The sequence below is a fragment of the Pinus tabuliformis genome, chromosome 2_1 (assembly GCF_031772625.1).
Source record: "Pinus tabuliformis cultivar Carrire ecotype Pingquan chromosome 2_1, CPIR1, whole genome shotgun sequence".
Lineage (NCBI taxonomy): Eukaryota > Viridiplantae > Streptophyta > Pinopsida > Pinales > Pinaceae > Pinus > Pinus tabuliformis.
The window spans coordinates 808,323,701-808,395,789 of NC_142299.1; the positions used below are offsets into that span (position 1 = coordinate 808,323,701).

At 41.0% G+C, this 72,089-nt stretch overlaps 2 pseudogenes; both read right to left on the bottom strand.

Moving 5' to 3' along the window:
* Positions 1-17,024: 17,024 nt before the first annotated feature.
* LOC149203056 (3-phosphoinositide-dependent protein kinase 2-like) lies at positions 17,025-20,096 on the bottom strand (annotated as a pseudogene).
* A 3,228-nt stretch (positions 20,097-23,324) lies between these two features.
* Positions 23,325-54,352, bottom strand: LOC149203057 (3-phosphoinositide-dependent protein kinase 1-like; annotated as a pseudogene).
* Between the last annotated feature and the right edge of the window lie 17,737 nt (positions 54,353-72,089).

Sequence of the window (72,089 nt, forward strand, 5' to 3'; positions counted from 1 at the left end):
TTGGAAAATACATTGTAGAAATTTGGCCTACATGCAGCACAAGGCCCTACGCATAGTGCCCTTCTCCCTACGCGTAGCGCTGGGTAAAATTCCTCCAGAAGCGCAGTGCCCATTGGCTATGCGTAGCGCCACCCCTATTTGCTCAAGAACACTTAGAAAGTTGATTTTTCTTCACTAGTTTGGCTCCTTTGATTTGCAAATGATACAATAGAATGAAAATAGAAAAAAAAATGGGTTTATATATGAACCTCATTTTAATGTTTTATTTTTTGAAAACCTACTTTCCAATGTCTCTTTTCTTTTTAGAAACCGTGATTTTAATGCCTATTCATTTTTTTCTTTTGCAAGTGGATTTGCTCATGTTGCCTTGATTTCTTTGTAGTCTTTGTAGCCTCACAGTATAGTTTGGTGACTTATGGGCAGCTTAGGATCAATATTACATATAGGAACATGAAATTACATAAAAAATAAGAATAGAAACAAAATACTCTGTTTTCACCTCAAAACATGTTTTGAGGTGAAAATTACATTTGAATTTGATAAAAATGATTTTCAATTCTTCTGATACTTTGCTTGAGTTTATTTGGCATCCTCATGTCCTTGCTAATCTTTATTGGCATTCAACCATCAAATTTAACTATGGTGAAAACCCTAAAACCTAATGAGACCAAACCCTAGTAACCTAATGGAATGAACTGCAGAAGGAAAATGAATTTTGATTGAAAACAATAAGAAAGAGGATCAGCAAGTATGTTTCATGAGGGAAAATAGCAGTGACCTCAACCATCAGTGGATCCATGACCTAATGGATTATTGAAAATTTACAGTATGGGACTCCTACTATGAAAATGAAAAAGAGCAAATTTTGATCACTAATGGCAGTATGGCAAGATTGACACTAATAGAGTCATCTTTAAACGTTACTTTCTTGTTCTTCCTCTCATATGTTTGTGATCTTCTTTCTAAAGATATGATTCTTCTTTCTACAGACATGGCTTCTTTCATGTTTTCTACAAGAGTAGCTTTATTGGCTCTATCTACAAAGATTGCAATATTAGAGGGAAGAGATGATATATACCATTCTATTTGTACATCTACAACAGGTTTAGAGGCAGCTGGGATTTTGTTTAGCAATTTGTTAAATCTAGAGTTGAAATCTTTGATCTTTTCATCTGTATTAGATTTTAAATTAGAAAGATAATTGATCAAGGATGCTATGGTTCTGTCATCACAAAATTTTGCAAGAAATACTTCTTGAAAAGTATCCCAGTCTCTAATCGAGCCCGTTGGAAGGGAAAAATACCAAGATCCAACAGATCCTTGGAAAGTATAAGGAAACAATCTGATTACAACATCTTCTTGTGCAACCCCATTGAGATTCATGGCTGACATAAAATTGTTTAGATGTTGATGGAGGGAAATGTTCCCCTAGGGCTTTTTGGGTTGAAACCCTAGCATACTAAAAGTTGTCTATTCAAGTAAGCACACATTCATACAGCTTGTTATGAAACTAGAGCAAGAAAAGATAGAAAAGATAGATCAACGCCTTAGAATTCAGCCTCTTCGAGGGGGCAACCTCCTTTACATTACATAAATGAAAAATTCTTGGATGATACAAATGACAAAACCTCCTTTCTATATATAGGAGTCTAAGGAGTCACAATATAATCCAGCCGACCTAACAATAATAATATAAAGCCACAAAAATAACAATAGAGGGATTCTATGGGCACATTAATAACAATATGGGGGCACAACAATATAAATAAGGGGTATAACTACAATAGTAATGGGGTAATCACTAGTATTATAGGGACCCAACATGCCCCTCTCCTTCAAAAAAGTGTTGTCCTCAACGCTTGAGTAGTTCTGGATACTTCTGCATAAAATTCTCATCCTCCCATGTGGAATCTTCAGCGGATAAGTTCTTCCACTTGATAAGGTACTCTGAAATTGATCGATTTCGTAGCTGTCGAGTTCTTGTTTCTGTGACTGCTTCCGGTTCCAATATAATTTTTCCTTCCTCGTCAAGTTCTGGCAATATTGTTTGAACTGGGAGCTTGTCGCCTATAACCTTCTTTAAACATGAAACATGGAAAACTGGGTGCAATCGAGAAGCTGCAGGAAGCTCCAATTTGTATGCCATAGTACCAATCTTTTGCAACACCTTGTACGGACCATAATACTTTGGTGATAATTTATTATCCTTCTTAGCTTGCTTGAGGGACATTTGCTTATATGGTTGTAGCCGTAGGAATACCCAATCACCTACATCAAAACTTCTTTCACTGCGATGTTGATCTGCCTGTTGTTTCATTCTATTCTGTGCCAACACGAGGTTATCCTTTAAGAGTTGGAGGACTTGTTGTTGATGTTCGATGTGATGTTCCACTGCCTGAACCTTAGAATTTTCTCTTAAATATGATGTGATGGATGGTGGTTGATACCCATAAAGTGCCATAAATGGGGTCATTTTTGTTGCTGTATGGAAGGAAGTGTTATACCACCATTCAGCCAGAGGCAACCATTTGACCCATTGTGTCTGTTTATCAGATACAAAGCAACGAAGATATCCTTCCAAACATTTGTTTACTATCTCAGTTTGCCCATCAGATTGAGGATGATAAGATGAGCTATGAGCTAACTGAGTACCAAGACAAGAAAATAATTCTGTCCAAAAATTTCCAGTGAAAATGGGATCTCTGTCACTTACAATAATCTTTGGGTTTCCATGTAGCTTTTGAATTGTTTCCATAAATGCAGTAGAAACTGTACTGGCTTTAAATGGATGTGATAATGCACAAAAGTGTGCATACTTGGTAAGTCTGTCAACTACCACCATGATGACACTCTTTCCCTCAGACTTGGGTAAACCTGTGATAAAATCCATTGAAACCTCCTCCCAACGTTGGCTTGGAATGGATAAAGGTTGTAATAGACCCGGTGTCTTAATTGTTTCAACTTTATTTTGTTGGCAAACCAAACATTCTGCCACAAACTTTTGAATATCTGATTTAAGGCCATCCCAAAAAAATTCCTTCTTAACCCTGTGGTAAGTTTTTAAAAATCCTGAGTGCCCTCCTAAGGGAGAAGTGTGCAATTCCATAAGAATCTTTTGTTTTAGCTGGGAATTCTTACAGAGGTATAAGCGATCTTTGTACCATAACGAATCATTTTTCCAGCTAAATGTATCAGACGTACTGGAATCTTGTTGTAGCTTTCGAATAAGTGCCCACACTTCTTCGTCATTCTTCCATTCCTCCCTTGCTTCATTTATCCAATCTGGTTGGATAATAGAAATGGCGCACAACAATGCTTCCACATCCTCATCCTTTCTTGAGAGTGCATCTGCCACCACATTTTGCTTCCCTTTTTTGTAGATGATTTCAAAGTCATAACCCAACATCTTTGTGACCCACTTTTGTTGCTCTTCAGAGGATAATCTTTGTTCTAAAAAGTATTTAAGGCTATCATGATCCGTTTTTACCTTGAAGTGTCTTCCCATTAGGTAGGGTCGCCATTTCTTAAGTGCATGGAGTATTGCCAACATTTCCTTCTCATAAATAGCTTTGCTTAAAAACTTTCCCTTGATTGGACGACTTTCAAAAGCAATGGGTCTTTCATCTTGCATTAGAACAACACCAATTCCATTTCCTGAAGCATCACATTCCACAATAAAGGTTTTTGTGAAGTCCGGTGTAGCTAAGACCGGTGCTTGGCACATTGCCTCTTTAAGATGTTCAAAGGCCTTTGTTGCTTCCGGAGTCCATGAAAATGCATCTTTCTTCAATAATGTTGTTAGAGGTGCTGCTATTCTCCCATAATTCTTAACAAACTTGCGATAATACCCTGTCAACCCAAGAAATCCTCGCAGATGCTTTATGGATGTGGGGATTTTCCATTCCTTAATGGCTTTAATTTTGCTAGGGTCTACCTTAACTCCTTCATGAGATACAATATGACCCAAATATTCCACCTCCTGGACTCCAAAGAAACATTTGGATCTTTTTGCATATAATTGTTTCTCCTCCAATAGTTGTAGCACCCTGTCAACATGTTCAACATGATCCTTCCAAGACTTGCTGTAGATTAGTATATCATCAAAAAATACTAACACAAATTTTCTAAGGAATGGTTTGAAAATTGAATTCATCAAACCTTGAAATGTTGAAGGTGCATTGGTAAGGCCAAAAGGCATGACCAAAAATTCATAATGACCCTCATGAGTTCTAAATGCTGTTTTCGGAATGTCTTCAATCTTCATTCTGATTTGATGATATCCTGAACGAAGATCCAACTTGGTGAAGTAAATTGATCCATGCAATTCATCCAGTAATTCATCAATGACAGGAATGGGGAACTTATCTTTAATAGTGAGCTTGTTGAGCTCCCTATAATCCGGACACATGCGCCATGATCCATCCTTCTTGTGCACCAATACTACTGGAGCAGAGAAAGAACTTTGACTCGGTTGAATTATACCAGCCTCTAGCATTTCTGCAACCATACGTTCAATTTCACTTTTTTGGACATAGGGATATCTGTACGGCCTGATGTTTGGAGGAACACTTCCTGGAATCAGATGAATAGCATGATCATGATCACGCATAGGTGGGAGACCTTTGGGAGTCTCAAATACCTTGGAATGATTGTCCAGGACTTTTTGGAGATCTGGAGAAATAGATGATTCTAATGTGGAAACATCTAGCGAACATAATTGTGCAATTACACCTCTTTGCTCCTTTTTTAGAAGCTTTGTCATACCATTAGAGCTGATTATCTTTCCTGGTTTCCCTGCAATACCCCTTAATTCAACTTCCTTTCCTTCCGTAGAAAATTTGATGAAAAGTTCTTGAAAATTAAAAGCTATTGTACCCAAGGATTGTAGCCATTGGACTCCTAGTACAACATCAGCACCTCCCATTGGAATGGAAAGCATTGGCTAGTCAATACATATTCTCCCATGGATAGCTTGATATTATGGCACTTTCCAGAGCAATTTATTGTTCCTCCATTTGCAATCATCACTTGACACTCTGGTGCTGGATATAGGAAGCAATTCAATTCTTTTGCTACCCTACAATGAATAAAATTGTGGGTGCTTCCTGAATCAATCAACACTATTACCTTTTTCTTCTTGATTTGTCCTTCTATCTTGATGGTTTGAGGAGTGGTAATTCCTGCCAATGCATTACAAGATATGGTCGGATTTATTTGTTCTTCATCTAGGCTTTGTTCCTGGAGTATATCCTCTTCTTTTGACCTTTCTTGCTCCTTTTCTTCTTCCTCTTCACAATCTATGTAGAATAATTTCTTCTCAGCACACTTATGACCTTTAGTGTATTTGCTATCACAACTGTAACAAAGCCCTTTTGCTCTTTTTTCTTCCAATTGTTGTGGTGTCAACCTTATAGGTTGTGGAAGACTAGGGGCAACAAACTTCCGTCTTTATAGTTGTGAGTGGTATGCTTCCTGGTTGCCATAATTTTGCTTTCCATTTTTCTTGCTAACCTGAATGCCTTCTCTAATGAATCAGGTTCCCAAAGGCGAACATCATGTTGGATATTATCCTTTAAAGACCCTATGAACACATCAATCCTATGCTCCTCTGGAATATCTTTTACCCTTATGTTCAATTTTTGGAACTCCTCAATGTGCTCCATTATTGAACCCTTTTGTTTGAGACTTATCAATTGGCTAAAAAAAGTGTTGCTTTTTGTATCCTCATAATGTGCTATCAATTCTTCCGTAAAAATTGCCCAAGTGATAAATTTTTTACGAGAGCAAAGCCATTGATACCATACAAACTGATTTGGTTCCAAATATAAAGTTGCCATACGTACCTTTTGTGTGTTTTGCACATTATTGAGATCGAAGAATTGCTCCATCTGTAATATCCATGTGGCGGGATCCTTGCCATCAAACTTCCTCATATCGATTTTTGGAATATGGTGGGTCTTCGATCCAACATTAGAGTCTATGGAATCATGATTAACATTTCTTTTGTTCACATCATGAGTTTCCTTTACAACCTTTTCACCATTAGTAAGTATTTCTTGTAGAAAATTTGTCAAATCTGTCTTCAAATCTGCCATGTCTGTCTTCAAATCTGTCCTCAAATCTGTCTTCAGATCATCCATCTTAGCTTCCATGCCCTTTATCTTAAATTCCACGCCATTTATCTTAGCATTAGTTAGCTTTTGTGAGCGTGACATTTGTTGCACTTGTTCTTGTAATTTTGATATATCATGTAGCATTTCTTCCTCTTCTTCATGAGTCATGCTAGAGCTTTCAGGTTCCTTACTAGGTGTTTGCATTTTCTTTCCTCGGGGCATCAGTTACCGATAATAATGCTTTACTATGCCCTTTGAATTCCTTCAAACCAAGCTTATGCAAAAATTAAAAAAAAAACTACACACCTTTTTCTACTTTGTAGAAGCCTGATATTGAATCTGATGTATCTCTGTAATTTCGAATCATCCAGTTTTGAAATTGTGACCTGTAGTAGCCTTCTATGTCCTCTTTCCAATGCCACTAGTCTGATCCAAATTGGATTCTCCAAGAAAGAGTTATGCACAATCTCCCGCAGTGACCTGATTATAGACTAGTTCAGTAGAGCGAACTTGTATGAAGTGCCACATGTCACTGTTTCAACCTTTGACTCTGAAAAATACATAAAAGAAAACTACAGTCTGTCCTCTTTCTGTACCTTCTTACGAAATTTCAATCCGATGCTTAGAAAGAAAGTTATGACGATTTTCCCCAGGTCACCTGTTTTGAGTGTAATTCAGGAGTCTGCAAAAAGACCAACTTCCTCAGATCATATCTCCAAAAATATCGCGCAAAAAGCTCTGAAATTTGGACCCAAGGTTCAGTGCGATTTCTTCTCAAATGGGTTTTTTTTGTGACTTCTGAAACGTCATAGAAAAAAAGTTATAGCGAAAATTCCACGATGACTTGTTTGGAGCAGCGAAACCCTAGAATCCAAAGCTCTGATACCAAATGTTATGAAACCAGCTCAAGAAAAGATAGAAAAGATAAATCAACGCCTTAGAATTCAGCCTCTTTGAGGGGGAAACCTCCTTTACATTACATAAATGAACAATTCTTGGATGATACAAATGACAAAACCTCCTTTCTATATATAGGAGTCTAAGGAGTCACAATATAATCCAGCCGACCTAACAATAATAATATAAAGCCACAAAAATAACAATAGAGGGATTCTATGGGCACATTAATAACAATATGGGGGCACAAAAATATAAATAAGGGGTATAACTACACTAGTAATGGGGTAATCACTAGTATTATAAGGACCCAACACAGCCATTATGCTATTATAAGCAAATTCTATTGTAAAGGGTACATACCTTAGGTCCTACGTTTGAGAAGGCCTTTAGGGTCCAAACCCTTCTTGGAGTTCCCTTCTTCTCTTTTGTCCTGCAAAACAACCAATTCAAAGAACACAACAATATATGGAAAAAACCTTATAAAGAAACCATCTTCATGTTATAAATAAAGGTAGTTAGTTATGAAATCCAAACAACCATTTACATATGAATTCTAAACATGACTATCATTAACATAAAGAAGATTCATTTCAGGAACCAAGACATGTGTTTCTTTTATTATAGACAAATAAAGTACATAAAAAGGAATATTTTCACCTGAATCACCTTCAGCAGGCTCCAAGCAAAGCTTCCTTCCGGAATGTTCCAGCCTCAAGCCTTTAACAAACTCCTTCCATGACTCTCTCCATGATGTCATAAATGGTGGATGAACATCAACACACAAGGAAACAAAGGTTTCCTAGACAAATGGGGGAAGTGCAGAAGGCACAAGGGACTTCAAACCTGGTTAGGGGAAAAATATCAGCATAATAACCTTTCTCTCTCTTCTCTCCTCCCTTAGGCCTTCCCTTTGAAGTCTTTTTATACCTCTCGCAAAGTGGTTTTTTAGTTGGGAGTTGGTTGGGAACAATTGGGCCATGGGCACTAACAGGTGATCAGCAGGTAAAACCCGCGATCTCCACCCGAAAATAAGGAATTTTATATTTTTTTAAGTGTTTTAATACATATATGCAGGTTGGATATACACAAACCCGCGTATACACGCATTTAACTTAGGGCAATGTCGCGTATAAGGGATAAAACACAGTTTTTTAAATTTTAGGACCAGGTCTAGAAGGAGGGGTTGCCTTAGGCCATGAGTACAGCATCACAAACCATAAGAGTGAGATTTGGAGCTATAACAGATGCCCCCTAATATATGAGGTCAGAAGGGGTACATGATGGCCGAAATATATTATACGAGTACATGGAAAGGAAGTCTGTCAAAAACCGAGGAGGACTTCACCAAAATTCAACCTGCCAAGCCACCAAAGGAGATTAGAAAGAAACACTGTCTGAGGCGCGCATACCCATGCTCAGAAAAAGTAAAGCATGTCCGCATATCAAGTACAAGCAGATCCACTAAGTATACAAGTATAAATGACTAAAAGATACATAATGGATCATCTGATCATAATGAACAAGTACATGTCTAAATATCACATATAAGACTGTCAATGATGCTGAAAGATGCAACGGATCACTGATATCAAAGAATGATCCCAAAAGGTACCAACTGAACATGATGGAATAGGATGGTACTGCACTGCAAACATAGGTGCCAGCATATAGAATGTCGCCATGACTGACTGCAACATACAGAGTGGAGTGGTATCAACTAGCAGCAACAGGAGCAACTGTCAAGTGAACCAATGAATGCTGATACAACCTGAGTTCTTCACCGACTGCTGTGGTAAATTTCTACACCATGGGAATAAATGATCTGAAGTCGACCATGTGAGAAATTGTTTGATTACTGGTCATTGATGTATATCGTTAACAAACGCGAGACTACTCACCGATAATGATAATGAGCGTCAAGGTACCCAGTACAATCTAACAAGTGTGAATAGATGAGCTGGAGTCGAACACCTGTAAGAATCTATCAGTCAGGAGACAATGATGATTTCCCACTATTGATAGCGAAGGATCTGCCACTAATGACTGTAAACCCCAAGGTACTGCCAAATGGACTCTAGATCTTTGCCCCAGAGCAATGAGTCGGAGTTGATAGGGAAAGATCCGCTAGAAGGAAGGCATTAAGGCATCCTTCATCAATCTAGCGCGAATGTAACCCGTAGGCCAATAATGTGGAAGGAATCAGACGAAAAAGATGTAGTAACCCAACCGAAGTACGTTTCCGGCATACACAAGATGTGGCTAGCGCACGACAGAAACCCTCTGAACCAACCAATAATGAAAGCTGACACAGAGGCGAGGTATCCACCAATAGGGTCAAATGGAAACCAAGGTATTGCACGAATCCCAATGTGTGATAATGTAAGCTGATGTCAAACACAAGGGATCAAAGACCCATGATACTAATCGATGCTGAGCACAAGGTGACCTATCAATAATGAAAATAGGGCCAGGGTGCAACTCTAGGCCTGTCCTCAGAGCAAGGTGTCGTCGTCGATAAGGACAAGACCTGCCAGCAAGAAGTCAATGGGGACCTTCTCAAATTGGCATGAGTAAAGGACCAATATAGCTGATGTGATGATAGACATGACACTGACAACCAGGGATGGCCGACTGAAAAATGAGTCAAGAGACACCACAGAGAGGCCGACTAAGGCTAACTTCCCTTGAACAAAAGCACGACTCAATGTGACTATGTGGCAGCATATGATGACTCTGTATAAGTTTGTCATGCAGGAGGCACGAACGAACCCTCCATATGATTGGAAGAGATAACCAATTGGAGGAGAACTGAATCAATAACAAGGTTATGGCGTACCTAAGTCAAACTAAATCCCACCCATGCGGAGGAGACTTTGTTTTGAGTGCTTTGTTCAAGGGCGACACGACTAACTCTAGCTGCCAACAATAAATGGAAATATTGTCCCGTTCCCGCTCTTTTTTGGAATATTTAATTTTTTTGTCTTTTTTTGTTAAGCTGGAAAAAGAATAAAAGAATGCTATGGTACAGTGGAAAGAACAAGTGTCGGTGAAATAGATGATCTAGTTCCTAGGAATGGAACGTTCCTATGCTCAATGTAGGGAGGTGAAAACTGGTCAGTGACACTCAAAGGTGTGTTCCTTCCACAGGTCAAGGTGTGTCAAGCTGCAGAATTCAAAGGTATGCAAGGTTGATTTTGCAGTCGTCATGGTCAAAAGTTGGCATAAACACGAGTCCAAGTGAAGCCAGCTCTAGGCCAAAAGGTGCAAGTGGTCAACATGCAATGCAGTAGTACAAATCAACACAAAGGAACCTCTAGGGTATAAGGCCATGTTGAGGGCCCCGAAGTCGGGTCAACAACAAGGGGGATACCCACCCGGTCCGGAACCTGGTTGGCGTCTCCTTGCCCGTTTGGAGTAGCGGGTCCGACTGGGGGTAATGGGACTAGTTTCCCAATGTGATGGGTGTGTGTGTGTGCATAGAGTCTGATGATATTAATCTAGAGGTTTTTCTAAACTAGCCTTGATTTTAACTGCTAAACTAACTATATGCTAATGTAATCTAATGAAGAGAAATACATCTGATCTATGCTAACCCGGGGTGTTTTTCTTTTGTTTATGCGATCTAGAAAGATTTCTAACAGCAGCTGGTAATAAAGATCATTCAACTGATATCAGAATATAAACCAATAAAGATAAACCGTTCTGCATAAGAAGTTAGGCAGAGTAGTTGTGAAAAGCATATCGCATAATCAGTTTTCTATATGTTAAGCATGATTAAATGATCCCACCGTACAGAAGTGCCAAATGGTAATGCAGACATTCATACAATAACATATAAAGAACTCAGCTACATATCGCTTTAGGGATACTAGCAGAATCTAGTCAAGAGATAAAAGTACCATTTATGACTAATTTCACCAATAAACTTCAAGTAATAATGATTTATTTCTACTTGTTCTAACATGTGCTAAGAGTACAGAAGTGCAACATCAGTAACAGATATTAAAATGCAAACATAAATAAATCTTGATCCATCTATTCATCAAAAACCTCCTCTGAGGGTGCAGAAGTGCATGTTCTGAGGATAAGTTTTTTGACAGATTTCCGGACCCTTCTCCAAAAACCATGAGAAGGGTTAAATACTACTAGCTAATTGATATTAATTACACGAATCTAGGGAATCGGCTTCAAATGACCGCCCTTTACTAAAAGAAAATTTATTTCTAAAACTTTAAATCTAATTTCTGACCGTTTCTGTATATTCTCTTTAGTGCTGTCAATAGTGCAACGTTTTCCTGGGAAGAGTCGGCTGACTGCCTTCTTCTTTTGCTCGGGAGATAAAAGTGGAAATAACAGGAGCTGGCACTTCCTTCTGACAGACCGGAAGATATTTTTGAAAACCTTTCTCTAGCTGGGTGTATTCGCCGCGTGTATACTTAGCACAACCCAGGTTCTTCTCGAACTGATTTTGCTGTTGCTGTTTTGGTTTCCGGTTGTGAGAATGACTGAGTGGGTTAGGAGTCGTGCTGTATGGACATTCCCCTGTTTTAAGAATTGTTTCCGTTCTTTGTTCCAGGTTTTCCTGAAGCGTCTTCCTTCTCATGCGCTTCTTTCTCTGCTTTACCAAGTCTGAGCTTCAGGATCTTTTCTGAACACGCTGCTTTTGTGCGCCTTTGACTCTGAGTCCTGGATAGTCTAATTTCATCAGTGCCAGTTGTCTGATAGTCTGGAATCCGCGGTCCTGCTGCATGCGGCATTCATTTGCGGAGGCATCTTCTCTCTGCTGTTTGATTGGCGCTTTCCCCTTTCTCTCAGATGTTTCCTGCATATAGATTTATATCAGTTGTGTGTCTTGGAGTCTACGCAAAGAAGAAGGGAAATGAAAAGATTGACATGAAAGCATTAAACTCTAATGAATGCGTAATCCTGACATGCATCATGACTTGACTCTTCGATAAATGCGATGCAATCATTCCTTGATACTCAAGCATGAAGTCATTAAATTCCTTCAAGGCGCGCACTTAATCTTGGGTTTGTCGTGTGATAAGTCTTTTCAGATCGCAGATCGCAAATCACTGCCATCGCAGATCGCAAATCGTAGATATCGCATATCGCAAATCGCAGATATCGCAGATCGCAAATCGCAGATATCGCATATCGCAAATCGCAGATATCGCAGATCGCAAATCGCTGTCATCGCAAATCGCAAATCGCTACCATCGCAAATTTTGCTTAATGGTTATGCCGTATAGCGTGATGCTTGCGATTTGCGATTTCGCATATCGGCGGTCGGCGGTTTTCGAAGGTCTTCTTTTAAAGGGGTGCGTGTGATGTATGCGACGCGATGAACTTCGCATCGCTCATTCGCGGTTCTGCTTTTCGCGCTCGAGCAATGCTTCGGCCTTTCTTTGCGATGCGATTTAAGCCTTAGGGAGAGAAATATAAAAACTTTAGAAAAATATTATTTTGGGATTTTTGTTCAGGGTCCCCTCTTTGCTTGACGTTATTGCTAATGTCAAGTGAAGAAGGGGGGTTGTTGGTGACCACAACAATGGCGATTCACTGTGAAGAACCAATTATCTCTGCTTGTTCTATTGCATTTTCACTTCCAAAACAGAAAAGTTTTCTTACGCCTAAATTTTGTTATGAACAGATAGAGTATTACCCCTTATCCTGTCAATGATGTTTCGTCACAACTTTTTATTTCATTCCGATTGTTTGCTTCCTCTGGGTTATTTCTTTTATTTAGACCTAGACATTACTTAGTCTTTTCAAAGACAAAATAAGGTCTTCTCTGCGTACTGGCATTTGTAAAGTATGCTCATTTGTCGTAGGTAGAGCCTCTGCTGCCCGCAAGCGTCCATAGCCTCGACAGGTTTACCATATTATCCAGCAATGATCCTTTTTCCTGCTTGAGGTTATTTACAACATTCCAGAGAAAAACCTTTTTGACACTTTTTCTTTCCTTTTTAATTTTTTTTTTTTTTTTATTCTCTAAAGAACAATGTCTTGGTTTGGTGGCCAAATTATGACACAGTCATTCACTTGATTTACACTTTTGCTGAACAAGCTGGTTCGCGATGAGACCCCTTGTCTTTTGATTGCAAAAATCTTGAGTCATTGCCCTGTTTTGATAGACAGTAGTGGCAAAGTCAGCAAGTTATAATATCTGTGATCATGATAATCCGCCTCGTGATGAGACCTCTTATTCTTTGAGAGATAGTGTTTTCTTGGATTGTTTCTCTGGATGCTGCGATTTTCCTTAACAGGGAGGAAATCATTGTTTTTCCTTAAGAAAGCTCTGGACGACAATAATAGAGTTTAAGAACAGCAGTTTTTTGCAGAGAATACTTATTTTGCTATTGATGATACTTTTCATTGCGTTGGCATAGAACAATTTTTGCCAAAAGTTACCTTCATCCCAGATTTCTTTGTAAAGTTGAAAATAACATCACATTCAGGCTAAAGTTAACTCTACTTGTCAATAATAAAAGTCAGATTTTTCGAAAAGTTTTACTATTTATACAAGTGAAATCAAAATCTGATAGAGAAATGGTATATACTTCATAAATACAATTTATGATCACTCACAACCAACCTTATTTATATTTAAAAAATAAAACTAAAATAAAACTAAAATTATCCTACAAAAAATAGAAGGATAACCTTCTATGGAAAATACATTTTGAGGATTTGTCCGTTCACAGGCAGAGAATCTCTCCTGCCTGTCAAGTCCTGCAACACAAAAGTCGATGGGCCTATGACTTCTACGATTTGAAAAGGACCAAGCCATAGCTTCTGGAATTTCGTATGTTTGCCCTTCTCTTCGTGAGCCTTATCCCACTTCAAAACTAAATCTCCCATCTGAAAGTTTTTTCTGGTCATTATGTTCGAATCAAAAGAGGATTTTATCAGCGCTTGGTGGTGAGCGTGGGTTTTCTTGGCCTGTTCTCGTTGTTCTTCTAGCTTGATTATTTCCGTTTGCCTTAGTTGTAAGGGAGAAGTGGATACTTCATCAATGTATTGTACTAAGGACAAGGAGGGAATGACTAGGTGAGTAGGAAGAACTGCTTCTCTCCCGTAAACTAAATTAAAGGGAGAAGTGCCGATAGAGGGTTTCTTTGTAATTCTGTCTGCCCATAGGGCGTTTACTAGCACTTTATGCCAATTCTTTTGGCTTTGGTCGACTGTATTTTTGATAATCCTAATTAGGTTCTTGTTCGTTGATTCAGCCAACCCATTACCTTGCGGATAGTAGTTGTCAGAATACTTTAGTTTGAACCCTCTTTTGAGTGCGAACTCAGTCATGGTATTTCCAGAAAAATATGAAGCGTTATCGAATATTAAGGCCGTTGGCAATCCAAACCTAGTAATGATAAAATGATCTATGAATTCAATAATATTTTCAGAATTAGCTGTCTTGAGAGGAACTGCCTCTACCCATTTAGTAAAATAGTCAGTTGCAGTGAGGATATATCTATGCTGTTTAGAGGAGTGAGGAACGATCTCACCTATTATGTCCAGACCCCATTGGCTGAACGGCTGTTCGATGCTAACCGGCTGCAGTGGCATGGATGACTTCTTTTGTTTCCCTGCAGCCGTTTGGCAGACTTGGCATTTTCTTACGTGATTGTACGAGTCTTTGAACAGCGTGGGCCAATAGTATCCTGCACGTAAGATTTTGTGTGCGGTGGCTTCTCCAGCATAGTGTCCACCTGCTGGTCCATCGTGGAGTTCCTGCAAAACCTTTTTGGCTTCAGTTTTCTCAAGACATCTAAGAAGCACAGAATCATAGTTTCTTTTAAATAAGACATCATCTACAAGCTGATATTGTTTGGCTTTTAACCTCAGGGCTCTCTTCTTGATGTGATCCAGGTGAAATGGAGCATATCCATTTTTCAGGAAATAAATGATGTCGGCATAAAATGATTCTGCGTTGTTTAGGCTTACCTCATACGTGTGTACCTCTTCAGGCGATTCTTCAGGGATTTGCGATGCTCCAGCTAACATCTTGCAGAAGCCTTGGCCTCTTACGATGTGTGCCGGCTTGATTTCCAGGTCGTATTCTTGCAAGGCGGTGATCCAATTCGCTCTCTTCTCGCCCACGTCTTTCTGAATCAGGAGGTTTCTTACTGCTGGGAATGGTACTATGACCTTGGTATGGGCCTTTAGCAAGAAGGGTCTGAAATATTTGACCGCTTTGAAAACGGCATACGCCTGTTTCTCTACGTCCGAATATTTCAGCTCAGCACCTTGTAAGTTTGAACTAAAGAATTCGATTGGGGCTTCTGCCTTTTCTTGGTTTGCCTGGGTCAAGATCGCAGCATAAGAAATTTCTGAGGCAAACGTGTATAAGATGAATGGTTCTGAAAAATTTGGGGTTGCTAGGGATGGAGCGTTGATGATGGCTTGTTTGATTAAGTTAAACGCTTCGTGCTCGTCTAGACCCCATTTAAAGTTTGAATTATTTTTTATCATTTTTTGTAAAGGAGAAATAATGCGTGAAAAATCTGGGACAAATATTTTCACAAAATTGATCTGTCCTAGGAAAGATTGTGTTATCACAAAATCACTACTGAGGGCTGCAACCAAGCAAGATTTCATGTAACTCTTTCAACCTAGCTTTAGATCAAAGCTTAGCCTCTTTGATCAGAGAGGGCTCTCTCACAAACTCTTGATAAAAATCATTCACTACAAAAGATGGCTAACTCTTTACTTATTCATGAAAGCAAAAGATGGTTGGATACATGTCAAACTGGTTCTCATTGGGCTATGGAGTCTCATACACTAAGTAAACAAGAAAAACATAATCATTTCATAGAAGTCAAGGCTCTTTGCATTAAGTGTCAAACATACTCCATCAAAACCACAGCTTGCCAAACACACAGGAAGTCAGAGCATAAGATTATGAATTCTGAGTGATTGTGTTACAACAAGGCTGTAAAAGAACATAAAATATAAAACACCATCCTTATATTTGACCACAATAATCCATCGAGAATCTTGAGAAGAAATCAATACTGTTTTACTATTACTGTCACAAGTCTTACAATGGCCCAAAACAACTCTGTTTTTCTATAAAATGTCCAACCCTTTCTACATTCTAATTTCATCCATATATAGGAAAAAACAAAAACTATCCCTACCTTGAGTCTCCTCAACAAGCATGAAGGGAGAACTCGATGATCTACCATTAATTACCCTTATCTATTTCTAAACCAACTCATTAATTACAAAAGTGCTGAGTTATGATTACATAAAGTTCTAATCAAACTAAAATACTAATTCCTTTCTCCTCGTAATATGATTCTTCTTGGATGCTGACACATGTCCTTTTGCTGATTGAGTTTAGAAGGCTGAGCTATAGATACAATGAATACTGATTTTGGATGCTTGAAAGCGCTGATGGCTCATTAATTGACCAAAGGATGTGCTCCTATTTTAACGGTCTCTGTCTCCCATTTTCCTACATCATTTAAATACCACGCTCCAAACTCTTTAAACCTTTAATGACAACGCATAATCACTATATGCCATATGATCTGAATGCTTCATGGACCAAACAGGTGTATCAACTGAACATTCTGGTTACCCTATCAATACTCTAGTAGCTCGGTCATAAAGTGCCTTTGAGAAAACTTTATGAAAATAAACAAAATATTTTATTTTCCCTTCAAGACCTACACCTGTCACTGTTTGAGCTGTTATGAAATCCATGTATGATCTCCCTCCTGTGTTTGAGACCTTCTTTTAACATTCGCTGACCTCATCATCAAAATTCATTGTTTTTCCACAAAACAGCATTCTACAGCAGTTTCGTAGCGCGCTACGAAACTGCTGTAGATGTCAAAACAGAACCTATGTATCTTTGAAGCGTTTTCTGCTTAGATTCATGATCTCTTCAGACATTTGTACAGCTATTAGGAACCTAAATAGTTTTAAGAAGATGAAGCTTGCTTCTGTCATTACATATCACAGCAAACTTGATTAGCATCAAACCAATAAAAAGCTTCATAAATCCCAACTGGAACATAAAGTCACTGTAGTATTCCTTGCTGTCTTCAAATCTTCAAATGAGGTGGTCTTTTTCAAAGTACAGATCTTAAAGTTGGAAGAATTCAACACTTGGACATTAAGCTCCTTAGGATTATCAGACCAAACTATCTCACCCTTCTGTACCAATTTGACTGGGTCTACATATATCAACTTCGGCTTGTCTGTCAGAATCAGCTGCATCTTTTTGTTGTAAAGTTTCCGAATTTTCTTAACCAATGAAACCATCACAATGAACTCCCCTGGATCTAGAAATTTCTCCCATTTAGAGTCAAAAGCATCGATAGTAGAAAATTTAGCCTTGTGCTCCTTATTCTCTACTGCCACTGATGATGAGGCCAACTCTTTCTCTTTGGGAGGTGCTTCATCATTAGTAGAACCACATCCAGCATGTGAAAGAAGCCACCCAGCATCTTCAGCTTCATCTTCCTTGTCAACAGTTAATGGTGGGGCTAACTTTGGAGCCAGCATACCCCTAACATTATTCCAGTCAACTCCCTTGAAGAAAGGATGGCTCTTGAGAGAAGCATACCCTTCAGGGCCAAAAGCCAATTTTTTAGACGGGTCCATATCCAGCAAACAATCAATAAGGTGCCATGCTTCAGAAGAAAAATATTCAGGAAATTTGAAATCTCTATCCATGATCCTTTGGAATGTGAACCACTCACTGCCATCTTTAAAGGGTGATATGTCAGACAGCATCTGATACAAAGTGCAACCCAGTGCCCATAAATCGTTTCCAATTGTTGGAGGTGCATGCTTAAGGACCTCTGGCAGAACATAGGCAGCTGTACCAACAAATGTGTAGGCCTTCTCGTTTGACGTAGTCGGAATAATTGAAATTGAGGTGTTTTCCATTGGTTTTACACTGCCAAAATCTGCTAGTTTCACATGTCCATCTGCAGTAAGAAGTATATTCTCTTTACATCTCGGTGTATCAGTCCTACTTTGTGAAGGTACTCAAGGACATCCACAATCTCTGCAATATAGAAACGTACTTCATCCTCTGAAATACGAGATTTCTTAACAGCACGATTTGAATCCCATCCCAGGATAGGAAGCAACATTCCATGACAGTACTATGAAGATTGCAAACATGTTACAGATTGCAGATTGGTTAGCAAACAAATTTGTGAAGATGACACCCTCTCAATCAAGGAATAAGAAAGATGAAAGTTCTAAATCATATCCTAGCACGGTGACCTTCCATTCCATAAGTTGAAGTTATTCCTTCATAAATGTTGTACCTTCCCAACTTATTCCCAAGCATACCAGTGAATATGGCAGCTCAATGCAGAAATAGGGGAATGGTACAACGGCAATGGATTTCCCCGAGACCTGTCATTCCAATTAAATGTGGCTTCATGGCTTCAACAATTTAACCATGCAAACTCTAGCCTTCTGTTCCCTTGGGAGCGTTTGGGTTCCTGCTCACTGACCAACGATCCAAATCTTTATTGTAAATGTCAGAAGCATTTCCACTGCAAACCCACCATGTGGTAGCCAATCTACAAGATCAAAATTCACAACTTCTGCACGATTCAATCCACAATTGAAACCCCCAAAAACGAGCTTTATTTTTCCATATCTGAAAGAACTCTAATCATAGGCGTTTTACAAGATCGAAGGACCTTAACAAAAACCCTCTGATCTGATTAACTTCCACAGAATGGAATGTACAGCGCGCACCTGAGCAACACCACGAAAGCAGCGATTTTATGATACTCTCTTATCTGTCAAATATTCATCAATATTAACAGTTTTCCCGAAAGACGGATTCTGGAAAACCCTGAACTAATCCTTGCAAACTATAAAAGCGCCATTCTATCTCTCCTCCAAATCCAACCTTCCTTCTGTGTTTATTCAATGCGCACTCATCTTTTACCGACATCAGTCAATATCATTCCAGCCTTTGTGCCACATTTCTATCCCAGTGTCACTAACCATGGCGGCCTTGTGGCAATCAAATCTTTATAAAACTACTTGACACTTGGCATTAATCGCTGCATTTCATAAGAGCACTTTCATGTCTTCAATATGTGCATTAATAATGAACCAACGTGGTTGATAATATTCACGACATTTTCATTTATATCAGTCACTTTAAAAGCCCGTGTGCCTTGAAGAAACGACTGCAATGCATTTCGCATAAGCCAAGTAGTTACAATAGCTCCAAAACATTTTTATTTCAGAGAATAATACCAAGAAGGAGGTGCTGTGTATCCCAGTCTAAGAAAAACGTGATCCCCTGCAGAAATAAACACAACGCTGCCTATTTGTAACACTGGCACAACTTGCTGAACACGCACTTCGATAATGGTGGAGGGATAATTTGAAAGTTCTACATCAACTCCAGGAAATGCGCTCCTTAACATTCCCTTTAACTGGAATCAATAGGCTGGCCCTTCCATCACCAACACAGCTTTTGTCCATTTGCCCCCACGCCAAATTTTTCCTTCATTATCATCACCCATAAAGCGCAAAAAGGCCATATACACAGGGGTTATTCTAAGCTGGAATGCTACAAAGAGAAGACAGAATTGTTGACCAAAACAGCTGAAAACCTTCAGCATTCATGTTGCATTTTCCACCTTATAAGGATTAGGTTTTACATATTGATGATTGAAGGTGCAGCCAAAGTGCATATTTACCTTGTGATCATTTCTCAAATGAGTCACAAGCGCTGAAATGTCTCCAGCAACTGAGCATTCAGAATCCACGTAAGGGCAACTGTAAGGTCTGAACATACATTGTTGTTCATGCTTTAACTTGCTACAATATGGGAATATGTCGTGACAACCAAGCTTTTGATGTCTGCAAGGAAGTTCCAGATATTCTGCAACCTTTTCAAAAACCAAACATCCTATATTCCCCAGTTCATATCTGCTAGTGTGGCAATGGTTATGTACCTTCAACTTGCCAGAAGTAACCGTTGCTTTGCCTCTGGCAAATACAATCACACGGAAGAACTAATACACGAACAACCTTGTAAACCTTGATATCTTCAATCTCATCTGAAAAATCTGACATCAAACCTTTTAAGCAGATCAACCTCATCTACAGCAGTTGTAGCCAGTGTACAATAGGCATGCTATGATTCGGGCCTCCACTGAAAACTCGAACAAATCCCCAGTTTCGTAGCACGCTACGAAACCACTCAAACAAGTAGCGCTGTGAAACTGCTAAAAAGAATTCTGGCGCTGCGAAACTGCTAAACAGAATTCAGGCGCTGCGAAAACACCCTGACTTTAAGCTAGACTAAAAAATTTTGACAACAGCATTTTCAGTGATAACAGTGGCTCCACTTGGGATAGTGTGCCCTTGTGGTGCACTAAGAACATGCAGCTCCAGTGCCTTATCTATTTTGACAAACTGAAATTTGCTTGACAAGCATGACTGTAGGAGAATGAAAGCTACATCTACTGAAAAATGCTCAGTTGACCTTGAGCTTATTTGCAATTACCTACCTACCTACCCTAACAATTTAAACTTCCCTCAGCTCAATCAATATGAAACTTCCAATGCAGCCAATCATTTGTTTTATCTGACATTTGATTTCTTTGACTGTCCCGGAGTTCAGATCCAATATGACAGTGTAATGACCGCTGCCACTGAAATCTTCTCTGACTGTATCGGATTTCAGAGCCAATGTGATATTGTAAAGACCGCTGCCACTGAAATAGTCTCTGATCTTCATAGGAAAACTGAAACACTGGAGAGTAAAACTCTTCCATGTAATCAACTATAGGATCCCAGAACACATGATCAGCTTGTCCTTCCTTGAAACTTTCCAGTTGTGCAGACTGATCTTCAACCACACAAGACCCCTCTGATGTGCTATCCACTTTTCTATTTGACAAGCTATTCAGCTGCTTTTCCGAATCACTCCAACAAACAATGGAATTTTCCTCACTATTATGATTATTATTTGGAGTAAGCTGCTGCAAGGAATTACAAAATTGAGCAAGCTTTTCCTCTGCCTGAGGGTCATAGAAAATTTCCTCCAATATTTCTTCTTGCTGAGTGCAATCAATTTCATCTCCATCATGATCTGAAACCTGACAAATCTGCTGCATCTCTACATGAATATCTAAGGATAAAACATGGTTTTCACAGGTAAACTCTTGCTGCTCTTCATGCTGTGCTTCATGGAGTGTTATACCTTCTCCTTGGTGCTGAAAAACATTGTTATGAAGAGCCTCTAAAATTTCTTCATCTGTAAATTCATCATCACCATAACAATCCTCCAAGTACTGAATAAGATTTAAAGAATGCCTACAGCAATCTTTGAGCAGCAACAAAGAAGGATAATATTCTTTATACATTTCACAGAACACATCATGGAAATCAGCAAGAGAAGATAATGAACCATTTTCCAAACTTTTATACCAAGACCATGCTTCTCCTTCTAAAGTAGCCATAAACATCCTCATGAGACAATCTTCAGGGAAATGAACCTTAAGACTGCGTACATGTATGTGAAACTTAACCAAATGGAGAGCAGCATCATCCTTCTTTTCATCTTTGAATATTGGAAGATCATGTAACCAATCAACCTTTGGCATAGGATTTGGAAAACCAGGGATATGAGACCGATTCATAGGAGCATACCTGGCATTCTTTCTTGCAGTGGAATCCATCTTGAAACTTCATCAAGCTACTGATCTTCTAGCAGTGGAGTCACCTTCTAATTTATTCTTTGATGTGTGGAGTCGCCAAGGTAGTTTTGCAGCCTTGAAAATCATTTGAACTCCTGCTACCTTCAGAAATTCAATCTTAAGCTCCCGGCAGACGCACCAAAATGTTATCACAAAATCACTACTGAGGGCTGCAACCAAGCAAGATTTCATGTAACTCTTTCAACCTAGCTTTAGATCAAAGCTTAGCCTCTTTGATCAGAGAGGGCTCTCTCACAAACTCTTGATAAAAATCATTCACTACAAAAGATGGCTAACTCTTTACTTATTCATGAAAGCAAAAGCTGGTTGGATACATGTCAAACTGGTTCTCATTGGGCTATGGAGTCTCATACACTAAGTAAACAAGAAAAACATAATCATTTCATAGAAGTCAAGGCTCTTTGCATTAAGTGTCAAACATACTCCATCAAAACCACAGCTTGCCAAACACACAGGAAGTCAGAGCATAAGATTATGAATTCTGAGTGATTGTGTTACAACAAGGCTGTAAAAGAACATAAAATATAAAACACCATCCTTATATTTGACCACAATAATCCATCGAGAATCTTGAGAAGAAATCAATACTGTTTTACTATTACTGTCACAAGTCTTACAATGGCCCAAAACAACTCTGTTTTTCTATAAAATGTCCAACCCTTTCTACATTCTAATTTCATCCATATATAGGAAAAAACAAAAACTATCCCTACCTTGAGTCTCCTCAACAAGCATGAAGGGAGAACTCGATGATCTACCATTAATTACCCTTATCTATTTCTAAACCAACTCATTAATTACAAAAGTGCTGAGTTATGATTACATAAAGTCCTAATCAAACTAAAATACTAATTCCTTTCTCCTCGTAATATGATTCTTCTTGGATGCTGACACATGTCCTTTTGCTGATTGAGTTGAGAAGGCTGAGCTATAGATACAATGAATACTGATTTTGGATGCTTGAAAGCGCTGATGGCTCATTAATTGACCAAAAGATGTGCTCCTATTTTAACGGTCTCTGTCTCCCATTTTCCTTCATCATTTAAATACCACGCTCCAAACTCTTTAAACCTTTAATGACAACGCATAATCACCATATGCCATATGATCTGAATGCTTCATGGACCAAACAGGTGTATCAACTGAACATTCTGGTTACCCTATCAATACTCTAGTAGCTCGGTCATAAAGTGCCTTTGAGAAAACTTTATGAAAATAAACAAAATATTTTATTTTCCCTTCAAGACCTACACCTGTCACTGTTTGAGCTGTTATGAAATCCATGTATGATCTCCCTCCTGTGTTTGAGACCTTCTTTTAAACATTCGCTGACCTCATCATCAAAATTCATTGTTTTTCCACAAAACAGCATTCTACAGCAGTTTCGTAGCGCGCTACGAAACTGCTGTAGATGTCAAAACAGAACCTATGTATCTTTGAAGCGTTTTCTGCTTAGATTCATGATCTCTTCAGACATTTGTACAGCTATTAGGAACCTAAATAGTTTTAAGAAGATGAAGCTTGCTTCTGTCATTACATATCACAGCAAACTTGATTAGCATCAAACCAATAAAAAGCTTCATAAATCCCAACTGGAACATAAAGTCACTGTAGTATTCCTTGTTGTCTTCAAATCTTCAAATGAGGTGGTCTCTTTCAAAGTACAGATCTTAAAGTTGGAAGAATTCAACACTTGGACATTAAGCTCCTTAGGATTATCAGACCAAACTATCTCACCCTTCTGTACCAATTTGACTGGGTCTACATATATCAACTTCGGCTTGTTTGTCAGAATCATCTGCATCTTTTTGTTGTAAAGTTTCCGAATTTTCTTAACCAATGAAACCATCACAATGAACTCCCCTGGATCTAGAAATTTCTCCCATTTAGAGTCAAAAGCATCGATAGTAGAAAATTTAGCCTTGTGCTCCTTATTCTCTACTGCCACTGATGATGAGGCCAACTCTTTCTCTTTGGGAGGTGCTTCATCATTAGTAGAACCACATCCAGCATGTGAAAGAAGCCACCCAGCATCTTCAGCTTCATCTTCCTTGTCAACAGTTAATGGTGGGGCTAACTTTGGAGCCAGCATACCCCTAACATTATTCCAGTCAACTCCCTTGAAGAAAGGATGGCTCTTGAGAGAAGCATACCCTTCAGGGCCAGAAGCCAATTTTTTAGACGGGTCCATATCCAGCAAACAATCAATAAGGTGCCGTGCTTCAGAAGAAAAATATTCAGGAAATTTGAAATCTCTATCCATGATCCTTTGGAATGTGAACCACTCACTGCCATCTTTAAAGGGTGATATGTCAGACAGCATCTGATACAAAGTGCAACCCAGTGCCCATAAATCGTTTCCAATTGTTGGAGGTGCATGCTTAAGGACCTCTGGCGGAACATAGGCAGCTGTACCAACAAATGTGCAGGCCTTCTCGTTTGACGTAGTCGGAATAATTGAAATTGAGGTGTTTTCCATTGGTTTTACACTGCCAAAATCTGCTAGTTTCACATGTCCATCTACAGTAAGAAGTATATTCTCTTTACATCTCGGTGTATCAGTCCTACTTTGTGAAGGTACTCAAGGACATCCACAATCTCTGCAATATAGAAATGTACTTCATCCTCTGAAATACGAGATTTCTTAACAGCACGATTTGAATCCCATCCCAGGATAGGAAGCAACATTCCATGACAGTACTATGAAGATTGCAAACATGTTACAGATTGCAGATTGGTTAGCAAACAAATTTGTGAAGATGACACCCTCTCAATCAAGGAATAAGAAAGATGAAAGTTCTAAATCATATCCTAGCACGGTGACCTTCCATTCCATAAGTTGAAGTTATTCCTTCATAAATGTTGTACCTTCCCAACTTATTCCCAAGCATACCAGTGAATATGGCAGCTCAATGCAGAAATAGGGGAATGGTACAACGGTAATGGATTTCCCCGAGACCTGTCATTCCAATTAAATGTGGCTTCATGGCTTCAACAATTTAACCATGCAAACTCTAGCCTTCTGTTCCCTTGGGAGCGTTTGGGTTCCTGCTCACTGACCAACGATCCAAATCTTTATTGTAAATGTCAGAAGCATTTCCACTGCAAACCCACCATGTGGTAGCCAATCTACAAGATCAAAATTCACAACTTCTGCACGATTCAATCCACAATTGAAACCCCCAAAAACGAGCTTTATTTTTCCATATCTGAAAGAACTCTAATCATAGGCGTTTTACAAGATCGAAGGACCTTAACAAAAACCCTCTGATCTGATTAACTTCCACAGAATGGAATGTACAGCGCGCACCTGAGCAACACCACGAAAGCAGCGATTTTATGATACTCTCTTATCTGTCAAATATTCATCAATATTAACAGTTTTCCCGAAAGACGGATTCTGGAAAACCCTGAACTAATCCTTGCAAACTATAAAAGCGCCATTCTATCTCTCCTCCAAATCCAACCTTCCTTCTGTGTTTATTCAATGCGCACTCTTCTTTTAACGACATCAGTCAATATCATTCCAGCCTTTGTGCCACATTTCTATCCCAGTGTCACTAACCATGGCGGCCTTGTGGCAATCAAATCTTTATAAAACTACTTGACACTTGGCATTAATCGCTGCATTTCATAAGAGCACTTTCATGTCTTCAATATGTGCATTAATAATGAACCAACGTGGTTGATAATATTCACGACATTTTCATTTATATCAGTCACTTTAAAAGCCCGTGTGCCTTGAAGAAACGACTGCAATGCATTTCGCATAAGCCAAGTGGTTACAATAGCTCCAAAACATTTTTTATTTCAGAGAATAATACCAAGAAGGAGGTGCTGTGTATCCCAGTCTAAGAAAAACGTGATCCCCTGCAGAAATAAAAACAACGCTGCCTATTTGTAACACTGGCACAACTTGCTGAACACGCACTTCGATAATGGTGGAGGGATAATTTGAAAGTTCTACATCAACTCCAGGAAATGCGCTCCTTAACATTCCCTTTAACTGGAATCAATAGGCTGGCCCTTCCATCACCAACACAGCTTTTGTCCATTTGCCCCCACGCCAAATTTTTCCTTCATTATCATCACCCATAAAGCGCAAAAAGGCCATATACACATGGGTTATTCTAAGCTGGAATGCTACAAAGAGAAGACAGAATTGTTGACCAAAACAGCTGAAAACTTTCAGCATTCATGTTGCATTTTCCACCTTATAAGGATTAGGTTTTACATATTGATGATTGAAGGTGCAGCCAAAGTGCATATTTACCTTGTGATCATTTCTCAAATGAGTCACAAGCGCTGAAATGTCTCCAGCAACTGAGCATTCAGAATCCACGTAAGGGCAACTGTAAGGTCTGAACATACATTGTTGTTCATGCTTTAACTTGCTACAATATGGGAATATGTCGTGACAACCAAGCTTTTGATGTCTGCAAGGAAGTTCCAGAGATTCTGCAACCTTTTCAAAAACCAAACATCCTATATTCCCCAGTTCATATCTGCTAGTGTGGCAATGGTTATGTACCTTCAACTTGCCAGAAGTAACCGTTGCTTTGCCTCTGGCAAATACAATCACACGGAAGAACTAATACACGAACAACCTTGTAAACCTTGATATCTTCAATCTCATCTGAAAAATCTGACATCAAACCTTTTAAGCAGATCAACCTCATCTACAGCAGTTGTAGCCAGTGTACAATAGGCATGCTATGATTCGGGCCTCCACTGAAAACTCGAACAAATCCCCAGTTTCGTAGCACGCTACGAAACCACTCAAACAGGTAGTGCTGCGAAACTGCTAAAAAGAATTCTGGCGCTGCGAAACTGCTAAACAGAATTCAGGCGCTGCGAAAACACCCTGACTTTAAGCTAGACTAAAAAATTTTGACAACAGCATTTTCAGTGATAACAGATTGCATGGTCTTTTTGTTATGGGGCATGGATATCTCAGAAATTTCTTTGATTCTATCAGGTTCAATGTGAATGCCCGATTTGGACACTATGAACCCTAGCAATTTTCCTTCACTCAACGCGAAAAAAGATTTCTTCGGGTTAAGCGAGATTCCATACCTTAAACATCTTTGAAAGATTTGCTTCAAATCTTTGAGATGGTCGCTTCGGTTCTTGGAGTACGCAGTTATATCATCCAGGTAAATCACTACTGATTTATTGACTAACCCTTTGAACGCAATGTCCATATCCCTTTGAAAAGTAGCGCCGGCGTTGATCAGACCGAACGGCATCTTCCGATACGCGTAGGTACCCCATTTAGTTCGGAAGGTGGTTTTTAGCTGATCGTCTGGGTGTACCAGCACTTGATTATATCCTGAAAATCCATCCAGGAAAGACATCAATTCTGAGCCTGCTACAGCCTGTAGTATTTGCTCCATAGGTGGGAGGGGAAAATTGTCTTTCTGACAGGCTTTGTTGAGATTCCGGAAGTCGATGCAGATTCTAATATCTCCATTTTTCTTCCTAACAGGTACCATGTTGGATACCCATTTGGAATGTCTGACCGGGAAAATTATTCTGGCTCTCAACAACTTATTCAGCTCAGTTTTTATCTGATTTTCCAGGTTGGGGTGGATTTTCCTGAGCTTCTGTTGTACGGGTTTCTCGTTGTCAATCATAGGGATAGTGTGCTGAATGATAGAAGTGTTATAAGCTTTCAGCTCATCGTAGTTCCAGGCAAATACGTTTTTGTACTGTCGTAGAAGACGGATGTATGTTGACTTTTCTTCAAGAGCTAGGCCTTGGCCTAGATTAACGTTTTTGGGTTTCTCTTCGGTTCCTGAGTTCACTGATTCGTAGTTCAGAGTTGAACTGTAAAGTTTGGCGTTAGCTGATCTTTTGAACCAACTTTTTAAGTCATACAAATCTTCTAATTTGACCACTGATTTGGGTATAGCATTATCCGCGCTATTTTGTTGTATTTGGTGGTCATGACAGTCCTCGTTGATTATCTGGTTTGAGTAGGATCCTTCAGAGGTAAGGAAACTTACGATGTCTGGGTCGTCGTTGAATACTCTCCAGTTGGTGATGTTGTCAAGGATAGACGGCTTAAAAATTAACTCTATGGAAAACCTATCTAGACTAAAGTCTTTGGAGGGGATGAGTCTGGAGGCTACATTTGCTAGCAGGTCTGCGCTTGCATTGTGAAGTCTTGGGATTGATGAAATATTGAATGCTGTAAAATGCGCAGTGAGATCTTGCACTAAAGACTGATAGTGCTTTAAATGACTAGACAGGCAGTGTATGGTGTTACGTACCTGTTTGACGACAATCTCGGAATCTCCAAAGACTTGAAGATATTTGACGTTGCAGCCGATTGCTTTGTATAGGCCTTGCACCAAGGCTTCGTATTCCGCTGTGTTGTTCATGCAATCGAACTCCAGCCTGCATGTGAGCATGGTCTTATTTCCATCGGGGCTAATCAAGACGCATCCTACTCCCGCTCCCTCATTGGACTTAGAGCCATCAAAATATAATTTCCAAAATAAAGAAGTATTTACAAGGTTATCTAAGAAACTAACACATTTTGAATCATCAGTCTGGGAAAAGTTTTCTACTTGGGACACGACTGAATTTTCTAAATATGGTGATATGTGAGCATTGAAATTTCCAAGGAAAGAGTCTATCGAGTAGTTGCCTATGATGCTGTTGTTGTATGCTATGGCTTCGTTCTCTCCCTCCAAATCCGTCACTATGTACTTTTGGTGCAGTTCTCGTTCAACCTTTATTTGATTTGGCTTCCCATTGAAGGGTAACCACATGTGTGACCAGTCAGTCGAAAAATATCCGTGGAGCTTCTCGGACCAATCCCTGCTAAGAATTAGACCATAAAATTCAGGGATGTCAGCAACTAGAATATCGATGACCTGGCATACCTTGGGGTTGGACGACAGTCTTATGTTCACTTGATTAAGTTTGCTTATCACTTCGACTTGTGATCGATCAAGTTGAACTATGCGCACTGCGGATTTTTGCGGTTGAACATTAAGTTTGGCACATATTGACTTGGGTAAAATATTGGTTGAAGCACCAGAATCAACCAAGCAGTTATGCATGTTTCTGTTAAAGATCTCATAAGTGAGGAGGAAAGGAGGAGTGTGAGATCTAGACCTCCCTCCAATCAAAGTGATGTCATTTGGATCGATTTTATTGATCGCGTTGATTGGGGGTCTTCCTATATTATGGGAAGCTATAGCTGTAGGTAGAGGTGCAGTAGGTACGGCGTGTAACTCTTTCATCATGATCTTCTGTTGGTGTTTCAATTTGCTCAACTCGTACAGGGTGATATTAGCCCTAGTCTTCTTCATGTCGTCGATGATGTTATACTCCATTTCATCCGACACTATTAGTGTCTTTGATGGAGGCAATTGCTCTGATTGGACTGGACTAAATGAGGTCGCTTTAGAGGTTGTCTTCTTTGTTGCGACCTTTTCTTTCGCTGGAGGGCTTGCGCCCTTCTGTTTTGGGGTAGTCTGGGGAGGATCAAGTTGGTTTCTGCTTCGTGTGCTAATAGGAAGTGCTTCTTGATCTTCCTCTTGTGGGAGGATGAAATCCCACATTCCTTGCAGTTCCACTACTTCTTCGTCGTCGGTCTGCGTTTCGATGGTGCTCTCTTCTTCTTCTTCTTCAGATTCCACATTTGAGACCACGTTGGGTGGCTTCGTCTCCATAGGGGAATTTCTTTTGAAATTCCTAAAAGGCTTTCTTGGGGACGATTTTGCTACTTGCTTTCTTATGTCAATCATCTCATTAGACATGGCTTTCAAGACTTTTTGTAATCCTTCCATGTCGAAAGGATCCTTCGTTTGCTTCTTCTTGGTTTCTTCTTTGAAAGAGATTTTCTTAGATTTACGCTCTTCGATTGTAGATCTCTTTTCTAGGGCTACTACGCGTCTTTCGACTGCCAATGCCTCAGCCAAGTTTTCGAATAAGGTTGTCTTGCTTGCCCTATCTACGAAGATGGCCAAGTTTGAAGGTAAGGCCGTGATGTACCATTCGTATCTTACTTCCTCGCTGGGCTGGGAAGCAGCGGAGATTTTATTGAGGATCTTGTTGAACCGTAAGTTAAAATCTTTAATGGGTTCCCTAGCCTCAGCTTTAATATTGGACAGATCGTTGATCAGTGTCGCTGTCGATCTATCATCGCCGAATTTGGTGAGAAATTGATTTTGAAAAATATCCCAGCTGGTGATAGATCCGGAGGGTAGCGAAAAGTACCATGACCCGGTTGTCCCTTGCATCGTATAGGGGAAGAGTCGGACCACGGCATCTTCGTTGGTGACCCCGTTGAGATTAACGGAAAGCATGAAATTATTGATATGTTCTTCAGCTAGCATTCCAGTTTCTGGATTGAACTTTGGTAACCACTTCTCAGGATGGGCAGGTATTGGACTCAGGGGTGGAGGCATTAAAACCGCCCCAGGGTTGTTCCATGGAGATTGTGCCATCGCTGAGTTGCTGGTTAATAAAAGTGTAGAAGATGATCTTCGAGGTTGAGAAGATAGAGATGTTACGATTTTTGACGATTGTGGAGGAAGGGTTGCGGAAGCTGGATGAGTGATTTGAGGTGGAGATGTGGGTGGTTGACTTCGCGGAGAGGGAGTTGAAATGGACGAGGTGGATGAAAGAGTCTCTCTGGCAGACTCTTGAAGTGCTTTCCTTGCTCTTTTCCTAGTGGGGAGAGGGATTTCAGTTGGCTGAATGCCGAACTTTTCACTCTTCAATCGAGTCAGGGGATGAGCAGGGTTGTATTGCGAAGTCAAGCTGCCTTTAGATTTATCAGATTTCTGGTTAAAAATAGAGAATCCCTGGAGTTTACGGATCAAGGTTTGAACTTCAGGGGGATAGACAATAAGTTGTTCTGATATATCGGGATGTATAGCAGCGGTGGATGTCCGAGCGACTTCCAGTTCCGAGTTTAGTCGTACCGGGGAAGTCAGGGAAGTTGGTGAGGGTGACTTGCTCTTAGAATGGTATTTGGATTTTGAATTATGCGCCATTCATAGCTCGGCCCTCCTTCTAGCACCAGAAATGTTGAGGGCCCCGAAGTCGGGTCAACAACAAGGGGGATACCCACCCGGTCCGGAACCTGGTTGGCGGCTCCTTGCCCGTTTGGAGTAGCGGGTCCGACTGGGGGTAATGGGACCAGTTTCCCAATGTGATGGGTGTGTGTGTGTGCATAGAGTCTGATGATATTAATCTAGAGGTTTTTCTAAACTAGTCTTGATTTTAACTGCTAAACTAACTCTATGCTAATGTAATCTAATGAAGAGAAATACATCTGATCTATGCTAACCCGGGGTGTTTTTCTTTTGTTTATGCGATCTAGAAAGATTTCTAACAGTAGCTGGTAATAAAGATCATTCAACTGATATCAGAATATAAACCAATAAAGATAAACCGTTCTGCATAAGAAGTTAGGCAGAGTAGTTGTGAAAAGCATATCGCATAATCAGTTTTCTATATGTTAAGCATGATTAAATGATCCCACCGTACAGAAGTGCCAAATGGTAATGCAGACATTCATACAATAACATATAAATAACTCAGCTACATATCGCTTTAGGGATACTAGCAGAATTTAGTCAAGAGATAAAAGTACCATTTATGACTAATTTCACCAATAAACTTCAAGTAATAATGATTTATTTCTACTTGTTCTAACATCTGCTAAGAGTACAGAAGTGCAACATCAGTAACAGATATTAAAATGCAAACATAAATAAATCTTGATCCATCTATTCATCAAAAACCTCCTCTGAGGGTGCAGAAGTGCATGTTCTGAGGATAAGTTTTTTGACAGATTTCCGGACCCTTCTCCAAAAACCATGAGAAGGGTTAAATACTACTAGCTAATTGATATTAATTACACGAATCTAGGGAATCGGCTTCAAATGACCACCCTTTACTAAAAGCAAATTTATTTCTAAAACTTTAAATCTAATTTCTGACCATTTCTGTATATTCTCTTTAGTGCTGTCAATAGCGCAACGTTTTCCTGGGAAGAGTCGGCTGACTACCTTCTTCTTTTGGTCGGGAGATAAAAGTGGAAATAATAGGAGCTGGCACTTCCTTCTGACAGACCGGAAGATATTTTTGAAAACCTTTCTCTAGCTGGGTGTATTCGCCGCGTGTATACTTAGCACAACCCAGGTTCTTCTCGAACTGATTTTGCTGTTGCTGTTTTGGTTTCCGGTTGTGAGAATGACTGAGTGGGTTAGGAGTCGTGTTGTATGGACATCCCCCTGTTTTAAGAATTGTTTCCGTTCTTTGTTCTAGGTTTTCCTGAAGCGTCTTCCTTCTCATGCGCTTCTTTCTCTGCTTTACCAAGTCTGAGCTTCAGGATCTTTTCTGAACACGCTGCTTTTGTGCGCCTTTGACTCTGAGTCCTGGATAGTCTAATTTCATCAGTGCCGGTTGTCTAATAGTCTGGAATCCGCGGTCCTGCTGCATGTGGCATTCATTTGCAGAGGCATCTTCTCTCTGCTGTTTGATTGGCGCTTTCCCCTTTCTCTCAAATGTTTCCTGCATATAGATTTATATCAGTTGCGTGTCTTGCAGTCTACGCAAAGAAGAAGGGAAATGAAAAGATTGACATGAAAGCATTAAACTCTAATGAATGCGTAATCCTGACATGCATCATGACTTGACTCTTCGATAAATGCGATGCAATCATTCCTTGATACTCAAGCATGAAGTCATTAAATTCCTTCAAGGCGCGCACTTAATCTTGGGTTTGTCGTGTGATAAGTCTTTTCAGATCACAGATCGCAAAACGCTGCCATCGCAGATCGCAAATCGCAGATATCGCATATCGCAAATCGCAGATATCGCAGATCGCAAATCGCAGATATCGCATATCGCAAATCGCAGATATCGCAGATCGCAAATCGCTGTCATCGCAAATCGCAAATCGCTGCCATCGCAAATTTTGCTTAATGGTTATGCCGTATAGCGTGATGCTTGCGATTTGCGATTTCGCATATCGGCGGTCGGCGGTTTTCAAAGGTCTTCTTTTAAAGGGGCGCGTGTGATGTATGCGATGCGATGAACTTCGCATCGCTCATTCGCGGTCTTGCTTTTCGTGCTCGAGCAATGCTTCGGCCTTTCTTTGCGATGCGATTTAAGCCTTAGGGAGAGAAATATAAAAACTTTAGAAAAATATTTTTTGGGGATTTTTGTTCAGGGTCCCCTCTTTGCTTGACGTTATTGCTAATGTCAAGTGAAGAAGGGGGGTTGTTGGTGACCACAACAGGCCAGAACAAAGCGGAGAAGCTAAGAGGAATGAGTCTTCAACGCATAAGTCATGACGGAACTACAGAGGACTCCCGAGCCTACTCAGTGGAGCAGCATGTGCAACAAATGTCAGTGAGGTGCTAACTATGATGCCCATGTAAAGGATGGCTCTACCATCGTGTCATGATTTAAAGAATCGGTGAGTGAAGATGGCTTATGAACCATAACACGATGGGATCGACCCTATGGTAGATGTATCGGAAAATGGAGGCTAGTATGCATAATGCAATGGAAAAATGGTGCCCCTAACCTATATGCCAGTGAGAAAACAATACCTGCCATGACGGGTCAGCAGTCATGGAACCGTCTCGAAACTGAAAAACGTCCAAAATGTCCTGAAAAACAAACCATTCTCGACACTCCAAGCTCCCAAGTTAAAAGTCACATGAGGCCAAACAAAATAAAATTTTGAAAAATTTTTGCATTTTCAAAACTTATGAAAATCATTTTGGACTCACCATTTTTACCATTTGAGTTTGAGAGCAAAGGATTTGGAGCAAAAGGAGCAAACTTCCCACAACCAAATTCAACCGTTCAAATTCGTCAAAGACCTCCAGGTAACTCTTATACTTAGCTTGCAATTGATTTGACAGGTTTTAAGATTTTTGATTGATGTTTCACCGTTGAACTTTTGTCAAAAATTTCCCCACGGCATATACACGGGTTGGTAATATTGAACCCGCATACACGCGGGCCCTATACGCGACTGTGTGCACAGGGACCCGCGTATACGCCAAGAACCATTTTTAAACAAAAACTAACGGTTTTAAATCGATTTTTTCTCAGGCTGCCTGTCACGTGGCGTGAAAGAGAGCACACAACAGTAGATAATGAAGTTATGAACAATCTTGAAGCATTAGATGCCCTACGGGGATGCGGTTTGCTTAAGTTTTTCAAACTGCCAAATATGAAAGCGAACACGCGTCTACTTGAGATGCTCATTGATTATTGGGACATCGAGGAGGAAGCTTTTAAGATCGATCAGATGCCGCTCGGTGTAGAAGTGGAGGATATCTATTTTATCACAGGCCTTTCCCGAAGGGGAGAGGTAGTACATTCCCGGGGCAGGACACGGAGTAGCCTCACGACAGAGGACTATGTACAGATATACTGCCTGAGACATCCCAAGAAGGTTTAGAGCCAGATTTCCATCACACGTGTGGCGAGTTTGTCACTTAGGATAATCTTGTTCACCATAGCTCGAGTGAACGGATCATCCTCTCTGCATCAGGCGTCACGGGTCATCATGAGCGTGGCAGTTGACTGTCTCACTACTGTGTTCGACTAGTGTACTCCTCTCCTGGCCAACATGAAGAGCCAGCTCACTTCTATCAGGAGGGGATAGACCAAGAACTTTGGATATGGGACTATCTTGTGTACTTTCTTTTTCAAGAAGGTTCCCGCACTCCGCCCTAGGGTAGCAGTTTCCATCAGCACCCCACGCGATCCACGCATGGGCCGGTGAGCCGATCTGATGAAACGCCTAGGGGTGGGGAGGTCCCAAGGACTGCCTTCGACGATGATTTCTTCACCTGGTGGGATCAGCAGATCATTGCCGTGGATGACTACCCCTATGCTGGGCTGGATTTCCGAGGAGATCCTGATCTAGTGTTACCACCGAACGCAGCATGGGGCGAGATTGGTAAGAATTTTATGATTTTATGATTTTTTTTGGATTTTTCAAATATAATGATGCATTTTGAAAAATATTTTTGATGAGATTCAAATGACTGATATGATGATCATGTTCCAGGCATTGGGCTGGTACGACCAGATGGGTTTCCATGGCATGGACGGCGTGACCGAGGAGCCAAAGAGGTGGCTGCAGATACAGAACAGACTCTAAACAACGTCTAGCGACACTTGGCGAGGTTGAGCTGCCGAGTCCCGATGGCCGCCATAGAGGACCTTCCTGAGGATATGCAGTGTCATGTGGTTGGCATGCCACGTGACTGGGTTCGCACTTTTCGGCGTGTGGCCAATGCGATAGTTACATACTTAGACGCTCATCATGAGCCGAGGCATTAGATATGCCGGACATGATTATGGGCATTTAAGTCCCAAAATTTGTATATTTTTGGACACACATATGTACACTCAAGACACTTTACGATATATATATATATATATATATATATATATCTATATATATATATATATATATATATATATATATATATATATATATATATCTATATATATATATATATATATATCTATATATATATATATATATATCTATATATATATATATATATCTATATATATATATATATATATATATATCTATATATATATATATATATATCTATATATATATATATATATATCTATATATATATATATATATCTATATATATACAGTTTGACTTTTTGATGCTTGATTTTATTATGATGAATGATTGATGTGCCAATCTAATGCCTGATTAGCGATAGAATCAGCTAACCAATTATGAGATCTTGGAATATGCAAATAATTAATATAAGTAAATGATCTTTGCAACAACCTCACCCTTAAATACTGGCGATATAAAGATGGATCCCGTACCCGATAAATGTTATTTAATTGAGACACTATCAATTGAGCATCAAGATATACTACCAACGAGTCGATCCCATGAGAGATTACCTCGGATAATAAATTAATAACGGCAGTATACTCAGCCATATTGTTTGAATCGGGACCGATGTACATGCCTCTTGATGCCATCAATTGACCAGTTGGATAATAGAGTACCCAAGCTGTGGAAGCGAGATTCCGAGTGTGCTGACTAGCACCATCGGTGAACCCAAAATAGACCAAATCATCCATCAACACCTGCCACAGCAGACCAAAAAGTGTTGATATTAGAAAACTCTCAACGATATATGTACAAATATACATAAAGTACAAAGAAGCCATTGCCTGGCCAAAACTAAGCAAAGTACTTCTTTAAGTAGAGCCCATTTCGGGGCTCCGCCAGCTTGTTTCCCTCAAAATTGATTAACTCATACGACCCTTTTTATAAAACTCATTTAATAATGAAAGGACCGTACCACATAGGCTTAAATTTGCCTGCCACCAAGGTGTCTTTATCTTGGTCATAGTTTAGGACAAGGTCACCTTCAGAAAAGACTCGAGGACAGACAGATTTATCATACTGCATTTTAACCCTTTTCTTATGAGCCTCATTCATCGTGGCAGCATCTCGACGCTGCTCATCGAAATTTTCCAAGTGAAGTAGGTGCTCTTCGAGACTCGAAGTCTCTAGAAGGAGCTCAACAGCCAATTTAAGAGATGGAATTTCACATTCAACCGGAAAGATAGATTCCATCCCATAAACCAACTGAAAAGGTGTAAAACCAGTAGCCGTTTTCACAGAGGTTCGGTATGCCCAAAGAGCTGAATACAACATAACGTGCCAATTGGACCAATTTTTATCGATTTTCCGTTGGAGTATCGTCTTAAGAGTTTTATTGACTGCCTCGACCTGTCCATTGGCCTGAGGATAATAAGGAGACAAATGCTCTTGGCAGAAACCCAATTTGAGAGCCAATTCGGACATCAGTTGATTCTGAAAATGACTGCCATGGTCAGTGACAATCTCTCTCGGGATACCGAATCTTGAGATAACCTGATTGAAAAGAAACAATACTATCGTGTCACTGTCATTCTTATATGTAGGCATGGCCTCAACCCACTTCGTAATGTAGTCTACAGCCACGATAATGTACATGTGATTCGTCGCTGAAGGCGGATTACAAGTCGTAAAATCAATACCCCACTTAGTAAAGGGACTGACAATGACAACGGGAAAATGAGAAGTTGGATGCGCGCGCATTTTCCGAGTAAAAATTTGACACGGGTGACAGCGTTTGACCACTTCCACACAGTCTTTAAAGAGTGAAGGCCAAAAATAGCCAGCACGTAAGATGCGCTGGGTTGTAGCAAGCCCTGATAGATGACCACCACAAGCTCCACTGTGGTAGTCATTGAGCACTGACTCTGCTTCCTCTAAGGTTAAATAGTGCCAAAGGATTGAATCAACCCCTCGACGATATAGTGTGTCACCACTGATAACATAGTTTTTAGCCAGGTGACGTAATTTTCGACGTTCATCCTTGGAGAAAGTAGAGGGAAACTTCGAAGTCTGGAGATAGACAATGATATCTCCATACCAAGGGTCGAGTGAAGAGATGAGGAATAAATGTTCATCGGGAAAACTTTCCTCATAAACAGTATCCTCTCCACATGGTAGCTCAGAAATTAGCTCCGCGAAAACCATGGATTTCTTAGACTTGGCAGACAAGAACTCGAGATCAAATTCTTGAAAAATGACTATCCATCGATTATATTTGCCCCCAATCACTCGCCTACTGAGGAAAAATTGAAATGGATTGACTTCCGCTAAGACAAAAGTTTTGCGTAGCATGATATAATGACGGAGCCTCTGGACAACATGGACAGCTGCCAAGGCCAACTTCTCAACCGGAGAATAGCAAAGTTTAGGACCTATTAAACCTCGGCTCAAATAATAAATCACATGCTCGGCGAGAGCATCGTCTGCCTGAACGAGAACCATACCAATGGTTGATTCTGCTGCAGCGAGATATAAAAGGAAGTCTCTACCATAATCCGTGGACTCAAAAGCGGGGCAGAGACTAATGCCTTTTTCAAAGCATCAAACGACCACTGCGCAAAGTCGTCCCACACAAATGGAACTCCTTTCCGTAGCAAATGCATGAACCCTTTAGTGATCTCGGCATAGTTTGCTATAAACCATCTTAAGAAATTAGCCTTCCCTTGAAGACTTTGAAGTTGTCGAATTGAGGACGGGGAAGGCAACTGAACTATCGCCTCAACCTTGAAGGGATCAACCCGAATCCATTCATTGGACACGATGAACCCTAACAACCGACCGGACGTAACCGCGAAAACGCACTTGTTGGGATTCAACCGGATTTTATAAAAACGACATCGCTCGAAAACCAATCGAAGATGACTAGGGTGATCAGTTCTCTTTCAAGAACGAGCAGTGAGATCATCCAAGTATGCCTCGATGACATGTTTGATGTCGTGGAAAGTGTTAGGGTCCCACCCTAACCCCCTTATTTATGTCATGGGATCACGTCATAGTCAAGAGTCAATAAAGCCCATATTAATAATTGTAAGTGGTTAACCCGCAATTAATGACGGGACCACAGTTAGTTGCAAATGGGCGGAAGTATTAGTTAGAGGGTAAATGGACGGTAGTATTAGATAGATGGTATTAATAAAATCCACGATATTGGCTCGTGGTATTGCATGTATTAGTCATATATAAAGGATAGAGACTCCCTGCGAGGAGGAGTGTGTCTTGTTTTGTAATCGAGCTCTGCTCTATTGGAGGTTGCCCCCTCGAAGAGGCCTGTGAACATTTCTCTCTGGATAATAAAATCATTGCTATTCTGTGCTCTGGGTATATTTTCTTCGCATATTTTGTGTTCTTGGTATCTTTTCTTCGCAAATTCTCTGTTTGGGTATCTCTTTGCAGGTTAAGAGCATAACAAGTGGTATCAGAGCACTTTCCAGGGCCCGGTGGGATCTCCAAATTTTAGCAAAATTTTTTAGGCTAGAGACGTGTTCCGGCGTCTTTAAACCACGGGATCTGTCGTTAAGCGCATAAACCTGTGGATTTGGGGAGGCATGCACGCAGGAAATACAAGAGGTGGTCACGTCTGTTGGACTCCCTTGTAACCCCTGTGGGTACCCCTTTGAGTAGTAGCGCATTAGACAGAACCGCGCACGGACTGTCTTCCACGTACCCTCTGGGTATATAGGAATCCCCCTAGCTCCCTTGAAACCTCGCCATAGATAAACCTTCGGCCGTCTTGTTGCTACAGTACACCGAGAACAACACTCGGAGAGATTACTCGCCCGTACGATAGGGTAGTCGGGTTGTACGGCTAAGGGTACGGTCGATCCTCCTTAGTTAGAGCCCTGAAACATTGGGCCGAGTACTACTGTCAGACCCTTATGTATATTGCGATCTGTAGCACCTGACACTCCTCAAGACCATAGTTCCCTTTTCTATCAGGGGATCACACATCATCTATTCCAGATCAGCGTGTGCAAAGAAGTGCCGCAGCAGCAGACATCAGTCCCGCCACTCCATTAGATCAGCAGCAGCAGTTGTTCCACCATTCAGATCTCCCAGATCTGATAGCAGCAGTTGTTCCACCAGTCAGATCTCCCAGATTAGCCAGATCGGAGTAGTTGGAAAGGGTTCCTGTACCTGGATATAATTTTCGCAGGACTTATGGTGGCATTGACATTTTGAGGGTTTGGCGACTGCAGTATTGATTAGAAAGGAGTAAAACTCCGTTAGGAGTTTTCCAAAAAAAAAAAAATCTTCCAGGGCGCTTATTGGTGACCTATCCCATCAGAATCAGGACGACGAGCTGAGCAAGGTGGTACCATTCAATTCTTGGCAAAAAAAAAAAAAAAAAAAAATTCGGCGGTCCCAAATTTTAGTCAGACGGGTGTATGGTAGAAACTCGCGCTCAAGCAATGGCCAATGAAAGGGCTCAAGCAATGGCCAATGAAAGGATAGAAAAAATAGAAGAAGAGGTGCACTCCCTCCACTCTGTGGTGGAAAGGGTCGAAAAACATCTTAAAGGATTAGAGTGCCTAATACAGGACAAGGGCAAGGAGCCAGCCCACGAGGAGGCGTATAAGGGTCATGAATACCATGAGGGAGAGTCTAGCCACTCTCCTCACGTCTGGCACACCCATCCACCACCCAATCAGAGACCTCCCAAGTTGGATATGCAGAAATTTGACGGTTCTCACACGTCCACATGGCTAGCACAAATGGAGCAGTATTTTCAATTGAATCATATCAGAGATGAGGGGACTAAGCTTATGGTGGGCACCATGTACTTGGACAGTGAACGATGGCAATGGAAGGAATGGTATCAGCGTTGCAATGGAGAATTTCAGAATTGGGGCCAATTTACCAAAGCTCTTCGAAATCGCTTTGAACAGGAAGACTCTTTTTTGGGGCGTCTCACTAAGCTCCGACAGACGGGTACAGTGGATGAATATATTACCACTTTTGAAGCCTTAGCCTTCCGCACTAAGGGTCTCACAGATGAATTCTACATGGAATGCTTTATCAGCGGTCTTAAAGAAGCCATCAAAGCTCAGGTTCTACTCCACCACCCCCCCACATGGAACGAGGCTTGCCAGGTAGCCCGTAAGGTGGAAAGGGCATTAGCAGCTCAATCCAGCCGCCCCAACTTTACTGCTAAAGGTCGTCCCTCACAGGCTCCCAATATGACCCAAACACTTAAGGTTCAAAAGGTGTCACCTGCAGAAATGGCCGAAAGAAGGAAGCAAGGACTATGTTACTACTGTGATGAAAAATATTCCCCGGGTCATAAATGCAAAGAGCACAAGTTTTTTCAAATAGATGCCACTGACTACAGCTCCACCGAGGAAGATCCACCACTTGGGGAACCAGAGGCGACCGAAGAAGATAACCAACAGGAGATGGTATCTGATGAACCCATGATTTCGCTACATGCATTGGCAGGAATTTCTTCACCTCAAACTCTCAAAATCAGGGGTTTTATTAAACATCGGCCAGTAATAGTTTTGATTGATAGTGGAAGTACCCATAATTTCATCCACCAAAAGATCGCTGAAGCAGCACATTGTTATGTCCGAGCAGTTTCTAACTTCCAAGTCCAGATTGCAGATGGAGGCACAATGAAATGTGAAGGTCGCTGTGAAAATGTCAAACTTCAAATGGGGGATTATCAATTGAAAACCCACATGTTTGCAATACACATGGGGGGTTGCGACATTGTCCTAGGTGCGGAATGGCTCCGCACTCTTGGGCCAATCACAATGGATTTCCAGGAGTTATATATGAGTTTTAAGCAGAACGACTACACACATACCCTCCGTGGGCTACAAGCGGGAGCCCCTTCTATCATAAGCTCGCATCGAATGGAAAAATTGTTAAAAAAGGGCCATCATGGAGTAGTAGCTCAATTTAATGCCATCCAGGTAGTAGATACCATGTCTTCGCCAATTCATCCTGAGATGCAACAGATTTTGAATAAACATCGGACGGTCTTTGACAAACCTCATGAACTTCCACCCTCGCGAGGAGAACATGATCATAGCATCACATTGGTCCCAGGGGCCCAACCCCCAAATGTGCGGCCATACAGACATCCATTCACCCAAAAGAATGAAATAGAAAAAATCATCAAGGAATTGTTGGAAGCAGGTGTCATTCGTCCTAGTATTAGTCCTTACTCATCTCCAGTCGTCATGGTCCTCAAGAAAGATGGGGAGTGGCGGATGTGTCTAGACTTCAGGGCCCTCAATAAGTTAACAGTCAAAGATAAATTTCCCATCCCAGTGGTTGACGATTTGCTGGATGAACTCAATGGGGCTCAATTCTTCACTAAATTGGATCTTCGCTCAGGCTACCACCAAATTCGCATGAAGGAAGTTGACATTCCCAAGACAGCTTTCAGAACTCATGAAGGCCATTATGAGTTCTTGGTCATGCCATTTGGCCTCTGTAATGCCCCCTCTACTTTTCAGAGCCTTATGAATCACCTCCTCGGACCATATCTCAGAAAATTTGTCCTGGTCTTCTTCGATGACATCCTCATCTATAGTGGCACTTGGGCGGCACATCTTAAGCATGTAGATATCCTCTTGCAACTGCTCGACAGGCATAAACTATTTGTCAAAATGTCTAAGTGTGCATTTGGCATGGAAGAAGTTGAGTATTTAGGCCACATTGTGGGCCGTGAAGGTGTCAAGGTTGATCCCAAAAAGATCCAGGCAATGCAAGAATGGCCTCAACCTAAGACCTTGAAAAGCTTGAGAGGATTTTTGGGTCTCACAGGCTATTATCGTAAATTTGTCCGCAACTATGGCTGCATAGCGAAGCCCCTGACGCAACTTCTCAAGAAAAATTCCTTCTTCTGGAATGCAGAAGCACAACAGGCATTTACCGCTCTCAAAACAGCCATGTGTTCCACTCCGGTCTTAGCCCTACCGGACTTCACCAAAACATTTGTCATTGAATCTGATGCTTCGGGAACAGGTATTGGAGCAGTCTTAATGCAAGAAGGGCGACCATTGGCCTTCACCAGCCAACAACTAAGTGGGAAGAACTTGGGCCAATCTACCTATGAGAAGGAAATGATGGCCATCTTACATGCAGTTGAGATCTGGCGACCCTACTTGTTGGGGCGACGTTTCCAAATCCACACAGATCATCACAGTCTTAAATATTTTTTGGAGCAACGCCTATCTTCCCCCCAACAAAATAAATGGTTAGCCAAAATGCTGGGTTATGATTATGAGATCATTTACAAGAAAGGGAAAGACAACAGGGTAGCAGATGCATTGTCACGCCAATTTGAGGAGGAAAGTACTCTGCTCGCAATATCCCTCCCCATTTTAGACTGGATTGAAGAGGCTCGCGGGGAATGGTTTTCACATCCTGAGCTCTCCCAACTCATTTCTCAATTACAGGCAGATCCTAATTCCAGCAAGGGCTACTCGTGGCATAATGATATTCTTCGCTACAAGGACAGAGTCGTCATATCACCAACATCCACCCTCAAAAGTCGCATTTTGGCAGAATTGCACTCCTCTCCCATTGCAGGACATTCGGGCTTTCAGAAGACATACGCTTGCACCAGAAGATCATTTTTTTGGACCGGCATGAAACAGGACATCCTTACTTTTGTAGCAGAATGTGACGTCTGTCAACGCCACAAGGGGGAAACCATCAACACACCAGGCACATTACAACCATTGCCCATTCCAGCGTCAATTTGGATGGAGGTCTCCATGGATTTCATTACAGGTCTTCCAAAGTCTGGGAACAAATCAGTCATCATGGTGGTTGTGGACCGACTATCGAAGTATGCTCATTTCTGCGCTCTACCCCAACCATTCACACCTACTTTGGTTGCTCAAACTTTCATGGATCAAATCTTCAAATTGCATGGCATGCCCACTTCGATTGTGTCCGACCGCGACCCAATCTTCACCAGTAATTTTTGGCAGGAGCTCTTCAGAATACAAGGCACTCAACTCAAACTCAGTACTTCATATCATCCGCAAACAGATGGTCAAACCGAAGCCGTCAACAAATGCCTAGAAACCTACCTTAGGTGTTTCACTTCAGAAAAACAACACCTTTGGGCACAGTGGTTACCTCTGGCGGAATGGTGGTATAACACCAACTATCATGCCACCACCAAAATGACTCCCTATGAAGCAGTCTATGGACAACTTCCGCCGTCCCCTACTTCTTATCTCACGGGGTGCTCCAAAGTACAAGCAGTGGATCAACTCTTACAACACCGTGCAACCATGCTGGCCCACTTGCGCGAGAATCTTCATCAAGCTCAGAACCGTATGAAGCAACAGGCTGACCAACATCGCTCAGAGCGCCAATTTCAAGAAGGGGATCAGGTCTTTTTGAAGCTGCAACCATATAAGCAAACATCACTCAAAGACAAGGGCTGTCAAAAGCTCTCTCCAAAATTCTACGGACCATATCAAGTACTTCAGCGCATTGGAGAAGTGGCTTACAAGCTGGCTTTGCCACCTACAGCAAAAATCCACCCAGTTTTCCATGTATCGTGCCTCAAGAAAGTGATTGGGAACAATTGCAGAGTTCAAACCAGTCTACCTGAATTGGATGAAGAAGGATCAATCTGGCTTCAACCTGAACAGGTTCTAGACACACGAGACAAGCACCTGCGTGGCCGCGTGATTACGGAGGTCCTAATCAAATGGAAAGACACCTCGCCGGAAGATGCAACTTGGGAACCAGCCGCTATTCTTCAGCAGTTTCCACAGCTTCAGCCTTGAGGACAAGGCTAGTCTTAAGGGGGAGGGCATGTTAGGGTCCCACCCTAACCCCCTTATTTATGTCATGGGATCACGTCATAGTCAAGAGTCAATAAAGCCCATATTAATAATTGTAAGTGGTTCACCCGCAATTAATGACGGGACCACAGTTAGTTGCAAATGGGCAGAAGTATTAGTTAGATGGTAAATGGGCGGTAGTATTAGATAGATGGTATTAATAAAATCCACGATATTGGCTCGTGGTATTGCATGTATTAGTCATATATAAAGGATAGAGACTCCCTGCGAGGAGGAGTGTGTCTTGTTTTGTAATCGAGCTCTGCTCTATTGGAGGTTGCCCCCTCGAAGAGGCCTGTGAACATTTCTCTCTGGATAATAAAATCATTGCTATTCTGTGCTCTGGGTATATTTTCTTCGCATATTTTGTGTTCTCGGTATCTTTTCTTCGCAAATTCTCTGTTTGGGTATCGCTTTGCAGGTTAAGAGCATAACAGAAAGCATATGACATGGCCCGCTGAAAAGTGGCCCCAGCATTTTTAAGACCAAAAGGCATCTTTCTATATGAAAAGGTACCCCAAGGACATATAAAGGCTGTCTTATGTTGATCTTCAGGACGGATAGAAATTTGATTATAACCCGAAAAACCATCCATGAAGGAAAAAATCTCATTACCCGCACACTCATCGATAATCTGATCAATGAATGGCATGGGTTAATTATCTTTCGGACAAGCTTTGTTTAGGTCCCTAAAATCGATGCATACTCGTATTGTTCCTTGCTTTTATCCATAGGTACTGGATTAGAAACCCAATCAGTAAGAGGAACAGGGTATATGAAACCTGCCTTTAGCAGCTTCTCAACTTCAGCTTTGATAGCTGCTACTTTCCTAGGGTTAACCGGCTGAAGCCTTTGACGAACTAGTTTGGTGTTCTCATACGTCTTGATCTCATGTTGAACTATAGAAGGATCGATGCTAGGCATTTCCTCATAAGACCAAGCAAATACATCTCGAAATTCCTTAAATAGGTCGGTGTAAATTTGAATTTCTTCAGGGGAACACTCAATTTCGATGAAGAGATTCTAGATGACGTTAGGGTCCCTAGAGATGTTTATAGGTATCATTTTTGAAATTACCGACATATTACCTTCGGCACGAATGTGTGCTGGAGCCAAAGGATTTGACACCGTACAAACATCACTAGTAAAGAGCTCGGAGAATCTAGATTCTACTTCCTGCAATGGAGGAAGAAAGTATGAACGATGGTGTAATTCTTCCCAAGGTCGATCTATACCCATCATTGTTTCGAGGATTGCTTCTTTAGAAGGTAAAACTTTATTTAAGCAGTCCAAGGCAGAGGTAGAATCAAGGCTCCAAGCCGGGGCCACATCACCATCTAACTCCTCTTCGGAAAAAGGAGCAGGGTGGTTGTCTGCAAAGTCTACGATAGATTGATATCTAAGCTCAGCTGCAGATATAGGGAATGTCATTCCATTTACTTGTCCTTCAACTAATGTGGTCGTAGGTGAAGGCAAGGTCCAAGGGTCTGAAAGATAATGAGTTCGAAAGGACTCTTCTCGAGGGGACTCCTTAGATGATGAAATGACATTGATTTTAGCAAAAGGAGAGGGAAGATCAAAGGTACCAATCAATGAGGAATACATTCCCACTCCTAAATTCTCAATAGGCGAGCGAGGGTTATCCACTAAAGGAACAGTAGAGTCAAAGCTTGCTTGAGGATCGACTGGACAATAATCCATTTGATCAACCTTAACGATTTTCCCCTCATGAGGAAAGCAAATGACATGAAACAGAGTCGAAACAACGGCGTCCATTTCGTATACCCAGTTCCTTCCTAATAGGAGATTATAGTCTAGGTTAGCATCTATGACCTCTACTTCAATATTGACAACCTTCCCCCCAACACATATAGGAAGGGCCGGGATAATCCCATGCGGCTTATGAGAATTACCATCAAATGCAGTCAAGACTGTGGGTGAAGGAACAGCCAAAGGCGATCCAATAGCTTTCCAACATGACATCGACATGATGCACGTGGAAGCTCCTTCATCTATAACGGTATGAAAAATATTGATTTTCCAGTATGTAGACTTTATTTGGAAAGCCATATGATGAGGGAGTCGCTTTTTGACATTTAACATGTCAAAAGTGAGCACTAAAGAATTAGCTAGATCGACTGCTCCAATCACGGAAAGTAAAGCACTTCGCTGAGCTAGACACGACTGGAGAACCTCTAAAGCGGACATGGCGCATGGACTCTGAGCTAGATCCTCCACAATGGAGTAATTCTGGGTGGCCCTGGCATTAGGATTAACAGTCGCGCGTTTAGCGGAACCTTTCGGTATCCTTGGTATAGTCTCAACAGGGGGTCGCTGAATATGAAGGTCCGTATTTCCGGGAATAGTCTTGTCCTTGGAAGTTTCAGCTTCACCATAATCATGTGACCAAGTAGCCACATGGATGTTAGAACCCATCATGAAAACATTCAATGATTTTTCCCCTTCCTGGTTTCCCCCTGTGGAGGTTCCAGGGTTTGAACTCGCGCCAGCAAGAAGTTGCTGCCCTTGGGGAAACGGGTTAGTTAACACAACTTGAGAACTAGAAGTCCCTTGCTATCCTAACAAGCGCTGAGCATCTTCAATCTTAGGGCAGAGATGAGTTAAGTGGTCTCCACTGCACAACTTGCATGGAAACTTGACTTTCTTTCTCGACTCATTTCTACCACCACCAGCGTTGTTGCCGGATTTATTTGCATCAAGCTTCCCATCCTGGTTCTTTTTCTTACCTCTTCCTTTCTTTTTCCCATTGGAATTTTGATTTCCTTTGGGGTTATCAGATTAGATGGCATTAATTGAAGAAGTTTGGGAAGCCGGGGGATTAGACGATGTGACTTGGTTGTTAGAAGCAGTTTGTAAGGACAACTGCTACAATTGATTCAACAAGCTCAAGGTAGTTATGTCTACTGACCCAACGATACCATCCGCGTGGGGACCTGGATTCGACTTAGCTACATCAACCTTAGACCCAGGAGCATCTGGCAAGTATTTTTGTAGGATCCTAAACTGAGAGTAGATCAATTCTAATTGTTGGGCCCTAAAAATGGCTTGCTCCTCAGAATAGACTCCAGACATGGAGACATCCTTGGAGATCTCGGGTTGTAAAGATTTCAAAAACCACTTGAGACGGTACTCCGGAGGGATTTTGGCTTTAATGAGCCTCTTTCTCTGTCTCCATTCCTGAATATGGTCAGAAATGTGAGTTGCCTTATCCTGACGAAAAGTGGCCAGAAGTTCAGTTCCGGCATCATAACAGACAGGCAACTGGAAATGATTTAAGAAAATATTGGCTAAGTCAGCGAAAGATGTAAAGTTGCCCCCTGGAAACTCTATATACCATTTGGCCGCATTACCAGTCAAGGTGCGCTGAAAGATTCTCAACCTAATCGAGTCATCGATAAGGGAGTTAGATCAGCACCACAAATGGAATGTGGTTACATGGTCGCCTGGGTCTTCACCGCTCTTCCCTTCGAATTTTGGAATGTCTGAAGGGAGTTTGGTTGGGACCGGAGGCCAGGCCGGATTGTATTTGATTGGGTCATTTGTTAACTTAGTGATATCTGGCAAGTTCAACGTTGCCAGAGAGAGAAGCCTAGGAGGACTTTGGGGATTCCACCCAGACTGGGCAGAACTCCCAAAGTTATGAAAAGATTGTCCTCGATTTTGGGAGGCACCAGGCTACTCGAAGTAACCCGTAGAACTGGCTGAACCAAAAGGAAAGCCTTGCGATCCAGCAAAATTTGGAGTTTGACCAACTCCGGCCGCAAAACCTCCATAACCAACAAAGTTTCCTCCTAAAGGATTATAAGGGGTTGATAACCCCTGATAAGGATTCCAAGCCGAAGATAGGGGAGGAATACTTTGAAACGAACTAACCATGGAGTACGGCCTATTCCCTTGTTGGCCAATAAACGAATTCCCAGTTCCCGCGCCACTAACCCGAGGGTTATTCCAACCTTGGAAAGGATTGCTACTTTGTCCTACAGAAGAAAAAGGCATGGATCCTATCGTCGGGTTGGAATGTGGTATATGACCACTTCCGAAAGGAAAACCCTGGAATGAAGCCGATCCGCCCATCATGGACATAGTGGCACTAAATGGAACCGATGGAATACCCTGTGAGTGGGTGCCAAATGGGAAGAATCCAGTACCAAAAGCATTGGTTTGGGCATTTCCACTCGTGGACAAAATGGAGGTAGACCCAACTAAAGATGTGCTAGCAAAAGATCCAAACAAGGAAGCAGAGGAGATGGAAATCGTTCCTCCTCCTTGCACCAATGTTGGAGTTTGCATAGTCGTAGCACTTGTAGAAGCCATGCTTCCAGTAGTGGTCATCGATGGTAAGCGCGTAGCGTAACCTGGACTTGACGGTCTATGCATCGGAGTCCCAACGTATTGTAATACGTCTGGATGACTAGATGGTAGTGGAGAATTCGGAGCCGCTAACGACTCTGAGAGTTCTTCTACCTCTATGTTATTCTCTGCTTGAAAGAGAACTCGAGAAAGGACTGGAGTGTCCCTCTCTTGTTCAGAAGTGCCAGGCCTTGCTTGAACACTAATGCCCCCGAGAGGAGGATCAATCCCCGATGTGTCAACCGGCGTGGGACGAAACCCACCGGTAGTATTACCTCTGCGCCTTCTAGGAGAAGGCTCTAAACTTGGTGGTGAAAGACCACGAAGTCTTCGAGACCGTCTGGGAGATCGGTCAGCCACTTTGAATTTTTTGTTATGATCTAACTAAAGACTCAAAAAATTGAAAGCTAGGCCAACTAAGAGCACAAAGCACACACTATAAAGTCCCTAAAGATAACAGCCAGTCAAACAACTTCCAAGTATTTCCACTCCGGGTGATTAGAACCGGGCACCAAAATATATGAAAGTGAATTAAGGGGCCTTCCGAAGATAGTTTGGGATGATGAGGGCCTAGTCCTATCAGCGAAGGTATCAGAGGAAGTTACACTGACCTCCTAACAACAGCCTGCGCCGATGCAAGCCCCCAAGCTTCGCAAGGGTGCCCTCCAGTAGTATTGTCAAGAGTGATGCAACGTCGACCTCAGGTGCCACGGGATTCCCCTCCACAGCCACCTGTGTAGATCCCTAGGAGTAGCAACTATGGATACCAACTCGTCGCAGAAGCCAGGCAGAACAGTCGTGAGGTAAGTTCAGACAAGTAGGAGAGGGGGTATCTCTCTTCCATGTCTTCACAGACCCTCGTGCTTAACTCCCAGATCTGGAGCTTTCCTGGTCTTCCTAACGCTATTGGATTTTCTCTCGTTATTTAGACTCCTACGTTTGACATTTATATGGCCCTGGAGAGTTAACTCTCCACTCGCCTAATCCAAGGCCCTAAAATCCTAAACTTGTTGGTGTAACTGACTAAAAAAAAATGTTCTAGTGGATTTTAATTAGCGCTTGATTTTAAAATAGGTTGTGCTTTAAGTCACAAGGTAACGGAAGTGAAACTAGTGGTGTTTTTTGACACAAAAAAAAAATTAATAAAAATTTAACTACATGCACATGCACTTTTTCGTTTTTCGATGAAGAGCAATTTCTATAGGGTTCAGAGGAACTTCTAATAAAACAGAATTTTCTTTTCTTTTCATTAATTCACGCTTCACACTCACAAAATTTAACAACTCTATGTATGCCTAAAAAGGTATGCAAATCTATCCTAATGCAACAAATATATGCGGATGCAAGATTTAAAACTACTCTAAAAACAAAAAATGAAAGTTGCTTGCTTATCAATCTTTATCTTGCCACTTAAAATGTCTAGATGGAATATGAGATGCTACTATTCATTTCGTATAAACACTAAAAACAAGTTCTAAGACAAACATAAAGCACTTTCACTCACTAAAAGGAAACCAAATGAAAACCAAGTTCAAGAAAGCAAAACTAAGTTTTTCAAAAGATAAACCAAATGAAAACCAAGTTCAAGAAAGCAAAACTAAGTTTTTCAAAAGATTTTCTTCAAAAGCAACAACAAAAGAGTCTTTTCAAAAAATGCTCTCAACAACACTGAAACTTGTGATTGAATAATAGGCAATCAAACACTTTTGCAAGTTGACACCACACAATGGATGAAAACTCAACAACAATAAATGTGTTTAAAAGTGCTCTTAACAATCAAAAGCAGCAATGAAAGTTTTGGCAATGAAAACCAAAAAGATCAAAAAGACAAATTCCAAGAAAGTGTCAATCAACAACTTTTCATGAAACAAAGAAGTGGATGGTCACAAAAAGCGGTTTTTGTCAAGCAAACAGAAATTCACCAAAAGCAAGGTTAACACAAAGATTGAGATCAATCTTCCTACCCTGATGAATCAGAGCAGCCAAGATTCCTAGCAAGAAATCTTGCGTGCTTTAGCAAAAACGATGACGCTTGCAATCAACGAAAAACAAGACCAATACTTCTTATACTCAGAGAGAATTCAGAACAAGATGCTCACTGTAAAACAAATAACTGATACTGGAAAATGATTGTTTCAGACTAACTCAAACTACCAGACAGACCTTCAGAGACAAAAAGATTTACAAATCTTGAAAATTGCAAGATATACGCGACTGTACTTATGTACAGAATGCGTGTATACGCTACTGTAACTAAGGAAACCTGCGTATACGCAGGTTCACTTAAAGAAACATGCGTACATACGCCTCTGTAACTAAGAAAAACAGCGTATATAAAAGGTTTCAAGAAAAATAAAAAACAAACTGAAGAAACTGGCAAAACTTAAAGTTCAAAAACAGACCAAATAGCAACAACAAACAAACAGGAAGCTGAGCCCTGATTGGCTTGAAAAACACCCAAAATAGGAACAACAAGAGTGTTGTCCCCAGTGGAGTCGCCAATTCTGATGGAGGGAAATGTTCCCCTAGGGATTTTTGGGTTGAAACCCTAGCAGACTGAAAGTTGTCTATTCAAGGAAGCACACATTCACACAGCCATTATGCTATTATAAGCAAATTCTATTATAAAGGGTACGTACCTTAGGTCCTACGTTTGAGAAGGCCTTTAGGGTCCAAACCCTTCTTGGAGTTCCCTTCTTCTCTTTTGTCCTGCAAAACAACCAATTCAAAGAACACAACAGTATATGGACAAAACCTTATAAAGAAACCATCTTCATGTTATAAATAAAGGTAGTTAGTTATGAAATCCAAACAACCATTTACATATGAATTCTAAACATGGTTATCGTTAACATAAAGAAGATTCATTTCGAGAACCAAGACATGTGTTTCTTTTATTATAGACAAATAAAGTACATAAAAAGGAATATTTTCACCTGAATCACCTTCAATAGGCTCCAAGCAAAGCTTCCTTCCGGATCTATTCTAGCCTCAAGCCTTTAACAAACTCCTTCCATGACTCTCTCCATGATGTCATAAATGGTGGATGAACATCAACACACAAGGAAACAAAGGTTTCCTAGACAAATGGGGGAAGTGCAGAAGGCACAAGGGACTTCAGACCTGGTCAGGGGAAAAATCTCAGCATAATAACCTTTCTCTCTCTTCTCTCCTCCCTTAGGCCTTCCCTTTGAGGTCTTTTTATACCTCTCCCAAAGTAGTTTTTTAGTTGGGAGTTGGTTGGGAACAGTTGGGCCACGGGCACTAACAGGTGATCAGCAGGTAAAACCCACGATCTCTGCCTGAAAATAAGGAATTTTATATCTTTTTAAGTGTTTTAATACATATACGCGGGTTGGATATACACAAACCCGCGTATACACGCGTTTAACTCAGGGCAATGTCACGTATAAGGGATAAAACACTGTTTTTTAAATTTTAGGACCAGGTCTGGAAGGAGGGGTTGCCCTAGGCCATGAGTACAGCATCACAAACCATAAGAGTGAGATTTGGAGCTATAACAGATGTTATTCGACCGGGAGAGCATCGTCAGGATTATACTTAGGCAGCCATTTTTTCTGGATTTGCTAGGAGTGCATTTGGATTTACAACCAGGATAGCACCAGGATTTTTCCAAGGTTGAGTAGGTAGGTTGGCCATAACTTGTGTTGAGGATTGAGAAAATGGGAAGGTCGATCCAAAAGTAGGTATAGATGGTGAAGAAGTTACTACTGGGTTAGTACCGATAATTGTAGTACTAATGGGGGAAGTGGATATTTGAGAAGTAGTGGATTGAGTAGAAGTGGATGAAGGAACAGATAGTTGGAAAGGTGAAGTGATCTCGCTAGTATCTGATTTAGATATTGATGAAGTGATTTTCCTATGTTGTGGAGGGATAGGGAACTTGAAAGGAGTGACCCCAATTTTCTTACTTTGCAGTCTAATCAATACACCAGTTTGTTGTAATAAGGAGGTAACACTTTCTTCAGATAATTGGGGTCTCTCTGGCTTCTCAACAAAAATAGATATTTTTTCTAGTTTCTGTATCAAAGAATGAACTTCGGGAGATTCGGGAATATAATTTGGAGATGGTGGTTGCCTTACCACTTTAGGAGACGAGGGAGATGTTTCTACAACTTCAGATTTCTGGTCAAGGGATCCTGAATGAGATCTAGAAGGTATCGAAGTGGTGGAGGGGTTTCGACTCTTCTAAATGCTTTTTGAGTGGTATTTAGTTTTATATGCCATTCATAGCTAAAGGCCCTCCTTCTAGCGCTAAAATGTTGCAGCCTCAAAATTATGCTGTCGAAACATGGGGGATAACCACCCGGTCTGGACCTTAAGACAACTTCTTTTCCATTTAAAGTGGTGGCTCCACCTGGGGATAATGGGACCAGTTTCCCAATGTGGGTTTTAAGATGAGAGTGGGTGGCTCATGAGTCTTTTGCAATAAAATAATGATAATCTAATTAACGTATTCTGTTGATGCAATTTCTCTAACTTAACTTATTCTAATATAAACCCAGGTGTTCTTGTATGGTATGTGATCGATAAAGATATCCTTTTAACATGTGATAATAAAGTTTGAACACGATTAAATGGAGATGATAACGTAAAAGATAATTCCTTTAACCAAATAGTTAGTCAAAGAAATTTATAAAATATATCGTATGTTTAATGAGTTATATATGAAAGTCAAAACTTCAGTTATGGCATCATACAAAAGTGCAATTAATGCTTCATAGAAACAATAAATCTCACATATAATTCATGAAAATAAAGTTTTGCCACTAATTAGATGTAGAAAAAATTATGAATACACGATAATAGTACCAGATGTATGAAGTCTTGCTCATTTCACAAATGACATAGACCAACTTCTTCCTTCAAATTAAATTATCTCCCAAGAATAAAGAAGTGAATCAACAAAGGAAATTATTCTGATATCTAAAAGAAAAGATCACGTTCCATCATTTCACCAAAGCATTCACAAAATTACAATAATGCATTTTTTGCAAATGTTTTTGATAAAATTCTAGACCCTTCTCTAAATTCATGAGAAGGGTATAAATACTATTCTAGCTAAGTGTGCAAAAATAGATTATACAAAATTTTGAGGTTTCAAACAACCTTCCCCCTACATAGGTAACTAAATCTAAAAATAAACAAATATCAACTAATCAAAACTAAGAGGATGACTTGATGTCTGCCATCTTGTCTTTTAAATCGCATATCTCGATCATCGGTTGAATTTGAGGAGGCGGCTCGAAATGAGATTTGAGCTGTCTTGTAAATATTGCATCGGCAAGAGGTGGCAGCATCCTTTGAGTCGCATGAAGGGAACAGTTGAGGGTCATAATCTATCTATGTGGCTTGACCAGATACTGCCAATACGACTCCCACTTGGTCGTAGTCAGTTTTGTAATTGCATCTATTTGATTGCCTGCTTTTTCTTGCCAACTTTTACTCAAAGCAATTAAGTCAGGAATTTATTTCGTATTACCCTCCTTCATGAGATTGGTAGTGAACAGGGTATGATTTATTGCCTTAATGATGTTCTTTGATACTCCAGTTGCCCTCGCGACTACCAACTTGACCTGTTTTATCCTAGCATCCCAATCAGTGAAGAGAATGTCTTTGTGAGTTTCCTCAATCTCGAGTAGATTGGCCTTCTTTCCATCTTCTGATTCTTGCCATTCAATGAAATCATAGATTTTGGTGTTTAAATCATTAAACTCTATTCTCCAGTCAATGGCTTTGTCTGTGAGCTGGTCGCTAGTAATCAAGTAGGGAGTGACGTGTGACATCTTCTGGAAGAAATACTCTTGCTGCTTGACTAGAAGAGAATTTAGTTCTAGAGCCTCTTTAATGAATTCCTCAGTAGTGGGAACATCCTTGTACCTATCCATAGATTGTTGTAATTCTTGGAGCTGCATGTTTTTGGCCAATAAGTCGGCTTCATGGCTTATTTTCAAGACTTCCATGTCCTGCTGCAATTGTGCGCACTGCTCGGCTGCCTGCTTGTTTGTGCTTGCTTTTTTTTGTCTCGAGATCTTGTTCGAGCTACGCGATTCTTTCCTCGTTTTCCTTTAGCATAGTAGACACCTTAGTAGCCTTATCTATAGTGGCTGATGTGTATGCTCCTGTGAACTATGATAGTCTAGTCAAGTTCTTGGCTGGATTGAAAGGCATGTCCTTCCAAACAACGTCCATTAGCTCATCTCCAGGTGAGAATTCGGGTGCATCTACCCTTCTCCTTTTCCTTTGCCTTCTGACTATAGCCTTGTGGAGAGTGATATAGAATACATCAAGTGGTAGTATCTCGGTCACTTTCAGAACAATTTCTAATGTGGGCAGAGTAGGTATAATTTCGACATGCTGGGATGTTGTTGTTTCTTGATCCATAGGTGTAGACTGTTCGCCAACAGACTTGGGCTCTGTATCTTGATGAATTTTCAAAGGAGTCTTGAATTCCTATGTTTCATGAGTATTTGGAGCTTTGGGAGTGTCTTGCCATTTCTTAATTAATTTATCCCATTCCTGCTCCAAACTAGTGCCTTTGGCCTCTGAACTTGTCTTTGTGGCCAGGGTGTCCATTACCTGTTTTTCGGCTGGCTTCCTGCTAGACTCAGCCGTGTTGTCTATATCCTAGATTTTCCATGTGTTTGGTGTATTTTCAGTGTTTACCTAAGAGTCCTTTTGAGAGCAAGGGGTTGCTCTATCGACAATGTTACTTGTGGTAGGCTTATCTTTGGGCTTTAATAGATGCATTGGAATGACCCAAAGCCTCTCATTCATGAATTCTTGAAATCTTTGAAAGTCTTCAGCTTTTAGGTTGGCCTTTTCCCATTCAAGTGATTTCTTTAAATAAACTACTAATTGTAACAAATCCTCAATGTAATTATCTCCATGATTGTACGCTTTGAGCTTTAGTCCTGTAGTGACATTGTATGCCACTTTGTTTGGGTTGAATTTCCTTGTAGGAAATGTATGAAGCCTAAGGGCTTCCATTTGTACTGATTCCTTAGTAGCATTAGCTAAATTAAAAGAGCCGAATTTGATGGGGAAAGTAAGCCATAATGACTTCTTGTCATCTTTAAGAAATTTAGTCAGGCTCTTTCCTACAGTCTGGTAGGCAATCTCCCTTGCTAATATCTTATCAAAAACATATAAAGGAAGGACGTGTGGATTGGTAGTGCTACCAAAAACCCTAATGTAGGTGAACCATTCCTCAATGAAATACTTACCTACAACAAGCAGGTGTATTGCAGCTTCTTGGGAAAACCTAGGGGCTTTCTTATTGAAAATCATTTGGTGGAAGGGCAACACGATAGAATGAAATATCTTATAGAAGTGAGGTATGTAATGCAATTCCCATATTTGTTTATGACTGAGATGGATTAGGTAAGGATCTTTTATGGCCCATTTCCAACCCATGGTTGGAAATGCCATGCAAAAACAGATAGCATCCATAATATAAGCACAAAAATAGAAGGGAGGGAGGTTATTTGAAGAGGAGGATTTCTTTTGTCGGTATTCAGTAATGGAGGTGGCTAAGTTTTTAGATAGGATAGAAGGCCAATTCATGATATAGGAATTAACACAAGCATCGATCAAGGGAATCCATTCTATTGAAAACTTAATTTTATTTGGCAGTCCATACAGTCTACGTGACATTGTTGCTGCATAATTGTAGGGGTTTACCAAAGAGGCTATTGCATACATACCCAATTTGTCATACTTGAATTTGTTGTCTAACATTCTCCAAGTTTGTATTAACTTGAAGGGGTCTGGATTATTCTTTGCGAAGTTAGCCACAAATGTGTTGTCATGTATTTCCTGTGGGTCAGGTATGTGATACATTGCCTTCAAGTCTTCTGCCCTGAATGATCCTATGAGCTCCATCCTTGAATTCTTGAACTGTCTATCTTCAATGATAAGGTTTTCAACGACCCATCTGATCATATCTGTGTAGGGGAGGATTTTTGCTCTTGCTCCTATCCTATGGAGGGAAGAACAAGAGGCATCCCTGCATTAAGGTCCTGAAGGTTTTGCTGACCCAGTTGTTGCTCTCGTATCAGTGATTTTAGGAAACTATTCCTCCAATCTATTGTAAATTACTTCCCAAGTTGTTGCACCTCCATCTGCATCACAGACTATATCAGCAAAGATAGGAGCCATCTTTGTATCCTCTGTCTCAACAACGATCTTCTTAGTTTTCTTTTGCATCACCTTTCTTAAGGACATGTCTGTTGTCACTTGCCTGAAATAGACAAGATATCAGTGTAGACGATATCAAGTAATTAAGACTGAAATCCTATTTGAAATGACCTTATATCATGAGAAAGGTTTTTATGAGATATTCGACTATAAATACCCATAACCTGGAAAATGACTATTGACACTATGTGATTCATTTCACTAGTTTCAATCCCACTTCTTCACCCCTGTGAGCATCACCCGATGCAATGAGTGCTAAGTGAACAATTCAAAAATCATGAGAAATTAGTCAATTACGACTACCTCTCATGGAAATGGTCATACGTTAATGACTTACTTAACGCAGTTGAATCCCAAAAATGATATCTAATATAATGCACTGCGTAAACCCCTAATACTTAAATTCAGAAAGAGTGAAGGGATCTCTACTTGAATGGTTCATGAGGCATAATACTTGCTAAGGTTTTGCAAATGTGGTAGCAAGCTAAGTGGGCTTGATTGTGGGGAAAACTCCACAGTTAAGCGTACTTGAGCCAGAGGCGATCTGGGATGCGTGACCTCCCGGGAAGTCCTGGTTACCGGGTGCAAGCCCCGGAAGTGACGATTGACGCTATGTGATTCATTTCACTAGTTCGAATCCCACTTCTTCACCCTTGTGAGCATCACCCGATGCAATGAGTGTTAAGTGAACAATTCAAAAATCATGAGAAATTAGTCAATTACGACTACCTCTCATGGAAATGGTCATACGTTAATGACTTACTTAACGCAGTTGAATCCCAAAAACGATATCTAATATAATGCACTACGTAAACCCCTAATACTTAAATTCAAAAAGAGTGAAGGGATCTCTAATTGAATGGTTCATGAGGCATAATACTTGCTAAGGTTTTGCAAATGGGGTAGCAAGCTAAGTGGGCTTGATTGTGGGGAAAACTCCACAGTTAAGCGCGCTTGAGCCAGAGGAGATGTGGGATGGGTGACCTCTTGGGAAGTCCTGGTTACCACGTGCAAGCCCCGAAAGTGACGATTGATGTTATGTGATTCGTTTCACTAGTTTCAATCCCACTTCTTCACCCCTGTGAGCATCACCCGATGCAATGAGTGCTAAGTGAACAATTCAAAAATCATGAGAAATTAGTCAATTATGACTACCTCTCATGGAAATGGTCATACATTAATGACTTACTTAACGCGGTTGAATCCCAAAAACGATATCTAATATAATGCACTGCGTAAACCCCTAATACTTAAATTCAAAAAGAGTGAAGGGATCTCTACTTGAATGGTTCATGAGGCGTAATACTTGCTAAGGTTTTGCAAATGGGATAGCAAGCTAAGTGGGCTTGATTATGGGGAAAACTCCATAGTTAAGCGCGCTTGAGCCAGAGGAGATCTGGGATGGGTGACCTCCTGGGAAGTCCTGGTTACCGGGTGCAAGCCCCGGAAGTGACGATTGACGCTATGTGATTCATTTCACTAGTTTCAATCCCACTTCTTCACCCCTGTGAGTATCACCCGATGCAATGAGCGCTAAGTGAACAATTCAAAAATCATGAGAAATTAGTCAATTACGACTACCTCTCATGGAAATGGTCATACGTTAATGACTTACTTAACGCAGTTGAATCCCAAAAACGATATCTAATATAATGCACTGCGTAAACCCCTAATGCTTAAATTCAAAAAGAATGAAGGTATCTCTACTTGAATGGTTCATGAGACATAATACTTGCTAAGGTTTTGCAAATGGGGTAGCACGCTAAGTGGGCTTGATTGTGGGGAAAACTCCACATTTAAGCGCGCTTGAGCCAGAGGAGATCTGGGATGGGTGACCTCCCGGGAAGTCCTGGTTACCGGGTGCAAGCCCCGTAAGTGACGATTGACACTATGTGATTCATTTCACTAGTTTCAATCCCACTTCTTCACCCCTATGAGCATCACCCGATGCAAGTGAACAATTCAAAAATCATGAGAAATTAGTCAATTACGACTACCTCTCATGGAAACGGTCATACGTTAATGACTTACTTAACGCAGTTGAATCCCAAAAACGATATCTAATATAATGCACTACGTAAACCCCTAATACTTAAATTCAAAAAGAGTGAAGGGATCTCTACTTGAATGGTCCATGAGGCATAATACTTGCTAAGGTTTTGCAAATGGGGTAGCAAACTAAGTGGGCTTGATTGTGGGGAAAACTCCACAGTTAAGCGCGCTTGAGCCAGAGGAGATCTGTGATGGGTGACCTCCCGGGAAGTCCTGGTTACCGAGTGCAAGCCTCGGAAGTGACGATTGACGCTATGTGATTCATTTCATTAGTTTCAATCCCACTTCTTCACCCCTGTGAGCATCACCCGATGCAATGAGTGCTAAGTGAACAATTCAAAAATCATGAGAAATTAGTCAATTACGACTACCTCTCATGGAAATGGTCATACGTTAATGACTTACTTAACGCAGTTGAATCCCAAAAACGATATCTAATATAATGCACTACGTAAACCCCTAATATTTAAATTCAAAAAGAGTGAAGGGATCTCTACTTGAATGGTTCATGAGGCATAATACTTGCTAAGGTTTTGCAAATGGGGTAGCAAGCTAAGTGGGCTTGATTGTGGGGAAAACTCCACAGTTAAGCGCGCTTGAGCCAGAGGAGATCTGGGATGGGTGCAAGCCCCAGAAGTGACGATTGACGCTATGTGATTCATTTCACTAGTTTCAATCCCACTTCTTCACCCCTGTGAGCATCACCGATGCAATGAGTGCTAAGTGAACAATTCAAAAATCATGAGAAATTAGTCAATTACGACTACCTCTCATGGAAATGGTCATACATTAATGACTTACTTAATGCAGTTGAATCCCAAAAACGATATCTAATATAATGCACTGTGTAAACCCCTAATACTTAAATTCAAAAAGAGTGAAGGGATCTCTACTTGAATGGTTCATGAGGCATAATACTTGCTAAGGTTTTGCAAATGGGGTAGCAAGCCAAGTGGGCTTGATTGTGGGGAAAACTCCACAGTTAAGCGCGCTTGAGCCAGAGGAGATCTGGGATGGGTGACCTCCCGGGAAGTCCTGGTTACCGGGTGCAAGCCCCGGAAGTGACAATTGATGCTATGTGATTCATTTCACTAGTTTCAATCCCACATCTTCACCCCTGTGAGCATCACCCGATGCAATGAGTGCTAAGTGAACAATTCAAAAATCATGAAAAATTAGTCAATTACGACTACCTCTCATGGAAATGGTCATAAGTTAATGACTTACTTAACGCAGTTGAATCCCAAAAACGATATCTAAATTAAATAATCTGTCAACTTGTTTGTTCATATTATTTAAAACGTAATTATTCCACACACTTTACCTCCTTAATCACAGATCGTGGTGTTTAAAGGGGTACTGTATAATGCTTATCATATATATCAAGCATAATGCGATTGCAAAAATCGCAATATCGCATTTTGCATATAGCTAACGTTTGTCCTAAGGCATGTTTAAGGTTTTTGCGAATTGCGAAATGCGAGTACGTAATGACAGAATGAGGTTATCCCAGCGGGAGACCTTTTCGGATATCGAAATTTCGTAAAGGTTTTATAAAATAGTGATGTGGAAAAGTGCGATATGTGATTTGCGATATAAGTTTCCTCAGCTTATTTTGCAAGGTTTTGCTAAGTTTTCTCTTTAGAGTTTAGGCATTATTATCCTAGGCTTAAAATTTTTAAAAAGGGTCCCCATTTATAACTCAAGTGCTAGTTATTGTTAGTTAAAAATGCGGGGGTTTTTTCGTTGTACAACATACTACTAACGGTGGTGATTTTCAAGGACAGCTAAACTGAACCTCCATCCCACTTACGGACACTTCTCATCCTTCAACACGACTTCACTGTCCACTTTCTAACTATCCATCCAACCATTAAAGATGCGATAAAATATGCGATAGAGGAACTCATTCATGGGTGAGGGAGAGGAGTTAAGGGGATCAATGTCATAACATCTAAACTGGTCGCTTCAGTTATTGACCGTAAATGTGAAAAAGTGGGAAAGAAGGAAGGCAGTCCCTTAGAACATTCCTTCTACCATACTATTTGAAAGGCTTTTTTGGGCCTATTATCGCTTTCTTTTGTTCTCGACTGTAGCGAGCCAAGGAAAGTGAGATAGTGCTTTCCCTTTACTGTAGCGGGTTTCAAATTCCTTAACTGAGCTTTCCAGGAGTTCAAATCCGACTAAACAACTTTTAAGCAACACCGAGTGTCCTGGTTTCTGAATATCGAGCAACTCTTTAATATTCTCATTCCTTCCTCGCTGCGGGAAAGAAATAAATGTACCTTCTCTCTCTCCTGAAGACCAGGAATACAGGTAAGCTTTCCCAAGGTAAATAACTAGATGATCCAATTCATTAAGAACTGATCAATCAGAGGACTCATAATCATCAATGGGAGAAAGAAAGTAAGACCTATTCTATCTCCGAAAGGAGGCATAAATAAATAATTTATATGAATGCAAGTAATAATAATTGTTTACGCGAAGAATATCTTGTTGCACGTTAAGGATATAAAACACTTAAGCTGATCTGGATAATAACAGAATTAGGAGTAATCACAGAGGCACGTAAGCAGTTGATTTACCTATTTAGGTTCCACGAAAGACAGTCGTAGACCTACGCGAAGGTCTAGAGGCTGGTAAGAGGAAGTTATATCAATAAGCCTTAAAGGCTTATCGATCTGCGAAGGCCGGTTTGGGTGTAAACAACATCACGCTCATCTCTAAGTGCGGAAACTTGGTTCCAGCATCCCCCATATTGCTTTGGGTGAGACTTCATTCTGTGCTCTACGATTGATGCTGAAAGGGCCAATAGTGTAGGGATTTGTTTGGAAAACTTAACTCTGAACTTGGGTTAGGATTCACCAAGCCAAAAAATGGTCCCATTGTCGGGACCGGGATCTGCATAAAGAGATGTGTGATGTTGCATCAGTGGAATCCAACAAAGAAAGAAATTGAGGAGTGGTTGGATAGAAATATCCATGAATTCGCAGCACAAGAAAACAAGAATCCATGATTGACAAAAGAATAGTGGTTGGATAGGTATCTATACATAGAAATACACGAAATTTTATTTTGTTCCTTCCCGATCAAGCTAAATGAGTGGATCGCTAAATTAGCGGATGGATAGGGAAGGTGGAGGTTTAACGGTCCAATAGTGTGGACGCAAGAGCTAGTGGGGAGATTGGAAGCCTCTGAAGATAAGATCATACGTGTTGTTGATCCCTAGCTCGATCATGTCATCAGAGGGTTTGTGATATAGTTTGCGGTCGATACCTCGGTCAGCTACAGTGAAGCAGAGTGGTGCTTATTCAAGGTACTGCGAGGTAAATATTTGAGATCTTTGAATACTTGGATTAAAATTCTCTTGTGTGAAAAGCGGGTTATGCAATTACCTTTATGTTTGGAGCTACACGAAGTGGAAATTTATTCAGGGATAGAAGGAGAACAGGTCTTGAATATAGCCCGTTGATTGAGCCTCCTCTAAGTGATGATGAAGGCGCAGCACAAGCTTCACAGTAGAGCGTTGTCCACTTAATAAGGCAAGGGTTCCCATGAATACCCCATCCGCCCACACCACCTCCATCTTCACCTCCACAGCATACACCTTTGCCCACACTGCCACCACTTCTGCCACCGTTCAATATGGCAAATGAAATGAAGTTTCCCGTTTCCAAGGGTTTGGGAAATAAGGACCCAGACCAGTTTTGGTTCGTTGCGAAGACTGTGTGGAAAGCCCAAAATATTACAGATGATCAGATGAAGAAAGAAATGTTGGTTACTGCTTTACAGGATCATTCACTAATGTGGTACATTAAGTATTGCACTGATAACCTGACGGTTGCATTGGCAGAAATTTTGACTGCGCTAAATAATGAATTCAGTAGGCCCAAGTCTGAAGCACAATCAATCGTTGGATTCAAGGAAACCATGATGAAGTTGGGTGAGACACCCTAGGAGCTGGATCAAAGACTAAAATGCAAGATCCGTGAAGCTAACATGAATCTTATGCATGGAGAACACCGTGAATGGTTTCCAGCTTCACTCGTGCCTCATTTAAGGCTTGCTTTATCACAGCAAAAGATTGGGACCCAAGTGGAAGCCCTGGAGATTGTGATGTGACTGCATGAGACACTAATTCAAGATGTTGATTTGGGAGTTTAGAAGATCTACACGAAGTTGCAGAATCTTTTCCTCGAGTTCCAAAGTTTGAAGAAAGATAGAGTGGCTCGGCTAGAGGTGCATGAAGAAGTTTGGTGTCTGAAATGTAAAAGTCAGGGGCATGATAAAGACCACTGCCCTGTCTTCACGAATTATGTTGCATGTTATAGACATTTTTGTGCCTTACAACATGGAGCATGAAATGTCAATAATCTGAGGGATCCAAAGTCCCTAAACATGTTGTTCTTACCCTTAGAGGAACAAGGTCAGCAAACCACAGCACTGAAAATCAGTTCTCCACCTGAAAACACTCAAAAACAGGCTATTTCTGGATCATGTCAGCTGCTCCACTGAGCATCTGCGCTGAATGTCAACTGCTCCTCCTTGTACCTGCGCTGAAGGTCAAAATCAATGAAGGCTACCTGCGCTGGGCGAGATTGGCCAAGTGGCACAGTCATTCTGCAAGGTGTCAACTGCCCAGGAAGCTTCCAAACTGACACTTGGTTCAAGGAATTCGCCCTATGATGAGTAAGAGGGTCTTGATCTCCAAGTGGAAGCAAGATTCTCCAAGTGGACTCAAGAACTGAAGATTAACTAAAGTGGGAGAGGACACTAGTCAGCTTTATGCCAGCCTCAAGCTGACTCATCCTTTCTCAAAATCTCCTATATATATAGCTCTCTCATGAGGTCTAGGGAGGCTGGAATTTTGTGCAAGTAAGGAAGTGCTGTTGGTTTGTGTATAGAGCTATTGGGTGTTTTGCTTGAAGGAGGTGAAGAGGAGATTTCTTTCAGCTGGGAGGTGTTGCTGGATTGGGCCCATTGTGGTTGTAACCCTCTCAGAACTTTACTTCTATTATCAATAAAGTATTTGAGGTTCTTCTATATGCATGTGTCCTTATGATGAATAGATGCTTGTATATTTGATTTATGCTAATCCTATAATCGATTATGGATGTATGCTTCTTGTAGTTTCCTTTTCTTGTGCTTTTACAGGATCTGTGTGTAGCTGGGCCGGTGAAAGGGCAAAGAGCTAGGAGCAAGCAGCAAGGAGTGAAGACTGGATCGACTATTAGCACAAGATAACGGTTAGTAGATCATCCTCTTCTTCCCTCTCTCATCTCATAAAGAAGAAACTTTGAATAGCTTTGCATTCAGTTGTTACTAAAGTACTATCACCTTCAGAGTGGGATAGAGGCATTCTGCATTAGATACTTTTCCCCCCAACAAATTGGCGACTCCGCTGGGGAGCGTATCTTGTTGGTTGTTTGTGGTTTTTTGCTATTCATTTCATAAACAAAGGGAGTACCGAATCGAACTGTGTTTGAATCCATCAAACACAAAGTAGAGGGCAACTACTCTAGCTCAGTTTCTGGGCAAGTTTATGATTTGAAGAGCTGATCCACAAGGACTCTAATAAGCTCTTAGTGATAGATTTTCATCCTCCTTTACATCCCTTAGTGTGTCCTTGACTGATAGCTTCTGATTTGAGCAAAAACTGTGAATTTTTGAGCAATCTGTGACCCGGAAACCAAAACGGACGAAAGTCTCATTCTTCATTGCAGGCTGTACAAAGGCAGTCTGCATTTCAGCGCAGTTCCCGAAGGGGCTACCTGCGCTGAAGGTCAAACAGGCAGTGTTACACCTGCGCTGGACCAGTCTTGGCTTGAGCTACTGGGGTTTCCTACTGTGTCTTGCCTTGTTTTCACTATTGTTTTTGTTGTTTGTTGCCAGTCAGTGGGCCTATCTGAAACCATCTTCCTTTGTCATTATTTCGCCTCAGTTGTATAAAGAAACTGTATTTGTTCTTTTGTATTTCTTGTGTCATTTACAGTTTCCCATAACGAAAGTGAACCAGTCTTGCATTGACCTCTTAGATCTAGACCTGTGATTAAGTGTCGTTCTGATCTTAAGAGTTAGTTTATTTGCTGTTCATAGCTGATTGAGTTTGTCGCTTTCGTTATATGGTTTGAATTTATATATTTCTAAGTGTCGAAACAAGTGAATCGTAAGGTGTCTTTCGATTTTGGACAAACTTGTTTGCTTCCGCTTGAAATTGAATTCAAAGTTATACAACAGCTTTCTTTTTGCATTTCATCAACATTAAGAAAGAGAAAAGAAATACTTGCATTGTGCATGTGCATTATGACAGTTTGCACGTTGATTTAGAAAAGTGCATTAGTGTGTGCTCTATGATCTGTGTGAAAAGGTTTTATCTTCCTTCTCCCTCAGTAGTTAAGGTTTTCAAAGTTGAAAGATTGAAAAGCTTGCTTATCATCTTAGATTGCATTCAGGAGTGTTTCTATACATCTCGTGGTGATCCATAAAGGCAAACTGCTAAACAAGATCAACCTTAAAATAAATTGAATTTACATAACAACGCATTGAAACATAACGCAAACATCTAGAGGTCTAAGCTAGAGACGTGTTCCGGCGTCATTAAACGTGATATCTTAGCGTTGAGTGGTTGGGTGATTCCTCCACGGTGAAGCGATAAGTATCAATACGGACTTGTGCTCCCACGTACCGTCACGTATATATTGGGAGACCCCTATAGGATCAAAGCCTTTATCCATAGGAAACTGTGTCGGCCGCCCTACTGATCGCAATGCAGTGAACACAGCATTCACGAAGATCGACCACTCGTACCGTAAAACGTATTCTGTTGTTTTGCGAAAGGTTTGGCACACCCTCTGCCTAGAACTCCAGAGCAGTTTCTTTTGGCCTTTTTCAAACTCTATAACTGAAAAAGTCCATCCGAGCATTTGTCACTTCGGGCTCGTTAAAACATCGAAGGAGACTAGAGTCATCTTTAGCTTTTTCTCGACTCTTAAAAAGTGAAAAAGCAAGTTGTGTCTAAGCGTCGTTATAAAATTTATTTTAAACGGAACATAATCACCTCCTATTCCCGCGTTGATCTTTGAGTTGAGAACATGGAATGCCCCAACCAAGGAACTCCACATGATGGAAATCCTGGTCCTTTCTCCTCTTGGGGAGAAGTTGGTGCGCCCCACATGGCCACATTGTCGCTTCCAGGACTGACAATTGGCCTGCCTGTTTGGCTATTCTCAACTAGTGTAGTTCATAACACCATGGTTCCTGAGCAGTCGAGTCAACAGTTAGATGAGTATAGAACCTCCCACCAGCCTTCTACTTCCTCCAATCCTTCATATTCAAAAGGTAAAGCTGGCAAAAGCCAAGCTCCTATGGAGAAGAAGGAAAAGAAGAAGAAAGAGAAGAAGAAGAAGGAGCCTAAGGCGACTGGGGGCAAGCAAAAGACATCTGACAAAAACCCACACACAGCATAGACCGGGCCTAAATCACCATGTGTCATATGTAGAGGAGAACACTTCCATAGAGATTGTCCCTGTATTCCCCGGATACTAAGGGACTGGTCCCCTCGTCTGCACAATTCGGGAGCATCAACCTCTGATAACCATGTTGATTGTTTACCATCAACCAGCGAAAGTGAAGGTTCAAGACAAAGAGGGGGAGCAAAATCCCCCTGCAGACTGTGTGAAGGCGGTCACGCCATCCACCGTTGTCCCTTCTTAGATGAAGCGAAGAGAGTTTTGGAAGATCGTCCGGTTTCTCCGGTAGTACTTCCTCCTGGATACAAAAAACTCGTGCCAAGTCCTTCGTTGGTTGAGAATACAGCTGGCCCGCTCAAGTGGTTAGCTGAAACGTCAGTCATTGAAAATGAACCTACTAAATCCAGACCAGACGAAAGTCTAAAGGTCGATACGGCAGTTGACCCGGTTCCTCCTTCAGAGGTTTCATCCTCAAATGACACCGTCACTGAAGATTCATCTTCAAATGACACCCTCACGGAAGAGAATAAGGATGACACCATCCAGATTCTTTTCATCAACACAGATTCTGATGAGCATCAACGCAATGCGCCCATTCCTTTATCGCAGGAAGGAACATCGTCAGGGTCGTATCCGGCCGTATATTCGGTCCCACCTCCAAGCAACCTGGTTGTGTCCTTTGATTGGAACCAACTAGGCAGGCCCCGGTTACCAGCCAGTATACCATTCAGAATCATAGTCCAAATTTATAGAATGGTGATGGCTGGAACTATCATTGATGAAGGGGCATCTGTGAGTATCCTTTCCTCTATTGCTTGGAAAGCACTCGGTTCTCCGGCGCTTTTGCCTGAGATAAGAAATCTCTCGGGCTTTGATAAAGGAACCAGTCGACCATTAGGGATCCTCCCCAATGTGCCTGTTACATTAAAAGGGAAGACCGTTAATTTGAACGTGATGGTCGTTCAAGGACCCTTGGATTATAACCTACTCCTTGGACGAGACTATATATATTGCATGGGAGCTATAGTCTCCTCACTCTTTAGAGTAATGTGTTTTCCACACGAAGGAAGGGTGGTCAAGCTCGTAGACCAACTTTCATTTCCGGGATCACGCATCGCAAATAGTCAAATACCAATCCTCAATGGTCTATTCACCCAAGAAATGTCTCCACCCCCAGTCCTCCTTCCCGATGAATGCGAGTGATTCGGAAAGATAGAACTGGAACCCAGGGGGCATGCATCATGGTCTGCTTCGGGCAGAGGAAACCTTGGGTATAAAGTAGAATTTCCGCGAAAGAATATGACTAGTCCGTACCCCGTCCATGGAAGGAAAAGGGGTTGTTCTAGAACAAGATTCTTTTGTCAAAGTGTTGTGCCCTACAACAACCCCCCATTTCATAATATTTTTATCACAAACAATTAACATATGAAATGGGTCCCTTTTAAAAATTTTAATTGGCATTAATGAATTTGTTCGAAAAAGGTATGATAATCAAATGAATTTGTTAACAAAAGCCTTTTTGAACAAATAATAAGCAATTTTTTGTTAAGTCCGAAAAGGCAATCGCAAGACCGTTTGCTACCTTGGTTCTTTCCGATGCGATATCGCTATCGGCCATCGGCGATAGCCAATGCACACACAGAAAAAGCACACATCTTTTCCCCGATGCGATATCGCTATCGGTAGTCGGCAGAATCCCATACATCTTCATAAGACGTTCAGATCTTTTTCCCGATGCGATGTGATATCGCTATCGGTAGTCGGTAAATCAATTGATATGCATTTAGGGATTATGTTCGCGCGCTAATATGATACAATGTCGCAATCGGCATTCGCCAAGATCTCTCCCAAATGATAATGTCACTCACACTCCCGATGCGATGCGATGACGCTTAATGATGACCAGAACTCCTAATAAAAGGATGATTATTTCAAAGCATTAAAGTTATATTTAAATCCAATTTGACAAAAGCACAAATTTCAAAATGCCGTTAAGTAAAGGGATAAGGTAATGCATGCGTATTTAAAGCTTTGCCCCTTCGAATTAACGAGCAATTACGATTAGACCTTTGAAGAAATCTATTGCACGCTTTAAGGGGTCATTCGGTTTAATAACTTAAGTAATGGTCATTTATGAAGCTGCAGGCCGTAAAATCACCATCATTGCATCTGCGGTGCCCTCTCAAATCATTAGATCCGCAGCCACTTTTAGAATTAATCTCACCACGCTTCAAGTTATATATCTATCCCATTATGGATCGTCATTGTTATTTCTTTGTTACGATTTCTCTTGCATTTGTGTAGAATTCAACCGAGAGGAGTCTGAATATGATGGGAAAGAAGTTCAAAAAGGTGGCAGGTTCTACTCCAACACCTGTCTCAGGCCAAGCTGCTATGGTTTCAAAGAAAGGCTTAATCTCAGATACTACATGCACTGGTCTTCCTGGTACTACATGGCAAGGTACATACAATTTGCTAGAAGCAGAACAACCAGAACAGACAGTAACGGAGGCTAGTGTGGATGAACTAAGAAAGTCTGAGGCAACTCTTAAAGATTTGGTTGACTCCTTTCTGCACAGAATAGCAGCCAGAGAACAAGTCTTGCCTTATACTGATGTGGTACGTTGGGCAATTGAAGAAATTACTCTCACTGATAGAACCTTCCATACTAAGGATGGAAGGATTTTCGGTTCATTCAAGCCTGATGACTTGAGACGGATGTATCATTTGCCTCAACCCGAGCTAGTCTATAATAGAGCCTTTTTGGAGAAATTCACGAAGGAGAATGAATCGCCATCCGAACCTCTCCGAGAGTGGAAGCAGAATCCAACTAAACACAAGCATGATATGTCGGGTAAGTACTCCAATGCTTCTTTGGCTTCACCTTATTGCTACGCCGGGATTATGATGTGTAGATTGTGGGGATTTCATGACTCTGCAAATATTCATATTGATATGGTTCCTTTAATGGAAGTAGCCGTCAATAGTATAATCATGGATTGGGCCACTATTTTGTCTGATAAATTGGTCATGGCTATTCGTGAGTTTAGGGCCAAAACCAGAGTCACTGAGAGAAAAATCCCACCATTCTATTACTCTGCTTACATTATGGATACCCTTTGTTTTAATTCTGAGTTTCCTGTCCTTGGTTGGAGATGGACAACCCATGATCCAACACCCATTCACTTGTACCATCGGAAATTGTGGAAACCCTCTCACAAAGACCATTTATATCAAATCTGCAATGGTTTTATGGTTCCCGTTCACTATTCTATTTTTGACAGACCTATCCCTATAATTTCCTATGAAGCTTCTTTTGATCTCCCAGCCGTAGCCCATTGGTTCGGCGAAGAACATTTTACCTATATTAGAGTTGTTGGAAGCAAAGCTAAGCCACATGTCCTCCCCCTGTACGTCCCAGATAAATTGTTAGCCCGGGAAATCTCCTACCAGATTATGTCTGAGGGTGTCACACAAACTCTCAAAGAGGAGAAAAAGAGAGGATGGCCCTCTTTTCCTTTAAGAATTGGAGTTTATACGCTGCTGAATTACAAGCATGCAGAGAAGGAAGCAGCAAAACTCCAATTGATATCCCTGGCTTCTATTCCAAATAGACTCTATGATCCAAAAAAGACTGCTTTCATTGCCTTGGAACAGGCCAAACTGTCAAAAGTTGTTCATCAAGAAGACCAGTTTGACGACCTGTTCATGAGTGCCGATTCAATAAGCCAAGTCAGACAACTTGCTAAATTGAGTTATGAAGATGAGGAGTTAACTGAATTTAATAAACTTAGAAAGCAAAGGTTGCAAACTTTGCCTCTAGATTTATTATCCACAGCCCAAACATCCTCTTCAAGCGAGCCTGGTCAGCAGCAAATACACCTATCTCCTGTTACAACTAAAGAATATGATAGACAACAGGAGGAAAGGCAAAACAAGCTGCAAGCAGAGAGGCATAGAAAGGATCAAATAGAAAGGCAGCAAAAGGCACAAAAGGATCAAGAGCTAAGAAAACAAAAGGAGTTAGAAGAACAGAGGAAAAGAGAAGAAGAAGAGAAAGCAAAGAAAGAACTGGAAGATAGGCAGAAAAGGGAATTGGAGGAACAGCAGCAAAGAGCACAGGAGGAGCAACGGCGGAAGGCATTGGAGGAACAGCAGAGGATTGAACGGGAGAAAGAACAAAGTAAAGCTCAAACAGAACAAAGTGAGCAAGTCTCTACTGATCCTGAATTAATTAAAGAATGGAACCAATTCGATTCCATCATAAGTGGTAAGGAAGCCTCCAAAGACTCAGACGCCTCTAAGACTCCCAATACTACTTCTTCTCTGGTTCTAGAGGGAACCAGCGGCTCACCCATGGTACAGAATGTAGAGGTAATCACTCAAGACCCATCCGATCAAATTGATCTTCAGGTGGAGGAAATTCCTCCTCTAGACATTTTCTACAGCCCAAAGCATAGAGCCGTTGTAAGGCGCTCGAGGAAAAGGCGAAGGCTTGATCAACCTTCTATTTTGCCTGAGCAAACAATCACGGGCAATGTGGTCTGGAAGGGAGAATTGGATCCCTCTGAAGATTTGACAAAGCTATCGCAATTTGCGGGAGCTTATTCAGCGGCAACTATTGACAAAGCATCCGAAGTAAGTCTTCTTTTGAAGACTAAAGAGCATGAGATATACGCATTACAAGCAGAAGTGATAGAGACAAGGAATAAGGCAGCACAGGCAGAGGAACAATTGCTGGCCCAACAACAAGAGAATCATTTGTTAACCCAGCAAATTGAACAACTGAGGATAGACCAAAGAGACATTCAGAAAGCAAAAGAATTGTCAGAGGCATTATCCCAGTTGAAGGCATCGAATGAGCTGATGATACAAGCTAAAGATGAGCAAATAATTCAGCTATCAGCTCAGCTTGAAGGTATTAAGAGCACCAAGAGTATCAATGATTTTAGAGCAGAGGCAACTCGAATAAACAGCGCACTGATATCTCAAATCAGGATCTTATGCCAACAACTTGTTGAAGCTGAGTCACTGTGTGAAACATCTACAGCAGTGTGTCAACAAATCGAGAAAGCCAGAAGTAAGTTGGATCAGGCTGAAGACGATATAACAGAATATATTGAATGGCAAGACTCTCCAGAAGGGCAAGCCGCAAATTTCTCCCGAATCTGTGTAACATACAAGGACATACTCTTCATGGAATGGAACACACAGATGATGAAAGCAGAAAGAGCAGCCTCCAGATGCAAAATGATTGCCAGTAACATGATCAATCTAGTCAATGATACATTGTATCTGGCAAACATGATTTCACAATGCACACCTGGAAACATAACAACGGCAAATATGCTGGAGCTCAGGAATTACCCTGATCTGGAGAAACAAGGGCGGTTAATTACTGGAGTAAATACCTTGACCGCCGATTCATACTGGCTTTTCCTGATTAAACCACATTCTCAAAGGTCGGCTCTTAATTGTCTAACAGATGCTCTCCGATACCTGATTGCCGATATTCGAGATGCCACATATGATGCACAGCTGACTTCACGCCTCAATACTCCACCAGAAGTAGAGCCAATGCTGGCGATATGTCAGCAAAGGAGTAAAGGCAAAGAGACCTCTGACTGAAACATCGCCGCCGACTGCCAAATCACCAAAATACAAAATGATATTTGTTAATGCCGATTTAGTTGTTTTTCAGTTTTAGATATTTAGATATTTTAGATTAGCATAGTATTTATAGATCCTTTCATTGTTTTGGAAAGGGTCGTAAAATTTTGTAAAAGACTTAAAGGCTGAAGTTTGCACTATTGTGCTTCAGTCTATATTCTTTTTGAAACTCGACCACTGGTTCTTAATTTTACTTGGAAGGCTGTTTTAAGTAAATTGTGCACTATTGTCGTTTGCTTGGAATGCTTTCTGGTCTGAAGGAAGAACCGCGACATAGCGATTAATATATTGGATTGATCAAACAGCTTGC